The sequence below is a fragment of the Thunnus maccoyii genome, chromosome 15, assembly GCF_910596095.1.
Source record: "Thunnus maccoyii chromosome 15, fThuMac1.1, whole genome shotgun sequence".
Taxonomy (NCBI): domain Eukaryota; kingdom Metazoa; phylum Chordata; class Actinopteri; order Scombriformes; family Scombridae; genus Thunnus; species Thunnus maccoyii.
Genome location: NC_056547.1, coordinates 24,343,917 through 24,416,005, shown reverse-complemented (window position 1 = coordinate 24,416,005; position 72,089 = coordinate 24,343,917). Strand labels below are relative to the sequence as shown.

General features: G+C 39.5%; 1 long non-coding RNA gene across 1 annotated transcript; it reads right to left on the bottom strand.

The window, feature by feature from the left end:
- Nucleotides 1–28,652: 28,652 nt before the first annotated feature.
- On the bottom strand, nucleotides 28,653–63,132 carry LOC121913697. The gene is made up of 3 exons (XR_006100349.1): nucleotides 63,051–63,132; nucleotides 47,913–48,001; nucleotides 28,653–29,153 (listed from the first exon to the last, which is right to left on the bottom strand). It is a non-coding gene; the product is annotated as an uncharacterized LOC121913697 (long non-coding RNA).
- Nucleotides 63,133–72,089: the final 8,957 nt, after the last annotated feature.

Below are 72,089 nucleotides of genomic sequence, written 5' to 3'. Positions count from 1 at the left end.
GTGGATGATATCATGCTGCTGGTCATACAATCTGAACAGGGTTTTGACTGAAATGATCGAACTCGGGGTGAAGTTTTTATTTTTAATTCACAGCTCTCTTTTGTTTCTTCCTCACATTGTCTCACTTTTACTCCCTATGCTACATAATATAAACCCACACGTACTATACGTTCCCTACTTTTTGTCACTTTCACTGACACCCAAAAAAAAACAACAAAAAAAAAACCTGTGTGTTAACATATGGAGATTTCCAGTTTTGTCAGCGTCAAGTATCTTAGAAAAAACTGTGTGATGTTCAGCTGATGAAACAGATGGTTCATTAGAAAGTCACAAGTATCCCGCTAAGTCTTCCACTCACTTCAGGAACAGACCTCAGAGGCTGAGACTTAGAGTTTGGTGGTAAGTGTGCGTGCCGCTGCCATAACAGCAGCTTGATGTGAGATGTGAGTAGGAGATTACAGTGGGCAGACGTCAGATGTTTAAGTAAAGGTCAGTCTTCTGGTGTTAGTTGCAAAGTCATGGGCCTTTATGGAAAGTTTATTGTCTGATAATATTTGAATCAGATTCTTTGTTTGGCCATATGTTTGCTCCATTCTCCTTCTCCATTCTCCCTCTTCTTTCTCTTGTTTTATTTCTGTGACTTTATCCGCATATTATATTTTTTTTCCTTCCATCTGGACAACTATTAAGTTTTAGTTTCCATGGCAACATATTTTCTCTTCAGCTACTGCACAGAGCATTTCATGTGATTATAGCGCATATTCTTGTCTTTTTTTCCCACCTTTGATTGAATAATTTCTTAGTTATCAGACAGTGATGTTACTGGAGAACACAGATGCTGGAGATACATATGCATAATGTAAAGATTATTAGGAGGGTCATGTTGTTTGGAAAACCCACTAATTTTTGTTTATTTGTTTTAGTAATACCTCACATGTCATTATTACTATATCAATTATACTTTTATTTATATTTATCTGGTAATTTCTCTTGTTTTTATGTCTTTGTAAATTTTTATTATATTTATATTTTTTATCATAATTACTCTGTACTCTAGAGGCACATTTGTGATTTGGGGCTATAAATAAAATTGAATCAAATTAATGTGACACATTTCCAAGTATTGTTAGTAGTTTCTGCCAAAGTAGTTTACATCAGAAGAACTTTTATGTCACAAATGTGATAAAGGGCATAGCCACAGGAACACGTTTTGAGCAGTGAATGCTGTGCTCTCTAACGACAACCCGCCCCACCCTCTTCACCCTTGAACAATACACAATGCCATAATATGAATAAACCTATGACAAAATATAGAGTAAAGGGATGTCGCTATATCCACCAACATGGCAGTATCAAAATGACATAGAACTTTAATATAATCAGGGATGAACACACATCACGCCTCACTACAGTTGGTTGAAAACTGCATTTCAACTTCACACAATTCAAAATACCATGAGACACTATACAAAGTGTTAAAGGGAGACATTAAGAAAGCTGTGACACTCGGGGTTTTGTTTCTTAAAGGAGTTTTTGACCACTAGTGGGGCTATGCAGCAATGTTTTTACAAGTGGGTCTGGTTTTGTATATATTGTGCACAAGGACATACATGCACAATACACATTCCTACAGGTTCACACTTTTCTACAGTGGTGCTAGTGGTGCTAACATGCAAAAAAGCATAGCGATGCACCTGTTTAGGCAGTGAAAAAGAAGACTGCTGGCAAATAAATGTGGATGAAAACAATGCACAATATAAAATATTCAAAATAATCGCCTCTGCAAATGTTTTATGAGGAAGGAATTGCATTCAACATGTTTGTTACAATGTATTTTGGTGAGAAACAGTGAATGTAAACACAACTTCTGTTTGTTTACAGAAAGATCACTGAAGAAAACTCCACATGGCACCTTTAATGCAGAAACTGAGACAGAAATGTTGAGGAGTCAAGACATGCCTGTACAGGTGATCACATAGAAACCAGTTTAATGTTGTTAAGTCAGTCACATTCAACCACCTGTCAGGAATAACCTACCGGTTAGGGTCAGGGTTAGGGTTATGGTGCTGGTACCTGAGCCTTCTCATACCTTTATTCCAGTGGGCTGCGGTGTGTTTACCTCCAAGTAACATTCTGTTAACTGGTTCATTCATGGCAACAGCGACACTCAATCACATGTTATCAAAGGCTCATGTAAACAGATTAACCTCACCAGCGTGGGCCAACAGCCAGGTATTTCTGTAATGTCAAACGCTGCCAATGAATACATCATGTCATGTCAAACAGCCAATGAGGGAATGAAAAGGTTGTGTGTGTGTGTGTGTGTGTGTGTGTGTGTGTGTGTGTGTGTGTGATTGTTTGGTGAAAAGCCGCCTTTTCATACTCACTGTGCCCTTCACACCAAACTCTGATGGAGGCAATGTGGGTGATCGTTTAAACATGACAGTTCAGGCCAAGCCATTCATCAAGGATTAATGGTAAAATATTAATAGCTGAGTCTCCAAAAATAAAGATATGGCTCTGGACCATTTCCTCTTTTTGAATAGCATCTCAAACATGTGCCTTCCCAAAATGAAATAATGTGTTTCTCTATGCCAAATATTAGTAAATCAAAGAAGCTATTGCTTTAGTCAATATTCATACTGCTTTTAAAAGCCATGATACTAATTTCCATTTTAAGGAAATAAGCTTCAGTCCATTAATATGATAATATCAGCCACCCTACTGCTGTTACAATGATTCTCATGCATGAAAAGTAATTGTCCATTTATACAGAATCCTCTCCCTAAGTAATATATTCAAATTGATTGAATTCTGCTGTAGGCAGAATGAAAACTAATATGTTGACGCTCTTTGGGCTTTTGGGGCATTCACTGTCAATTATTTAATAAAGAAAACTACTCAAACGGTGTCACAAAATGTAGCCATTTACCAAAACAATAGAGATATTTCATGTCGAGCTGAAAAACTGTGAATATTCCCACAAGTCGTTACTAAATATCATAATTCAATCAAGCAGCCAGTTATTTCAGTTGCAGGAGGTTGAAAGATGAAAATAATCCTGGAGGATAAGTCTGTGGTTTGGATATGAGAAAAAAGAAATTCAACAAAATGAGTGTGAAAAAAAACAATCTCTCTTGTCAGTTTTAAAATTTACATGAGTCCTTAAAGCGCTCGGTATAAAAGAAACTACAGTTGTCTACATTTTCATGACAACTGAGCCAGCCCCATCTGCTGATACAATCAAAAGCTCTGGAGGAATCGAGTAAGTGGCCCTTGAATTGCTGAATTTTATCAGCATATTGTTGTTGAGTCAAAACTTTGTTGAAGAATATCTAAACCGGTTGTTCCCAGCTACATGGGGTCGTAAGATAAATCTGAGGGGTCACGAGATGTTTAACATGACAGGAACCAGTAAAAAAAACATTTATTCTTCAAAAAAATTATATTTTTTCAGATTTTTCTCTAGCATAATTTCTGATGAATGAAAGGATGAAGAAAATTTAAAAATCATTCTTTGATTGAACTGGTCACAACCAAGCAGCAACTACTACGGCTTGAGGCTGAAGCCAATGTGGAAGTACCTTAAAATGTAACACTACTGATGGCTGCTAGATCCAAGAAATGTGTCAACTTCTCCCTAGAAAGTCCATAATTGTCATTGTATAAGACTCAATATGGTCTCAATTGCTAAATCAGAGGGCCTGTAAAAAGTGTCTGGAAGGTCATTATGGAAATTATCGCTCTGTTAATAAGATTTGAAGACTTATAGAAGCTTTGATGTCTGCTGTGTGGGCGTTGATTGACAGCAGTGACTGACAGCTCCAGGACTCGCACTGAGTTGGGCTATTGTTGCAATATTTCAGTTGAAGTTTAATGTTACTTGATTGCTGGATTTACTAATGTTACTTGATTATGATACCTGTCCTGTTAGCACAATTTAGCTAAGTAGCTAACGCTCAAAGTAGCACAAAGTAGCTAATGTTAGCCCAAGTATGCACCATTCAGTGTTTCACAGCTAGTGTTTGCTTTGGTTCGTGGTAGCGGGGTGCATTTCCAGAGTGGAAAAGGCAACACCCTGCACTCCTTAGTTGGACAGTTCTGGCTCCAAACAGAAAAAAGTGGTGCCAAAAATAAGCTGCTGTACCTCACTACATCCATCTTTATATACAGTCTATGGTCACAATATGCAACCAATAACAAGGCAAGTAGTAGTTTTTTAAGCGGTCACAAACAAAAAAAGTTTGGAAAACACTGATCTAAACCACTTTCTTCGCAAGTGAGCGTATCTGAAATGTTCATAATCTCTCATTGGACAGGAAAACTGTGTATACAACTACATAGGTAAAAGTTGAACCAGTCAGTCTGTAAACTGAAATGGACAACAGACAGTCTGGGTAATAATCGCACTTTCCGCACTCCAAATAAGTTTGGCTAACTTGGGCTTTGCCCTCTGTGGTGGTCAGACTGCTGAGAACAGTGTTATTTTTCCCAACTGGAATGATGGCCAAAACTATAAAAATAAGACCAAAGTGCCCTCAAATCAAAAGTTCAGTTTAGATGTCATTTCCACTCCAAATTGTGACATCCACTATTAAAACCTGACTTGTATAAAAGGAATCATTATCATCATGAGTCACCTTTCCTTTAAAAGTACTCATATTGAAGACTCACTTTGAAAGACTGACAAAGAAACAGTTTGAAGATAAAACACCTCTTTCTTCTAAGAGACTGACAGATATAGTATTTTTTTTCATATGTCGCCTGTTAGAGCGAAACCCTCTCAAATGTCGCATTACATCCGGCCTTTTTCTACATCTGCCCCCTAGTGTGAAGTGACTCACAGGCTTCAGGCGTTGGTGAGGGAAATGAGGAGGGTGGGAATGAACTGTAGCATCAGTGCATCATCTGTATTGTATGAATAAGGGGCGGTGAGACTTGACCTCAGACACTGTGGATCTTGGCGGTTCGCTGCCCATGAGGCCGTAGAGGCCGGCTGCCATGGTGACCTCCTGAACCCTGGATGTCAGTGCTAGCAGCAGATTAGCCTTCAGACTGCAGTGAGAGAGAATCTAGAGATTTCAGATTTCTGCTTCTGCACGAGTGGAGGGAGGGGAGAGAAGTGAGAGCAAAGGGGAAAAGCGGAGTGAAGAGGAGAGAGTGATAGATGGCGTACTGTGATGTCTCTTGAGGGTGGAGAGAAAGTGAGAAAAAGAGGGCACGAGAGAGAGAGAGACAGAGAGAGCAGGAGAAGAAGAGTGCTTCAATGTCAGCAGCAGGATCAAAGGAGAGAAAGGGGAGGCAGAATTTGGCAATGAAAGCACCTGAAATCCATTCAAATTAAAACACACGCTGACACAAAAGTCGTCGCATGAATACAAAGAGCGACTTAGCTGTGTTTGTTTGTTGAGCCTGGAGAGAGAGGAAGAAAAAGAAAATCCATTTGTAGGGCGCGTTGTATACATATGAGTGTTTGTCTGGCTGTTTGCCTGCCTGCCTGTGTGGAAGTCCCACCGCTCGACTGTGTATGTGTGTGAGAGCATGTGTGTGGACATTTACTCGGACGTGTGTGTGTGTGTGTGTGTGTGTGTGTGTGTGTGTGTGTGTGTATGGTTGGAGGTAGGCAAGCGTCGGGGAGCAGGGAGCTGGGGAGTTTTAGGAAAGGTCGTGGAGCACAGTGGCTTGGCATGGTGGCATATTTCATTTATAAACTCACTGGGGCATGGCTGTGCTGCAGGGAAGATTAAGCTGTAACTCTTCAGATTGGACTGAAAATGCACGGCATGTTCCATTAGCGAGGAAAAATAAACCCTCTTTAGACCTCCAAGTAAATTAGTGATGTCGCTGTGGTTGATTTCGCCAGCACAATGCATTTTATAGAGAAATTTTATTTATTTATTTCATGTCGTAGTGTATTGGCTAAAACTGAAAGCGAGGCAAAAAGATATGAGAATGGATAAGATATGGCATGAGGGCAATTATGAAGTGTTTAAATCTGCATTGCTGATATTAACGGTGCTTAAAATTAATCTAACTAATAGGAATTAGTCACTGGAAGTGCAGAGAGCTCTGAAAAATAACAACCAACTCTGCAGTTCTATGTAGTTTTTAGTTGTTTTTAGCTGCATAGGCTCCCATCTAATGGCTCTTACAGCTTCCCATTATAAAACCCCAGGGAGATATTTTCTTCACAGGAGCTCAGACAATCTAAGTGTTCGCTACCTTCCCACCTTCCCATTACCTAACAGCAGCGAGCCTAAGTAAACCATGAGATGCCGAAGATCTAGCAAGCTAAAGAACTGTATATTTTGCTGAAGTGTTGGTACTTCTACTACCACATTTGTGTAGCTTGTCTCACATACATACTCACACTTTCTCCTCTTTCTCCACCAATTTCAACTGACGGGCCCCCAACTGACATGCCAGAATTGAATAATTCACCCACTTTTTTGAAATATATATATTGTGGTGAGCTATGATTACTTAATTCAAAGATGAGCCTCATATTGTACTTTTAAGTTGTCATCACTAACCATAACCCGAAATACACATCATAATGTTGAGATCTGTGATTTTTTTTCACAGGTTTCCACTCGGTTTCCATTTGTAAATCTATACAATGGTTCCGCCAACTAAGCGTCCCCGTCTTAATGTTACAAATGCCATAAGATTGTGTTGTGAGAGAGACCCTGACCCAAGATGCATCGTGGAAAGCGACAAAGACATTGTGAGTTCAAGTTTTTTGCTCAAAATCACATCATCACCGGCAGTAAACAGCGGGACCTACTCGGCTCTCGCTGCTGCAGACAGAAGCTGTTTTGAGGGGGGCAGTGTGCCAAAGAGTCAGTAGGGAGGAATGAACAGGTTGCAGCAACTTTTTCAAATATAAATTTGAGGATTTTTTTCTCATATAGGTTGCCAAAAGACACTACCTACCACATTACTTTGTTTGTTCTTATACCATTGCTGTGTGGGTTGAAGTGTGGGACATTTCTCTTTTATTATCCGGTGAAGGATCTGTTTTGTTGTTTGCTTTGTTTTGTTGTCAGACTCTCAATGTTGACTCAGGAAGCACACAGAGAGAAATGTTGTGGATCATATGTTTGTTAAAGAAATTGACCTGAAGTTACTTTCTCTTCTTTTAGGTAGACTGAGATGCATTTCTCATTGAGTGTTTTGATTGTTTGGAATAATTACATATTACTTTTGTGTGATTATGGGCTGATGATGATTTATTGACACTAGGAGGAAGATGGAGAAAAATGTAGTGGATCACATTCTTGTTGTAAAATTGATTTGGAGTTACTTTATCTTCTTGCATGCATCAATTGCATCTCTCATTGAACATTTTAATTGTTTGGCATCATTACAGTTATTTCTTTCATATTGTTTACACCTACCTTAGGTAAAAATCAATAGGATGTTATTATAGGCTATCATTGGCTCATTTTGAGATTTTACTCTTTGTACTTGCCTGTATAGTTTGCAGTGACTTTTGCAGTTTTGATATTAAAGTTTCTTCCAAAGAAAAAAGTGTTTTGTGTGTGTGAAGAAGACAAAAGTTATATTGACTAGAAGTAGTTCAGACAATTTTCATTCCCAAGAAAATAATGCATTGATTTTGTTTTTAATTTAATTGAGGGAATTGTTTGAGCTGTTTTTAGCTCAGCTGATACATAACACATAATGCTCTTCAATGCAGACTAGTAGAAGGGCGAGACATCTTATCCCGAAGCAAAAATGTCATTGAGGACGTTTACATGCACAAAATATTCCAGTTTTTGCACTTATTCTGAAAAAGACAATATTCCTACTAAGCTGCTTACATGGCTAGTGAAAATGAACATTCCCGTTTACATGTAGAGGGTTTTCCGGGTTTCCCTCTGCTCCAGTGGGAACCAGAATCTCAAGATCTCTGCAGGCAGTGAAGTAAACCAGCAAGGTGAAAAACATAAGTGAGTATGACTCATATAAATTTATAGTTACAGGCACATCCAGTCTCTAGGTTGTCCCATGATGTTTACTACACTGCTGAGTGTTTTTGGTGTATCACACTGAGCCGTCACTGTCAGTCCATGGCTGCATATCAAGATAATAACCAATCCCCTCCGTCCCTGTTGAGGAGAAGGCGCGCTCTGTTTTTCCAGCCCTCCCTGAACAGCTCTCCACTCTCCTCTCATTCCTCTCCTCTATCTGCCTTCCTGCTCCAGCATATGTCATTTTGCCTGCGCAGGGGTGCGTTACACAGCCTCTATCCCAGCCTTGCAAACTGTTGGCTAGTTGGTTTGTTTACAATGCAAAGTGCTGACCTTATACAAGCAAGAGGCCATGTGTGGTTAAAAACCTCAATTGAGACGCATATTCCGAATCCGCTGTATACATGTTCAAAGAATGCTCCTAAGACCTGAATAATATCAGCATATCCCACATGTCTTAATCGGAAAATGCTACATTCATAATAAAGCCTACAGATGAGGCCGAAATTGACAGGAGTATATAGTAGCCATCATTCTTTATTTCATGTCAAATATAACTGAAACTTTGCTTTTGATTTACGATTTAATATAACATTTAATACAATAAAACAAATGAAAATGGCATGGCCAAAAATATTGGTACCCTTAACTTAATATTTTGTAGCACAGCCTTTGGAGGCAGTAACTGCAGTCAAGCGCTTTCTGTAACTCTCAATACGGTTTCTACACTTCTCCACTGGTAGTTGGGCCCACTCTTCTTGAGCAAACTGCTCCAGTTCTCTCAGGTCTGATGGGTGCCGTCTCCCAACTTTCAGCAAGTTTCAGCTTTTTCCACAGATGTTCAACGGGATTCAGATCAGGACTTATAGCAGGCCACTTCAGAACTTTTGGGTGCTTTTTGATGTATGTTTGGGGTCATTAACCTGCTGGAAGACCCATGACCTGCAACTAAGACACATCTTTCTGACACTGGGCTGTATGCTTTTGATTTCACTGTGCCCTGCACAGATTCTGTGCCCTGCCTGAGGCAGCAAAGCAACCCCAAAACATCACCGAGCCTCCTCCAAAAAGCTCTAATTTTGTTTCATCTGTCCAAAGCACATTCTCCAAGAAGGACTGTGGCTTGTCAACATGCATTTTAGCAAAGTCCAGTCTTGCTTTTTTGTGTCTCCTGCTTAGAAGTGGAGTCTTCCTGGGTCTTCTACCATGAAGCCCATTTTCATTCAGACAGCAACGGATGGTGCAACTTGAAACTATTGTACCTTGAACTTGAAGATCAGTTTGGATCTGTATTGAGGTTTTCCTTGGTTCTCTCTTCCATGCTTGGCTTATCTTTTTTGTCTTCAGACCACTCTCTAGGTTTCCTTCTGTTTTCCATGTTCAATGTGATGCACACAGTGACACAAAACAGCAGAGTGAGTAATTTTCTCCTTTTAAACTGCCTGCATGAGTGATTATAAGATTGAAAACATCTGTGATACTAATGAAAACACAATAGTCTGCTTAAAGTATCACTTCAAATCAATTATTTCTTACAACTTCTGAAGGGTACCAATAATTTTATCCAAGCTATTTTAGAATGTCTTTGTAGAATCAGCATGAATTCAGTTATTGTCACAACCTTTTTTGTTTTGTTCCACTGCAAACCAAACATAAGACATGCATGGATAATAATATATCTTAAAATATCTTTTAATTTCAACACTGTTCAGGGCAAATGGTGCATTATTTTAATAAAATGCAAGGGTACCAATAATTTCTGCCATGTCTGTAATTCAGAATATCCAAACAGAATATGGTGTTTACATGACCTGTATCTAATTCAGAATATTGTCATATTCAGAATAATAGTGGAATATTAGTGTACATGTAAACGTAGTCATTGTTTCAGTTTTTAATTAAGGGAATTGTTTGGATGATTGTTATGTTGAGCTGTCCATGATGCTGAATGTGCACATAATGCATGTGGGGGGGGGGCACATTAGCTCTTGAAACAGGCCCCCTTGAGGCTGCCATTGGGCAGAAAAACACGTTACATGAGCCCTCAGAAACTCCCTGCAGATTAAATTGACCTAACTAAACACTTTGAAGGCTAACTAACTCTCAAATACACACTATAAATTATCTTTAAGACACTCGCTAGCCTAAGGCTACAAACAACCCACAATGCAACACTCTCTATAGGAGCCGGTGTTACACAGCTGCTCTCCGTTCAAAAAGAATATAGATCTTGTGAGCATGTAATTGTCTAGTCTTTGAATTCAAGGCAATCCCACTTTTTCAAATGGAATTTCCAGAATAAAATACCATCTTATATTCAGGCAAATAGGGTAGTTAAATTAGAAACACAAATCCAATGTGATGCTCATGTTTCTCTGTGTCTGCTGGACGTGATTAAAAAGCCAAGAGTGTGTGCCTTTATAGTTCATTTTCCAGTCTTCCTGAACCCTAATGGTGAAAAATCCCCTAAAGGAGCTTTAAAAATCAAGAATTATAATAAGATTAAGAGCATTTACTGAAAGTTTGCTTGTATGTGAACCAGTCTCATCAGTTACTTGGCTGAGTTTTATATTATTATATTATATTATTATAACCGATGGAACTAATGGCCATAACTAAGTTGTAATAAACTGGTTTTCATTTAAAGTGACAGGTCTATGACGCAGTCTCAATAAAAATTGAACATTATACTTCATAAGGTACCATTTATTGCAGGGTTCATGGCTGTTGAATTGGACCACATTAGATTGTGCATGAACTTATAATCAACTGTGAATTATAACATAGTGTGAATTCTGCAGAAATACATCACATTATATCAGATATCTCATTTTGAAACGATGAAGTGTTTTCATCTGAGGACACACATGAGAATATGAACACGCTGGCTTGCGTGTTAACCAGCAACGAGATGCATTCATTTCTCAACAATAATTCACAAGAGTGTATGCATTTGGTGCACGTACATCACCAGAAAGATCTCTTCCCGCTCAAACTCAGCTGGGTGTCAGGAGAAGGCAAACGTGCTGCTCCATAGTTTATCATTTAACATATTTCACTTTTCTTTCACCTTTAGCGCTGCTCAATACCGTCTGACAGCTGACCTTTAGTGGGAGAATGAGAAAGGCCTGTAACTGTAAGCACCCACTCACACACAGCGAGGAGAAATAGGCAAGTGCACACACTCTGCTAAGGTCATAGCCCAAGGCAGTCAATAAGAGTGGTGAGCTTTTGTGTTTGCCAATACTGGCCAGCAAACATTTTGACACGGCTATATGCTAGAGATTCACATGAGGAGGAGCTTCTCGGATGCTCAGATGGAAATACATACACGTAATACACACACATTAAGATAGGTTTGCTTTGTTTTGATGTTAAAATAAAATAAAAATATGACACTTCTTAACCTCACAGTAACCAATACTCTATAAGTTGATGCAAACCGGATTTAATGGGGCCTTTGACACTCAGCCATTGTTGCAACGGTTAAGCATCCAGACATGCAGGCAGGCAGGTTAACAAAGGGAGTAACATTCACATCAGCTGCACCGTCGCGCACTCTCGTGTATAAAAAAAACACACTCAGAGCTGTGTGCACGCTGCTCCAAAATCCTACAGAGAGGAACATTAAGTCATACAAACACCTTGAGTGTCAGCCTTGGCTGTGAAAGGGGGGAAGATGGATGGTCTTTAGCCTCGGCTGCTCAGGCAGTGATGAATGACCAGATAATTTTCAGGCCACACACACAAACAAGCACATGAGCGCACACACCGACGCACACACACACACACACACATCTGAATGAACACGCTTGCAAAAACATACCTATAAAAAGCACATAAATTTGAACAAAGTACAGTATGTGTACTCACGCACAAGCGCACAAAAAATACACATCCACACAAGGACACACATGTATTCTTGCACAACACATACACACATGTGTACTGCATGCAGACGCCGCCTCTGTCTCTTTTAGTCCACGTGGGCCCGGCTGTGATGTATCTGTGTATCCATCTCACACTCTGACAGTACAGACAGGTCTTCTCTCTGGCTGTAGCGTGCGTGTGATACTCAACCTCTGTCCTCCCTGCTATATGTTTCCATACTCTGCCCGCTGATGACTGACTGACTGCTCTCTGGAAACAGATCCCACAAGAATCCATCGCTGTTCCTCTCAAAATAGACAGATGGAGGCAGAGGATATTGGTTCGATATAAAAAAAAAAAAAAAGATGGACAATTACACAGAGCTGTTTTATGGTGTCCCTGGAGACGTTGGGATGAGGACGGATGGAGAAAAAGTTGAAGGGAGCACAGAGAAATTCACATGCAAGGTAGAAACAACAGAAAAGGATAGAACAATAATCCCAGTCAGCATGTTTTTTTTCTTTTGTTCTTTTTAGAGGTACTGCATGTGGCATTTTAACATCAATAAGTCATTACCATGTCTGAGAAAATTAATGTGAACCAACAAGACCATCATTAACAAGACTGGCAACCTCATTGTATTTCAGATTATGTCCCGCTGTGTTGGATTAAACAAGAACACAAAAGAGGAAGGCTTTTTTGTTTTTCCATTAGCACAAATACAGCTAAAGCTTTATATTTTTGCATAACCAAGAATTCTAAGGAATTACATTAATGTCGGATGAATCTGCAGCACGCAATTTGCATCCAGTGCCAACATTCAGTGCCAAAGCAGGAGGTAGCATGCCCTATACTGTATGTAGCGGAGTGGAATGTAAGGGTGTGGAGTTCAGGGTGGTGAATGACTGTCATGAAAGAGACTGGAGTCAACAGTTAATACTGGCTTTTTAAAACCATTACCACAAATGATCACTAAATTTAAGCAAGTCGGTTATTGTTTATTTGCCATAACCACAACCTTTCCCTAACCTCACTCACCATGTAGCGTTCTACGTAGAAAGAAATAATTTTTATTCATCATTTTTTGGCATTGGATGTAATCATCCGATATCATTTGCTTTTTTTTTTTTTCCAGCAATAGGGTTGTCTTGCGATGCCAGATGGTGAACAAATTGAGTGAGTATTCTCCTTGTGAGATTTCTGGCACTCATCGATTTTTTTTGTTTCTAACAGACCTGCTGTCTGGTCTGCCATCAGGTCTGGGTTACCACTTATATTTGTGGTCACCCATTCATGGACATTTATTTACTACCCCGATGGTCAGTCACTCACAAAAGCTCATTCACCCTTTACTGTTGATAAAACATATGCTTGGGATGTCCACGCTGAAATATTTGATTGTAAGTTTACAATAAATCATTACAGTAGTGAAGTGACTCTAGCTGCATACATTGAATTACTGTGATACAGCTGTGCTGCTGTAAAACTGCAGCAGTCCACTGCTTGAAAAATACATCAATCCCCTGTATTTCCTTATGTTAACTTAATGCAACTCAGTATTAATAAGTAAATACTGCAAATTCTGCTTTTAAACATTTAGCACCAGGAAACACTTTCTCATTCAATGGAATAGGAAGGTGTTAAAACTTAATTACATAAATACATATTAAAATATTTACATAGTGTTTTTCATGATTAATGCATGCATGAATGTATGGGTATCATAAATGCATATATTGTGCAGAAATACATAAAGTGGTTTACCTGAAGAATTTGTCATATTATTTAACACCTGTCACTGGTATAAGCTCTGTTCTCTAAGAAAAATGTGCATAGAAACTTTTCCTGGCGATGGAGGGTGAGTACTTGACACATAAAAATTCAATTTAGCGGTGAAGGACTCCTTATAACCAACCCCGTGGCTCAGAACTGATAATCCAGCAGATTCAACTTGAGGACAGTGTGAAAGATCCTTTGAAGATACATCACGGGTACGCTGTGGGGCTGAAGGTTTTAGTTCTACATTCATTCTGACTGTAGGCTGAGAAAGGTCTGGGTGCCTTGTGACACACCTAAAGAAGACGTATTGATCATAGGTGTTACTGCAACACCTTTATTAAAATAGTTATTAATGTTTTAACTGTCTATTTCTGATTGATCATAACACAGAACTTCATGAAAACTTTTTCTTTTGCTGTTCTTAACTCAGCCCGTGTCTTTCCTGGGAGAGACCCCATATATATTTTCTTGTTTCGGGTTTGTTCAGAATAAATAGACACAACACTAAGTAGTTTACATGAGCAATAACATCCACCGTGACTGGAGAGACAAAGAAAAGAGCAGCGCATACACAAACTCACACTTCATCAACAGAAACGGAGAGCACACAGTATGATTGACAGGTGATCTCTGCAAAGTGCAGTGCAGAAACACCCCAGTAATGAGCACTCAGTACCTCCGATGGAGCCCAAACAAAACAAAACGTAAAAAAATATTCCATGGATTACCATTTAAAGAGAGTCAAAAAATGTAAAGGAGATGGAGTCGGTAAAGTGAGAGGAGTGCTAAGAAAGCCGAGTGTGGATAAGAGTATTCACATGGTTGGGCTTGTCACTTCTCCGTCTGGCCTCCCAGCCTCTCTGACCCTCCCCCCCCCGTGTTTCCTCCTCTTCCTGGGATGATGGAGATGGGGAACTGAAAGGGTGATCACCCACTGTGTGTGTGTGTGTGTGTGTGTGGGTGTGTGTTTGATGATGTGTCTACATGTGTTTGTGAATATATACGCTTGTGTCTATGTGCACATTTTTGTCACTTTGTGTGGCTGTGTGCCACAATGTATGTGTAGTTGGTTGTCACAGTGTACTGTATGTGCATTTGTTGCATCTGTGTGTGCATACCTGTACATTTGTATGTACACTCTCCTTCAGTGTGTGTGTGTGTGTGTGTGGTTGTTTATCATCGGCCTGTCACCAGTCTCAGGGTGCTGGAGACACCCGATCTGTAACAGGTGGATACACTCCAGCACACACACACACACTCTGCAGAATGTAAAACAGCTCGGCTTGCAGCCATCAGTCTAAATCGCTTTTCTGACGATATTATCTGTGTATGTGTGTTTGTGCGTGTGCATGATTGCATGTGCATTTTGTGAACTTAATGAGTAACGTATATATTTGTCTGTCATTGCATATGCAATGCATGTGAAATGTTGATTTAGCATGCAAATATATCATAACAGTGCTGTTTTTGAATTTGGCAAAGGTTTTGTCTCTGTATCAAGGTGCAAAGATTTGCACACATACAGATGCTCTCTCTCACTCTCTCTCTCTATCTATCTCTCTCTCTCTCTCACACACACACACACACACACACACACAGAGGCAGCCAGGCTATGCCTAGTTAGCGTAATGACACATTGGAGGGCCATCAACTGTCCAGGAAGATAAACAGTAGTGACTGGAGGGCCCATTACTCCCAGTCATGCCTGAAGGAACACATTTTAGATGCTCTATCATTACCGACCATATTAGCTACAGTAAAAACCAAGAACAGTGAAGCAATAGGCTGATTCTGTCTCTGAGGAATACTGTAATGTTTTGCAGGATAAACTGTTTAATTTGTTCATATTTTGGTTACTTTCTCCAGTTTCTGTGAAGTGTTTGGCTCACAGTTGATGATGGTGAATGTCAAACAAGATTTCAGATGCGTTAACTATTCCACTTTCTGAGGTAAACACCGTCCAGCAATAAAAATAGTAGCACAAACACCACCAGTATTTTTAAGATTAAAGTTATAGTCCGACATTAACGGAATACTTGTTTGCTTTCTTGCCTAGAGTTAGGTGAGAAGATTGATACCACTCTACACACAAATAGTGGTATCAATCTTCTCATCTAAATCTCAGCAAGAAAGTGATTAAGTCAGGGCTGTAGTGGAAGGTAAATAGCCTACACCATTTACTCGCCTCTTAAATTATAAAAGCATTAGCGCAGTACCCCAAGTGTTTAGGCATACTTCACACTGCTCATACGCTAAAACCGGGCTCCCTCTGTTATAGTTTTGGATGTAATTTCTCGGATCACTTGTTTTAGAACACTGTATCCTCATGTCAGCAGCACTGTATCCTGTTAACACAGAGCGACCAGCCACCCACCACTTATTCATGGTCCGATTTAAAACAAACGAACCCTTACGCTGAAGCTAGCAGGCAGAAAAACTGTCTGGAGCCACTTTCGCTGAGCAGACGAATGAATCAGAGTTTTAAAGGAAGGACATTTGTCATCTGAAAAGTGCTGCATCAAAGAATAATCTGTTATATAAAAGACCAATGACTAATGAGCACACAAGTAAGGCTAAAGTTGTTTTACATTAGTCTTTACCCATTAAGTTCATCTAGCTGCTGCTTTAATGTATCTTCATAGTTCAAGGTAGCTGCCTGGCTCACAACCTATAATACCACGACATTATATTATGTTGTTAATTGCTGTAATTAACACCAGGCGAGTTAAAGTGGTGCTTCATGCAATGTCAGATTTTTAAAACAGTGTTTTTTATATTTCCAGAGAGTGAACAAGGGGATGAGGAGAGAGAGGAAACAGAAGGGAGAGAGAAACACAAGATGTAGGAGTGGAGACAGAGAAACATGGAGTGCAATGGATTAAAGATTTAAAGACAGAGAGAGAAAGGTGGAAAAGAGAAAGAAACTGGTTCAGAAGCAGCCTTGATGATAGAGAGACATGTAGGTTACAAATTCTGAGAAGGCAGAAAACTATTTTTTTTTAAGGTATAATCTAAATCCAACTGAACCTATGGCCCTCACTGACACGACAGAATAACTGAAGGCATGTAGGTCTTACCTGCTTTTTTTTACCACCACAGCCTTGGATTAAGTGTATTTTCCAAAAGGTTGAACTATTCCTTTAATGTTTTCCTCTTACATCTTGTGTGTCACTGGATGTCCTTTAGCCTGTGTATCTGTATTGTCCTATTCTTGAGATGTAGTCCGATTAGTCCTGCCTCCAGAGCAGCTCTGTCTTGAAGAACCCTCAGTCTAAATGGCTTTTCACTGATTTTGTGATTTTCATGTCTTAAAAACACCACTGTCAAATTATTATTATTATTATTTTTATCAAAACAAGAATGTAAAACCATTTATGTGTGTGTCACATCCAGAAACTGCTACTGCCTCTTCTACTTCAGATTTGTCTCAGAAATCTCAGGCTACAACAATTTATTAAAAACAACCTTTGCAGATATACAGTCGCCTTGACTCAAGTCATACATCATGTTGAATAGCACGAGTAAACATATTGGAGATATGAGAGTTTTCACCTAAAATGCATCATTTTATCATATAATTAATGTCTGATCCTTTTTAGGCACATCCTAGTCTTGTCCGGTGTGTGTGTGTGTGTATACAGGTGTTTTTGATGGTGTTGTCAGTAATGTGTAGAAGGATTGGCTTTATTGATGGAACAGCAGCTGCAGGCTCAGCACTTCCACCGGCTCTAAAACCTGGCAGGACAACTCTTCTCCGGGCCGGACACTGGTGTTGCTCAGCTACTGTGTCTGCACAGATTCGTGTCCTGATAGCTCAAATGTTTTTTCAGAAGGAGCCGGCGTTTGGGGAATTTATTGGAAAATTAAGTAAGGGTGGTGTGTTGTTTGAGGTTTTTTTGGCGAGAAGAGAAGACTACCAGCATGTCGCAGATCATACTGTGCAAGAGTGTCTGAAGCCGGGATGTGTGTGAGAGTTTTGAACGCTGTTTACGGCTGTCGTTTAGTAGAAGGTATCTAGGAACGTCTTTTGAACGTACCTCTGCTATCAGAAGCTGCTGCCACCTGCTTAAACAAACAGATTGAGGCTCAACTTTGTAAGAGTATTTGAGGAAGAGACACAGAGTGAATTGTCACTAAACTTTTCTGCTTTGTTGGGGTAAACCTCTCCGCTATCTGATGGCCTGTGATTAATTATCTTCCTGAGAAAACTGGGCAGAAAACATGAAACAGAAACTGTGTCTTTCATAGCGGCTTCAGTTCAAAATGAGTCTAATCAACATGTGAGTCTAATATAGATTGTAATTACAGATATCTCTCAGCATGGAAGTTAAGGGTTTACCAATTAATGGTTCAAAACTATAATTACCGCTCTCGTGGAAATTAATTGTGGGGTTTGGCAGTCAAAGAAGGTAATTGGGAATGAGAGTTTAAATTTGTTTTAATGCTGTTTTAAAAGACAGGTGGATTTTTTGTAGTGTGGAGTGTTTTAATGATGACGTGTATAGGTGGAATACTATAAAAGAAGAGGCAATAGAAAGCATACTGCAGGATTATTACTTTAAAACAGCATTAACTGAATGTTTGACAAACCCAGGCTCATCATTTGTTATTTATTCACCTGATTCCTTCTCTGTCTGGTCTTGTTTGCTTTTCTATACGTGTTTGGATATTTAGATCACATCTGTGCTGTCTGGAGCACTAAGTGATGGTCAAGCTGTGAAAATAAAGAGAGAAAGAAAGAAAGAAAGAAACAAAGAAAGAAAGAGATAAAGGCACATTGGACAGTTTAATTATATCAACTTAATTATAAGGAATTTTCAGAGTATAATTACTGTGAAATATTATGTTAGCCCTCTCCTCCAGACCTTTATCATCTTGAATCTCAGGATATTAATGCGTACCTCTGTGAAAACTGGGTCAGTTTGGCTATATTTCCAAGGTAACAGAGGTCATAGATACTTCATCAATATCAATTTTGGCATGAATCCCAGAATATATCAGCTTGTGTGTGTCATGTTTTATGGACCAAAATGGTTTTGTCTTTTTCACCAAAGACATCATTCTAGCCATCACATCAAGTGTATGAGGCACAGAGGAACAATTAGAAGCTGGACATTTTAATTAAAATCTGCTAAGCATGCATTTTTTTTCATCCATTAAAATCTACTTCCTGTACAAATAGTCTGATAGATTATAATACGAGGTAGATTTCTGTCATTAGGTATTTAAGCTGCATAGCTGTAGATAAGAATAGATGGATTTTGTTTACCGTGTTCTACACAATTTATAGCTGCTCGGCATCGGCAGAGTGGATGTTGAACAATCAGGATCTGTCTCAGCTCTGACTGCTCTTTATCGCTTTGCAAAGAGGCTGTAATAAACTTTAAACCACATAAACAGTCAACTCAAGTTATGTTAATTTACTTACAGAGCACATTTGAAAACAACAAAGTGCTTTTACAAAGAAACACTTTTGCAGAGAATTTTAAAAAATCGTAAATACAAAAAAATACTAAATAAATAGGCGAGGAGAACCATTTATTAATAAGAACAGTATATGACCAATCATGTAGTCATAACATTATTCAAAAAGTTAAAGAAAAAAGAAGGAGGCCGACATGATTTTCTTCTTATAATTAACAAATCTCACAACAAATCTCTAAACTGTTATTGGCACCTGATACAGAACAATTTGTTCCTAATGAAGATGTAAATCTGTAATAACTGGACACGGTTTCAAGTACATGGTTTCATTTCTTAAGTAGACTGATTAATTTCCTCAAACAGCTGGGCACTGTAGCTGTCAGTAAATGTTACTCAAACAGGAGAAAATAGTGCATTTGTTGGGGACTATTTTCAACCGTGGATCAATATGCGCTGGTGAGTAGAGCAGCAGGACAGTGTATGAGGGACTGATTCAAAATAAACTACAGTGCCCACATTCATCCTAGTGAAGAAACATGTGAACCAGAGCAACAGTGTGAGTTACTGATGTGTTTGGAAAAAAATGGAGCTCTATGGCACAGAGGAATAAGCTACATCTGACTAGGGCTACATAGACGATAGTTGTATTTGATCAATTTATTGTTGATTTTGGATTTTTATTAGGATTTGTTGCCAGATCTGGAAAATGCAGAAATACTTGTAGCAGTAAATATATGCATTTTTTAATTTACAGGTATGGGTAAAAATGAAGTACATACTGGGAGGCCACAAGTGAAATTGGGGAAAACAAAACAAAAAACAAAAACAGTAAAAAGACATTGAATAATATTCAGTGTTGTAGAGTTTTTGCGAGGTACTGTTATAGTGAGGAATGCAATGTGACATATGTGATCATATGTTCACGATTCACTGAAAACATGAGTTAAATGAGTAAAAGTGCACCCATGCTAGAGAGGAGTTTGAAAAATATCAGTAAATAGGGGAAGTTTTAGCACACAGCCAAGGGGCAACAGCTGAAAATGTGTGATCACATTTGGATTTTAATTTGGTGCTTGGAATAATGATCAATGATTAGTCAGTTGATCTGGAGGTGGAGGACGGGCTCAGGAGATGTGAACTAGTGCTGGTCCATGTAGTGCTTAAAAAACAAATACCCTATTGTTACTGTTAAAATGAAATATGCTGATTATGAATGCTCATGCACTGCATTACTAAAGCTGATTACCACAACCTCATTTATTTCAGCTGCACCTGGATTGCTTCTCCTCCAATATCCTTATGATATTAAGTTGATTACATCATTTCATCATGTAGAAGTTGGAATGTGAATTTGTTTTACCATGCACAGATAGTGTAAACCAGCTGCATGCAGCCATTCAGAATGTTTAAATTGACTTTTAGGATATAATATATTCTAAATGCCCTTTCCTTTTTTAAGCAGAGTTATCACTGATTATACAAGCAAACACAGGAGCTCTACTTTGGATCACATATGCACAATGAAACAGCTTGATGAATCGATGAATTTGCATCAGCTCCAAATAACATTAACCTTATTTCACCTGAGAAACTCCAATCTCACCTCTGTCTGACCTGTAATTTAACAAGTCCTTCTGCGGCTACTTTCTCACTCTCCCTTCCCTTCTCAGTCTTTGACTCAAACAAAGACACCACCATGCACACCACCCTCTTTCTTCCTCTTTCTCTCTCCCTTGTGTTGGCGATTTTAGACTCTTTTTAGGGGTGCTCAAGCACATCTTAATTTCATGTCAGCACCCAACGATATAATAATGATAATTATCATTATTATTGTTGTTATAGTTATTATTATTATAATAACAAAGTCGACTTAGACTTAGAAAGTCTGGTTATAGTTCCATGGTGTGAGTAGTGTCAAAGAACATTAGCTGACACAGTTTGCTAGCTAGCAAACTCGCTCAGCTAATATTAGCCCTCTGAGCTAGTCTGCTCGCACACTTACCAGCTAACGAGCTAACTGATGCACTTTATTATTTTAGTTAAAGCAGCCACAGTGTTTCTTATTCTGATAGATTTGGGTTCAGAGACTGAAACAATGTTTTGTACATTTCTTGTCATATTTGCCTTGCTATAACTCGATTCTTTACTTATTTTGGAAAGTTCTTGTCATTATGATTAAGTATTTGCCTCAGGTTTCATTAACTGACTGCTGATCCTCTCTCAAACAGATGTATTGTCTTGAAATCTGTGATTGTTCATTCTGAACCATTATTATTATTATTACACACTACAATAGACCACCCAACTAATTGGGTTCTAGCTCCTACAGGTAACATTGTGCACCTAATTAAATTGAGGTGAAAGGGGTTGAATAGTTTTACCAACAGCATATTGCATTTTTCATTTTCTTAAAAAATATTTTTGGTGTAAAACCAAATCTCTTTATCATATATAGAAAAATATTAATGTATTAATTGTTATCCAGTTAAATGAGTGATTTAGCAGGTGGGCTGAACATTTTTGTAATCACTGTATGCATGTCACATTCTCATTAGGGGCTGAGCCCCCCCAAAAGGTCTGATCCTAGAATCGCCCCTGCTCCCTCGTCTAAATGGCTGTCATGAGTCATGCGGCACATTTAAATGTTAAATACTAAGGTGGAGGTCATGAGCCATTTCCCACCACATTACCGGCTAATAGTTCATAGCTTAAAAACATTACCAGTCTGGTCATATTCTCTTGGGTGGATATTAAGACCACAGAGCTTGAATGGAAGGCAGGAGCTGTATGACTCAGGCTTTCACGGTGGAGATTGATCGTCAAAGTGCAAGTTGTTTGTTGGGGGAGACAGATTAGCTCTGCTGAGATGAGGAAAAGCTTTTCTTTGGAAGGAAAGAAAATATTCTGACACTGTATAATAGAAGGAACAACAATCAGTGAGAAGTTTTACTTGGTTGTGTGGTGGTACACACAAACACACACACCACTTACTGTATGGGAGATGATCTGTGTCCCTGCAAGAATTGTCTTTATACAGCCTAGTTGTAAAATGCACATGTAAAATGTGCATTTTTTACTTTAGTGTAGTGTGTGCATGTGTGTATGCTTGTGTGTGTGGGTATATTCGTATAAATCAGTGTATGCATGTACAGACGGGTGACAAATTAAAGGAAAAACCAACATAAAGTGTCTTAGTAAGGTGTTGGCCGCCAGAACAGCTTCAATACACCTTGACATTGATTCTACAAGTCTCTGAACTCTACTGGAGAGATGAACACCATTCTTCCAAAAGATATTCCCTCATTTGGTGTTGTGATGATGGTGGTGAAGAGCGCTGTCGGTCCAAAATCTCCCATAGGTGTTTAACTGGATTGAGATCTGGTGACTGTGAAGGCCATAGCTTATGATTCACATCATTTTCATGCTCATTAAACCATACAGTGACCCCTTGTGCCCTGTGGATTGGGGCATTGTCATCCTGGAAGAGACCACTTCCATCAGGATAGAAATGTTTCATCATAGGATAAAGGTGATGACTCAGAACAACTTTGTACTGATTTGCAGTGACCCTTCCCTCTAAGGGGACAAGTGGACCCAAACCATGCCAGCAAAATGCCCCCCAAAGCATAACAGAGCCACCGGATCCCTTCATTGTAGGGGTCAAGCATTGAGACCTGTACCAGTTTTTCCTTTTGTCCCCCGTCTGTATAATGTGTGTGTGATTCACATTTTTCAACAATTTCAACGTTGTCTCGATATAAATAAATATTCTATCAGGCTGACCTGTTGACTTGCCAAGCACAGCTGTAGCTAATGACTTTAACAATGGATACATTCCACTTAGGTGCTCCAGCGCTGAGGCATTGTTGTACTGTTCATGCTGAGTCACTGGCATGGCTTCCTGGCACACCTAAATTAAATGAATCCACCGTTAATGTTTTCAGTTACACCTGTGCTGTTGCTGCAATGGCAAGTCAGAATAAGAATCAGAATCCGTTAATTAGCCAAGTATGCTAACTAAGATTTAATTATCATGTACAGTATGTGTTTATTAAAGGGAGATTAGCTCTCTGAGCAGAATTCTTGTTGTTGCTCAGATTCTTTGAGAGCTCCCTGAAAGAGCAGAGCCTTATCCACCGAATCTAACTGTATAATCATTTCCTATAAATAGTCAGTCCCTTGACGTAGATGTCTCTGACTAAACTCCCAGTTAATGATGCAGTATTCTAAAATCTTCTAATAGATTTATGGCCAGAAGATAAAATAAAACAATGTGTCTTTAAACAAATATTTCAAGGGACAGGCTAACTAAGTAACTCACTGTGATTGGTTTGAGACTAGTTACCTTTGCTATATTATAGAATAGACAATATCAATGTATACAGTGTATAGAAAGGTGCTTTTTAATGTTGTTTACAAAGCTCCAAAAGCTTTCTTTGAACTAGTTTTAAGCCGCTGTCAGGAGGCAGCCAAATGATGCTCATACTGTAGAACTCAAAGCCAGCTGCCAGACGGCTTTTCATCTGTGTGAACAAGGCTTGTGTTCGCGTGTATCAATGTGTGTGGGTGTGTAAGTCTATAAGATCACTTTGTGTGTGTGTGTGTGTCTGTGTGTGTGTGTGTGTGTGTGTGTGTGAGTTTCCCAGCATGCAAGCTTGACAGCCCAGCTCTAATGGATGGTGTCCTCAGATTTAAAAAGGTGAACACAAGTCCGACCGGAGTTTCACTCTGCAGTTTGTCACTACAAATTGGTGTGTCTGTGTGTCCTTGTGTGTATGAATAAAGGTGTGCGTGTCTGTATTTAATAAAGAACAGCTTTGCTCAGCTTTATGGGCTGCTGTGTACGTATATGTGCATAATGTTAACTGTCTGTGTTTTCTGTATCTGTGCTGAAAACAGAAGCTTGATTTCCGCCTCCAGTTGGCCTTTTGAAGAAATGAAGTGTCTACTTGCTTCTGTTCATGCTGCGCTTTTAGTTTGTTTTAATCTCTAAAAATACACACTCGCTAACAGAAACATAAAAGCCGTACAGTTCCTATCTGTTCAAAATAACCAAATGTCCAGATATTGTTGTGTCCTTATCAAATCATATTTTCAGCGAATTAACTTCTTAATTTAGCAACTTGCTGTAATTCTGAAATGTGTCAGTGCTGAATGCCTCAACTTCATAGAGGAAAACTCTTTATTTAACTCCCTTAGGGTGTTCTTGAGAAATATCAAAGAGATGAATCTTCTTCTTCACTGTAGGCAACAGGCAAATGTCATTGTAATACAGATACTGTAAAAAAGACTTTGAACGAAACAAAAAAAACTTAGGTTCTATATATTTCTATAAAGGAATGTGGGGTTTTTTTTTCAGATCTTCACCCAATATTATTCTGATTTCTTTTTAAAGAAGTAGATTGTTTTAAAGTTATTTCCACCTGGTTTGTATGTCCCCATGCATCCAAAAGTTGTATTTCCCAATGCAGTAAGAGAATGTTCATCATAGCACGGCACAGACAAGTTTCTGGAAGTAAAGAGTGAATTGGGGAGAAAATGAAACGGAGTCCAACAAAGTAATAAAAAACATCAATAAACACTTCTAAATTCAATTTATTTTCTGCTGGAATTTTGCATGATTTCATTTTAATTAAGATTTTGTGTTGAGTTTTTCATTGTAAATAAACATTTTACATTTCCAATTTTAATGAATGATATCTACTGTAATAATAAATGTTTAATGATGTCAATGTCCTGTACTAAATCCTGCTAAGTTAAAATCACACCCTTGTTGTAAACATGTTCAACCCAAAACACAGCAGAAAATGCCTGAATAATGAATTCAGTGTCATTAGTGTGTAGATAATTTATGAATATTTTTGTGGATGACAAAAAGTAACATTAAAGGTGAAATGCTGAAATCACATTCCTCATTCAAAATTATTGTATAATGTGCAAAACAAAACATGATTGTTTTTATAATGAGTGTGGATTAATGTTGAGAAGAATTGGTTGGGTTACGACGTTTCCTGTTGTAAATATGTTAGTTCAGCTCCAATGAATTAGATTATATTTATGTTAATAGGTCAACCATGAGAAGACAGCTTATGCAAATGTTGTTTATATTTTCTGTTTAAAATGCAATGAACTTCGAACACATTGAATAACTTGCGTCAGTGGTTAGCACTATTTCTTCACTGTGGAAGCTCTAAATCGCCCAGAGGCTATATGAAATAATATGGTTTATTTAAAAAAGAGAACCGACAGCCACCCACTTTGCAGAGGCTTCTCGTGGCCATCACACGTACTCCTACAGTAATCAGTGAGACTTACATTAATGCAGTCCTCCATTTCCTTTTCCTCAACCCACCTACCTTCTGTCATCTGTATCAAAATGATGATTATCAAGTAGGTAAGACTGGGATAAGTGATTCAAGTTCTCTAACAAAAGTGAGCCAACTGCATTCTAAAATGAATGGCGTGCAATCAATATTAATGAGAGGGGTCGCTTGTAGTGACAAATCTGCGGGGATTTGATTTTATGGCCCACAACATTATTGTTTTGATTCAATATCATCAACACCAGTTCCAGCCACAGATATTTTCAGCAAAAAAACTCTGATAAACCCACTTTACACGACCTGTCCAGCACCGAATACACAGCGAATAGACAAAGTTAGCCAGTAGCTAGTGAACATAGTAGAGCATTTAGCAGCTAAAAATTCAATTACAATTTTTCTGGAATTTGTGAAGACCAAAACAGAGCTAAAAGGAGAGTGAGTGCTGGACTTATATGCATCAGTTGGTCAGAAACACAACTCCAAATCAGTGCAAATGTTGCTCTGTGTCAGCTGGATATATAAATAGGAAACTGTCTGCTGCGGTTAAAAAAAACTGTTATTTAGCATTTTAGCATTTCTTTAAATTTAGCATTTGCAGTGTCAGTTTTATCTCTGAAAATGGTTCAGGAAATACACATTTCAGTTTCATCTGGTTATTAATCTATTTTTCCAGCTACCATTACATGTAATTAACAGGAACTATCATTTAATCCACTTAAAGGACTAGTGTGTAGGATTTAGTGGCATCTAGCAGTGATGTTGCAGATTGCAACCAACTGATAACCCCTCCCCTCACGTGTAGGAGAACCTACGGTGGCCGCGAAACTTGTGAAAAAACATGAAAAGCCCTCTCTAGAGCCAGTGTTTGGTTTGTCCCTTCTGGGCTACTGTAGAAACATGATGTACAACATTGCAGGCTCTGTGGACCCACTCCCTATGTAAATATAAAGGGCTCATTCTAAGGTAATGAAAACACAATGATTCTTTATTTTCAGGTGATTATACACTCATTAAAACATACTTATGAATATTACATTCCATTTCTGTATTATTAATAATATGTAATATTTCTGCCAATGGATCCCGCTAAATCTTACATACTTGTCCTTTAACAAAACTGGAGTCACTAGTGGTAGTCACGTCCTTGCTCAGGCTGTATGATGAATAGATTTGATCTTTCTCACTGGTGGTGGTGTCATATGTACGTCTGGCCTGCATTCCGCTGCATTCAAAAGAAACCTGCTGTGCTGCAAAGCAGATGGATGGACTCCGCACACAGTCGAGGCTTCAGGTATGAGCTGCCAGCAAACCAGCAGTATTTGACCCATTTAGTATCAGCGGCGCCAATGCTTTTTCTCAGCTCTCTTTTTCTCTCCATCTTCCAACGGGGCTCAACTTTTTCTACAGGTTGTGCTTACTTTGGGGGTATTTTTGTATAAGTCAGGGATGCCAATTTAAACAGGTAACAATATGCAGGTAACTTTTAATCTGATTTAAATCATGCTGACCGTGTCATTTCTCTGATTTTTTTCACAGATTAGCATTTATGGGAGTAAATCAACTGAGACAGCAGAGATGTTTTGTATTTTTTCATTTTCTTTTGTATTTAAGGGGGAAAAGTCAATATAATAATTATTTAACAGCATAAGTGCATCAAATGCCCATAATACACTTAATTACTAACCATATACAACAAAGAGTTGCATGACAATTTTAATCTTGATATGAAAATTACACAACGTATTTTTCTAAGAAAATAGGGGAGCAAAAGGAATAAGAAGAGTATGAGCCTTCTAAATCTACATCTACTGTTGCTAGACAAGCAACAGTAGTAATAAGAGTCGCATAAACTGGAATATTTTCAAATGAATGCTGACCATGAAGAACTCAAATAAATGTGTTTGTCCAAAATGCATTTATTAAAACAAAGCCATAGAGCTAACACTAGGCCTTTGGAATCAAGGCACGGGATGCAGCCACTACAGGTGAAATGTCATCACATTTTGCAGGACCAGAGATGATATGTGCATAGGTCATTAAAATTCGGTTGTAATTCTATGTGCTCACACAGTCAAATAAGCCATTCCCTGAGGCTACTGACTTTAAAGTACATTTTGTTTTCAGTTCAGGGTTATATTTGCAATTATTTATCAGATGTAACTAACTTTGTTCACTTTAACTTTAAGAGTGCTTTGGTAGGCATAAGTAAAATTTGGACCATTTCTTTGAGGAACTGTGATGATGAAGGTCTCTTAAAGACCCCTAGCGGACAATTTGTCCCTTTTAATCATAATGAAATTTCACATAATTAAACAAGACTTAGTGTCTGCAACCATGTACTGTACTTAAACATGGCAGCGCTTTAAGCTAAATGCTAGTGTCAGTATGCTAACATCCAAAGGACATTGTTAATCATTTTAGTTTGGCATGTTAGCATGCTAACATTTTTTAATTAAACACAAAGTACAATTGACAGATCCCAGTGCACCTAATAGGTCAACTGAATAATTATTATATTTCAAGAACAATCTAACAAAATATTGCATTATCAACAATGTTGGTTTAAAGTACAATCTTGTAATAATGTTAGGAAACCACATTGACACAACAGCATTCTCTTTTGGCATCTTTACTGTTATCTACAGTAACACAGAGTGTGCAGAGACAGGTTTCTCTCTCTCTCTCTGGGGATTTATGAAATAACATAAAATACAATAAGAGTAAATAAATCCAGTCCCTCCCACCACCGTTACCCTGCAGGGTATGTTACCAACACAAATACAGTATGTAGGTTAACATTATAAATAGACACTGTGTGAATTCTAGAACAAAAACTACATTTCCCATGATGCCAATGAGCATATGTGTTCACTGCACACCATCCATGGTGCACACAGTGTGGCTCACTAAAATACAATACCAACTAAATTCTACAGAAATAATATTGCAATATATTACATGTTACAATACTCTCCATTTCCTGTATTCACACATTAACTTTATAGTGCACTTTGAGCATGAAAACTAAATAATGTAATTGGGCACCACATCTGCATACCTCAGTTGTATTTCCAACTGAGGGAAATGCAGATTGCTCCTGTAAACAAGTGTGAGCTGAGCTAGTTCCAACATTTATGAAAATAAAATAACATGAGTCAGGAAACAACAGATTTTCATGATAAATTGCAAACAAAGATTTAACTCAAGTCAATTTTATTTGTACAGCCCGATATCACAAATCACAAATTTGCCTCAGGGGGCTTTACAGTCTGTACAGCGATACAACATCCTCTGTCCTTAGACCCTCAATTTGATAACATTAAGACAACATAAATGTGTATAATACTGTGAAATGTAATGTTACATTAATACCAACTAAAAGAGAAGTGACACAGTATATCATTCACTAAAATTTGCTGGAATAATAAAACAACTATATTACAGCCTAATGGGGGATTCAACAAGAATCTGAGTTTTATTGTAGTGTAACCACACAGAGATTCAGGACACATCAACGTCAGTAAGTACAGTTTCACCTGTACTACTGGAGCTAGTGGGGGTTAATTGTCTTTTCAAGGGCACACAGCAGTAGTAGCACTTCCAGCAGTGATGTCTACAGCTAGATCACAATCTGAATTTCTTGTGGCCTGGAAATCTCCACAGAGTGCAGTGTGAAGCAGGCTGTAGGTCCACTTCATGGACTTCACATTCTTTTCAATTTGTTGGTTTGTTAGCCATCCATATGCCAGAGCATACCGCATCTCCACTCCCTGCTGTACATCTGAGGAATTAAACATGTGACCTGCCTGTAAGTTTGAGGATGTGTTTGTCAGTTCGTCATTCACTTAAACTTAGCACACAGCTTAACATCAGCATGTCACAGAAGGAAACATTTGGAGCGTGAATGTCTAAGAACAGGCATATCCTGGAAAGATCTTCTGTCTGGTATTTGGGATTCAGTGTGCGCACTTTAATATCCCCATGTCATTCAGGTTTAGCTATATCTGCTATTTGAGGATTAACACCTCCTGACAACGGCAAACATTGTGTTTCCTCATCTTTAGCAGATCACACAGGGAATACCAATAAGCTTTGTTGCAGTATCTAGAGAGTTGTGAGGTCCCACTGGCACGGGCCCGAGGCCACGAGGGGAGCCGAGCCCCCTCAGTTGAACTTTCTGCACCCTCTGTTTAAGCTTTATGTATCTATAGAAAAATAGACAATACAATTTTAGTCTATTTGCATAGGTTTAGATAGACAGACAGAATACAGAATACTTAGCCTGCTTGCTTTTTGTGGTTGTTAATAGAAATTTCGACCCTAATTCAATTTCCCCCCCATTGTTGCAATCCACAGACAGGAGGGAAATGACAGGGAAGTGAGAGAGAGAGCTGCAAGCCGCAAACAGCTTTTTCTATGTGCTTCCCCTTTGATTTTGTAACAGTACCCTTATGTTGTTGTTATTTAGCCTTTCTGAGGCTATTGCATGGTTAAATCAATTTTATTTTATGGAAAAAATTGCCCCCTCACAATTTTTAACAGCCTCCTCAGTCACTGGCGCTGGGTTTGTACTGGCATTCCCACAAAACCAATGATATACCATGGCTGTGATCTTTGAACGTAATATTAAAGATAATGTTGTGCTCTTTCTTGTACAGCGTGTGATTTACACATAAAAAATCACTATTATTGTATTTGAATACAATTCACATTACTGCAATGCGTCCACATTCATTTCAATGGATCTTTGATTGCATTTTAGATTGTATAAACTCAAACATTTTCACTAAAACAAAATGCATATTGTTCATCATGTCTTGTAGTAAAGTAAAACATAATGCATGATACAGTTTCATTTTCAAATTACTTTTTTTTTGTGGAAAAACACAATGTCCGTGGATGCAGCTCTCATCCTCCACATTTTTCACATTCCTGTAGGGACTACAGTATTTTTAAATAAACGTTTTATTCTCCCAAGATGCATCACAAAGAAGAGATGCTACAAGATGAATACCAAGTAATCTAAGTCTCTTCAATTTTTCACACTTTAAAATGAAAACTTCCTTCTCCAACCCCTGTACATGACAAAATTGATTCTCATTACTGCAACATGAAATATTACTTCTTTGAAATAAGATTTATCAATATATGATCAATATAAAGGTAAATAGGTTCCTAACATGAACTATGACAAATCTTTTGCTGAGTTGTAATGGCTTCTCCATTGTTAGTGAAATGAGCTAGCACCTCTCATCCTCTGCAACACACATCTCATGTATCGCTACACTGTGATGCGTGTTGCGGAAGTGATAATTTGCCCTTTTTTAAGTGAGTTATTGTTTTATATTTTATTTTATCTGGGTATTGTAGTGCCAGTAGAGCTACCTACAGGTCTGCTATTTAATTGATTAACATATTAACTTGATGTTTTGCTGATTAGTATTACAGGGTTAAAGCTAGCGCAAAAAAGAAAGGTACAGCAAGTGCTAGGTAGAAAAAGCATAGAGAGAGGATTTATGGCAACCCAAAACTCCTGAGGTACAGCCGGAAGGAAAGAGAAAAGTCAGGAATCAGAGAAGTCATTGAAAGGGTGTTAAGCAGGTCTTATCATGTGTAGCTGTTATTACATAACATCTCACATCTCATGTTATTACATACATCTAACATGTTATTACATGTTAGCTTCATTGGATTGAGTCCCATCGGTTGTTATACATTGATCTCTCACTCACTGTGCATTTTTTTGGGTTTTATATTAATCAATCAGTAAAACAATAGATTGTAGCTATTGGAGGAAAACTACATTCTGATAACATGTATTGCACTTTCAAGTATCAGAGAGGAAAACAAAATTTAAAAAAAACAGAGGATCTTACCATGAAATAACATGAAAAGGAAAAAAAACAGTGGAGGTACAGCAAGGTATTATGCTAAAAAGAAAACCTTAAATGCAATCTTGAATTTGACCCTTCTCTCCATCAACGAGCCAGATGCTGCACAGGTACAAGTACAAGATGTGCAGGTACCACTAAGCTCCCCACAACTGCCATTCAACTGCCCCCCTCCTGTACAGACCTCCACCCCCAAAAAGTGAGAAAAAGGAAGGCGACGGTAATCTCACTGAGATGTCTTTTTTCTTTTTCTGTTTTCCTTTTTTTGAGGGTGGGTTTGAATAAGCTGTTGTATGTGATGATGGGCACACCTCAAACACAGCTGTGGACTATCATGCAATTATTGGCTGTATTTAAGCACTGTGCCACTTTGTGATTGATGTGTCTTGAGATTTGTTAGATACTCAGAATAAAATCATGATTTCTCTCTGTCTGTCTCTCCAGCGCTTAATATTGGTATTTGTCAGGGAATATTAGACCGGCTGAACACACACAGGGTCATAGCTGACAGAGACGGTGCCCCTGTCTTCTTGTCTCTGTTCTGGTTGCCAGAATAGGTTTTGGACAATGTGTCTGTACAAACTGTCTGCTCTGTTCTGTTCCCAGGCAAGAGTTCAGCTTAAATGAATGTAAGGGCTCAGAGAAAATTACCTTATGTAAAGTACTCTTTGATTGTGCATGGCCTTCTTCTTCCATCATTAGAAAGGAAATTATTTTGTCTAACTGATCAAAACCCTCATTTAACCCTCATTTAAGTGCCCAGTTCACAATTAGTACTTGTTTTAGGGCTAAACAAAAAGAACGTGTCACTCCTCTCAATATATACGTTGCCAGAGGCTTGTTGACATAGTGACTATTTGCAGGGTTAGTTGGAGAACTGGTGTAGCTGGCAAGCTAATGGCTAACATGCTAGCGAGCTGGAACCATGCTGGTGCTGGTCATTGTAACTCTCTGAGCTTCTTTCTATTTTCTCTGTACTCAGCCCTTGCTTTTTTTTTCTCAACACTGGAGTCATGCAATAAAGAAATACTGGAGGGAAAAAAGCTCTTTAAGCTAGCGAGCTTAAGCAAGCTCAGTCCAAACTATGACTTCACACAGACGTTGCAAAATTGACTCTTGTCTCATAACTGTCTTTGACCCTTTCCTCTTTTGTGGAGCAGTTTATACTGCAACACAGCTAATAAGCTACAATAACTTTCTACATTTTAGACTCTCTGACTAACCCTAACCCTCCATTGAAATGAATGGATTATGCTGCAAAACTTTCCTGTTTTAAATGCTGTGTCCCAAATCATTCATTAGCAGAAATTAGTGTACATGCCATGGACACAACTTTTTTTTTATTTTGTGGAATTTTTGAGAGCACAATATAGAGCAGTATTTTAGACTTAGAATTTGCACGCTCAAATAAAATGACTGACAGTAAATAGTGCACTATATAGTAAATAGGTAGTGATTTTAGACACAACTTTGGTGTAACCCAGCCTTTAGATATAAACTTAGGTGAGAATTAAAGGCCCTGTAGACACCCACAGGTGTTTTTATTGCTGATTAGAGCTCAGGTAAAAGAGAATGGTAAATTGTTCAACCTTAACAGCTGAAAGAAAACTAAGAGGAAAATGAGGGAGATTGTAGGGGTGAACCAAAGGGTGTGCAGGGGCTGTAAAACTAAGTCATCCATGGAAACTGTTTGGAAAAGGGCAGGCACTTTCAAAAAATACTTTGCAGGTGATGAACCATCTGTCTATCACTTGTGATGCTGATTGGTCTGAACAACCAGTGGTTTGGACAAAAGCACATAACTTGAAGCCTGACAAGATGGATTTTCGCGTGATCTTGTGATGTTATGATCTCGCGAATCCAGCTGCCTTGTTACACGATTATAAACTTTACTCTAACCTGTACCTGTACATTTTAATTTGAACGCAGCAGACTTTTTGACTTGTCATAGCAGAAGCATAGGTGTTACTGAAGTGTCCCAGTAAGTCATGACAGTGTGACAGTGTGACAGTGTGAAAGCATGGACCCTTAAACTGAAGCAGCTAAATGGAATTCGGCTATTATGACTCCAGTCAGGGAAATCTGGCTCCCCTGGACTTGAATGCCCAATTATATTATATTACTGAGACTCTCTTATAGCTGTTGGTATGGTTGTATTTTTCTTGTTTGCTGTGTTTTGTCCTTGGTTTATAGTATATTCTATTTTGGTTAAGTAAAATTTACCCATTAAGTTACAACGAATGTGCAATCTCCCTGCTTCGTCTAACCCAACCCAACCCGAACTGAGTTGTGACCGTGCCAGTGCTCAAATGCATTTGAATTATTACCAGGCAACTTAGCAGTACCTAAAATAAAATAAAAAACTAAACTTTCTGTCCATGAACTATGCAATGATGCATTTTTAAAATTAAGTTTTGGCAATTTCACACACACACACACACACACTGAACCCTCTTGTAAAGCTCTTGGTTAGAGCAGTGAGCAATTAGTGGATTGAAGGAAAAATGGCTGACATGTTTTTTGATAGCTGATTAATTGTTTAAAATGATTTAAAGTTTTAAATCCAAATGCCTAACATTTGCTTTTTTCAGATTCTCAAACATTAACATTTGGAACGTATCTCAGTTTTATATCAATTAAGACAGATACACTGAAATGATAATTGTCAGTAGAAGTGTGAAGGCAAAACTGGAAGATTATAACCAAGGTGGTGTGTTCTTAACAGACTGAAAGTCCAAAGCAATATATAAAAATAAAAAGAAAATAATCTGAAATGAAATTTAAAAAAATAATATTAATAGCAATATTAAGTACTTACAAAAAAACACCCATAAATGACACTTTGCAGACAGGTATTTTTCCAGTCTCATTCAGAACAAAGTACTTGACTATCAGATCCCTTGTTCTGTGTTTTGCTGGATTATCCACTTTAGGTCTTCTCTGTTTAACTGGTATGATATCCATGTAAGACAACATACTGGCATCCTGTTTTACTATATCTGTTGTGCACTCAGTTTATCTTGGTTTACTCCTCAGTAGGCAGTGCAGACGCCTGACAAACTTTTTCTCAATTGTGTTTTAAAGCAATTGAGAGAACTAGTCTAGATTAGTTAGATTGAGGGTGCTATGAAAACCAAGAATACATCAAGAACAGTATATAAAGGGGTCAATCAGGACAGGAAATGGTTATTAGAAGAAGGGCTGTTTATATTTGAAATGTTTTTCATCCCATCCAACCCTGCTCTACCTGAGAAACAGCCTTAGTTAACCTGGTGTGCTGAGCTCAGAGTTGCACTGATTTGAGCCAGTTGTGGTGAAGCAAGGTCTCTTATTTGGTGTGAGATTTGAGAGATTGATTTGAGAGCAATTGGAGCGTGTTGGCAACCCTGTATAATGTTAACCAAAAATGTAAAATGATGTTCTATTACTAAATTTCAGCACTGAGGTACTTACATTCATGGTTTTGTATAGGCATATTAACCTAAAAACCTATTACTGGGAATCTTGAGAAAGTTTCAAAGTAACTATGGTTACTATGTCCCCGTAGTACACCCGAATGTGCAAATATGGAGTTGAAGGTAGCCAGAAGGAAACAGAACTTGAAGCTGGACATAAGGTTGACATATCCATCTGTACAGCAAACACTGTCCACATCAGAGTCCTCGTGATCTACACTGTGCTCAAACACTTCTCGTAGCTCTTCTCTCCTCTTGTACACTGTGTTGACCAAGCAAAATGAATATGTCCACCGTGTTAGGGCAACTCTGGGTAGTCTGTGCTGGCATGTCATCCTATAATTTTGTGTGTTTAGGTGAGAAAAACGCTGCCAGGCCACTGAAAAAAGATTTTTTTTCCCCAGATTCAATGTGTGCCTGTGCAATTGCTTCCTTTACCCTGACCTCCATGTAGACCAGAGGCCATCACCGCAGCTCCATCATAACACTGAGCAATTACCTTTGAAGTGCATCCTACCTTGTTAAGAAAGGCAATAATGTGAGCTGCAACAGCCTCCACCTGCTTGTGCACAGTGACATCCTGCAATCTGAAAAATCTCTCCTTCACTCCACTGTCAGTCACGTAGCGTAACACAAGTGACATCTGTGCTGAGTTACTCGCATCAGTTGTCGCACCAACATGACCACTACAAATGGTGTGTTCCTCACCTCTTCTTTCATTGAATCCCTTAACACATCTGCAGTGGCACTGATCAGGTCATTCTGATTTATTCTGGATTTTGTTTGACGTACCAGTAAATACCTCAGATGTTGCCAGGTGGCATCTCAGCTCACTATCGTATTAAGCTAAGTAGTCCAACACCTCCAAATAATTCCCCTTGATCGCCAATTCTCTGCTCTCGTCATGTCCTTTAAATAGTTCTTGCTTCCCCAAAAACACCACAGTGTGGATGAGCAGTTTCAAACTCTCCCTGTTCTGTCTCACCTTCTCATTGTGTGCAATGGTCACTCTCCACTGTTACTCAACTGCAGATCAATATGTGCGTCTCCTAACATTTTCAGAGAAACAGTGGCACACAGGTGTCCGAGGGTAGACTGATGTTTCACAGCTGCTTTAGTTAAGCAACTCAAATTATTAAATCCTGTACTGGACCAGGGCCCCTTGTTGGGACTGAAAAGCAAGCAATCCCAGCAGTACAGCCTGTTGGTGCGCGGACTGCCCGTTAGCCATGGATAGCGACTGTAGCTGCTAGCTTGAAAATGCCTCTGGTAGCTTTTGCTAACTTGCACCAATCCGGCGGGTGATGGTCGACTTTTCTAGATAACTTCTAGTTTTTCTTTAGGTAATCTTTAAAACCCACTGTTTGTCAAGGCATATTAGTCCAAGTTTATAACAATGATCTAGAAAATTATTATTTCAGTGAATAAAAATAATTAAAAAAATATTTATTAGGCATACAAAAATTCTTCCAGTAGTCTTTCTTAGACCTTCACTGAATACCTTGAAGGCCCTGAGAGTTTCCCTCTGATACGTTCATATATGACATACATCTGCACAAATAACTTATCTCATATTGAATGCGGAGTAAATTTCATCTAATATTTTCATGGCACACGATATGACAGTCTAATGTTTGCATGACTGGATAGCACAATTTAAAAGTAGTAATCTATATTATTTGCTACGTCGTGCAAAACCACACCCTTCCGCATGAAATACCAAGTTTTTAGGGAGTCCCTGTGACTCAAAGGCTGCATTCAAAAGCATCCAAATGTTGAACGCTGGTACTTGAATCCAAAAGTTGAAACACTTGACATCTATTCGCTATCTGCTTGAATAGAGGAGTTCATCAAAAGGCATAAACAAGATTGTGAAAAGTTTTTTTATGTTCTCTGTGTGGGTGAGAGATAGAAAATTCTCTGTGTGAGAAGGCGTTGGGGATTTGTTTAGTGAAACAGAGGCAGAAAAAAACTCACCATGTTGGTCAGTTCATCTGCATTGTGGGCTGCGATAGCGAGGAAAGCTCTCCAACTTAACCATAGGTCTTCCTAATGCTGTGAAATTACCCCATATTATCCCCTCTTGCAGGAAAAAAACGCTACTACATCATCGAGTAGACCACATAATCAAAATGCAGACACACACGCATTCCCACACACACAAGACTGCAATTGCTTGAGCCATATTTCTGTGTACGGGAGACAATAATAAAACATGGCTTTGTAGGAAGGCATCAAAGAAGATGATCACTGATGCACACCAATGTGATGTGACATGCATTTTGATCAAATACACGTTCTGCATGTGCGTACAGCAGGAATGCTCACGATGCTCCCACACACGCATTGGGCGTGCACGCACACACACACACAAGCCGTCCACAGCTGCTAATGAGGAGCCAAAGGGGGCTCCCGCTCAGCAGCCAATTATCCTGTCCCTTCGGAGGAAAAGTCTACGCATGTGTGTGTGCGTGAGTGTGTGTGTGTGCAGATGTTTCGAGCCACTCTGGTTTTCTCTATGCCAATACGACAACAGTCTTATTTACATAATCTTTCAGCGCTAATTATGTCTATTCCGCTTATGAAATGTTTCCTGGTCTTATTTGAAAAACACGGAATGTTGAACCTCACTTACCAGAATGTATCAGCTCAGTGTTATGAGCAAAGTAAAAAAAAAAAAAAGAAGAGCCTGTTAGCCATGACGATGGCTCTTTATTTCAGGCCTCACCCCTTATTTTGCGTCAGCGCTGTCATTGTTATGTTTAGATCTGTCTATTTGATGACCACAACTGGGTTGATCATAAATTATGAATAGAGTTTGGGGCATAAATACACAAAATAATTAAAAAGGCGGCCTGTCAATGCCACAAAAGGCAGAGTATTTCAGTCATGAATGTGCGTTTTGCATCAGCGGTTTGTCACTGTTGTATCAAGCCTTGACATGATACAGTAGCAGCTGTTGACGTACTGTATCTGCAATGTCCTATTCAGACAGGTGTGTATTATATGAGCTTGTGTGTGTGTGTGTTTGTGTGTGTTTTTGTGTGCTGTTTCCCACCAATTCTCCAAACCTCTTATAGGATAATCACACTACAAAAGGATCATTCTTTCTTCCCCTCTGTTGCATTTCTCATCCACTTAAGCTCATTTAGCCAAAGTGTTCCATGGTGAGAACCGTCAATTTGACAGGTCTGAATGGGAATCTATGTGAATGCGACTGTCAGTGTGTGTGTGTGTGTGTGTGTGTGTGTGTGAGAGAGAGAGAGAGTTGTGGTGTAAAGGCTGTGTGTTAAGTGTAATTGTGTCATTGTGAGCATGGCTGCCTGGTTAGAGGATGAGGTACTTCACATTAATGCTCCCCTCCTATCTAAATTGCTTCCAGCTGAATTATTAGCATATTCAAAGGCCAATTTAGGCCTGACATAGAGACTCCACTTCAACAATGTGACAGTACAGTAACACGACCATCCTGGTAATGTTGCCATCGCATGTGTGAATTTAAATATGTGTATGCGATGTAAATGTATGGATGTATGCACTGTGTGTGTCTATGTGTGTTTGTTGGTGCATTTGTTTGGATTTGCAGGCTGGGCATCGTGAGCTTGTCAATAAGAGTTAAAGGACTCCAGAAGAACAGATGATTCTCCAGGCTCTACACTGACCCTTTGAACTGAAATGCAAAACGTGGCAGAGAGCCTTCACAAGCTATCCGTCAACATGTGTGTATCTCTGTTCGTGCGTGCATTAAAAATATGCACTTTGGCCAAAAATGGTAACTTTGTTTGCCCTGATGCCTGCCTGCGGTTGTGTCATTTTAAATGTGAGAGGCCCCGGGTGCATGCATGTGTGTAAAAGTGTGTGTTAAGCCATTTGTATTTCATTGCCCTGAGCAATCTGTGGCCAAACAGATCCCATCATGTTTGTGTTAGGAGACCAGATAGGCTTCATTCCCTCCAGGTTCGCTGCATGCTGATGCTCCTTTTAGCCAGCTTGGACGGATTATAGCATCCACTCATTCCAAGGTCTGGACCAACGCTGACATTCCCGGCTAGCGGAGGTTAGTTTGGATGCTGCACTCCAGACTTGCTTCAGTGTCAAAATGTATGTGCTTCAGCAGTTCAGGGTCAACTGGCTATTAGTCTGAGAGAAGGATTGATATATGTTAACCAGGACTGAAATTGTCTGATTATTCAGGTGAGATACAACAACTTTTAAAGTCAGGTGCTAAGTGTAGTATTTTACTATCAATAAATGATTAGTAAAAAAGGGAATAACATCAAAATTGAAGATCATAAACAGAAAAAAGCATAGTGCTGGGAGGAACAAAGTATCTTTGAGAGTCAAGTTCTTAGAATCACTTCAAAGAATGTTTGCAAGTACAGTAAGAGTAAAAGTGAATACTTTTTACTGTTATCTCTCAGTTAAACATTGTGTTTTGCTGACATTGGCTTTAGTTCTTCATTATCTGGGGTGTAAAAATAATAATAATTTCATAATCTTTTTTTCCCCTAAATTTTTTTTGTCTTTCTTCTTGACCATTAAGCATTGTCATTGCAGAAAATGAGTAAATATTTCATCTTTTATATGTTACATGTGTTATGCATGAATACATAAACATCACTTTTGTGTGACAAAAATGTCATTCACAACAAGGAAATGTGCAGTATGATATCTTATTCATGTTTGGGGTCAATTAGTAATGCATCATTTTCTGTAGCGGACTTCTGAAACTTGTCATCCGTTGAAAATCCATGCCATGCCAACGAGATGCCATTAGTCATCTCAAACATAGTCTTGTTTGGTCACAATTAAGTGGGTAAAAATAAATAGGAAATGTAGCATAGAGGAACAGTTGAGTTGAACTACACTGACTTTTTAAAATGATTAAAATATATTTTGTTTTTCTCAGGTTGATCAGATTCATACTACATTTAAAATAGAATACAATATGATTCAGTGTGGGCGCCAGCAACTGAAAAGTGCTTTTAATCCTTTACAGAAATGCAGAAGCCATGTGCTCAATCAGTTTCACAACTATTTAATTCAGGGAACCTAAAGGTGCTCTTGTTGATGAAAACTGATACCAAAAAGTACAATTTTTGGGTAGAATAAGGGGAAATGTATGTATTTAGTCTGGCAGATTAAGAGTTAAAGCTTTTTGCCTTAGAACTCTGCACTGAACAGAGGGGGTCAGTACATGTTTGCATATAGAGTATAAATCAAAATGTGTTTATCATATGTATGCTTTTATTACATGGTCGCTCAGTTTAGAACAGCTTATAAGACCTCCGGGGCTCGCTTTATGGTCAGGTTTTATAATAGACTTTTCATAATGACTACATGTAATTTCCAACACATATAATGTCCATAGCATGATATTAAGTAATGCATGGAGGGAAAAGTTTTCTATATACGTTCCCTTGACAACAGAGTACATTGCCCCTCTTTTGTAGGCTACACACCATCACAATCAAGTTCAGCTGCAATACTTCCCTAGATGTTCTCTTTATATTTGTTGTCTTTATGCTCTTTGCAGTGTTTATCTAAGAGGGCACTATGCTGTGAGATCAAATGGATCAAGCAATCAATATCCATTTCTATTGTTCTGTGACAGCATGGGACAGTATGGGAATTATGACGTTGGCTGCTATGACAGCGTTTGAGAAAATCTATTGATCAGGTGAGCAAAAGTCATTATTTTATTGGTTGGCTTGTTTTTATCAGCATCTAAAATCTGCAGAAATCAAACCAGCGGTGGTAAATAAAAAAAAAAAAAAGAAATCTGCACTGCGAAACACAAATGTTTCAGATTCAGTGTGGATAGGCTCATGGTGATAGATGGGTTTGAAATTTTTAATTGACATGCAATTTATTCTCAAGAGTTATTCGCATTTGGGCTGACGACCTTTAGATGGTAGTTTTTGATAAAAGTTGTAAGGGAAAAACTACATTCACATCCCTGTTATTACTGACATCTGCAAGCCGAATATAGAGACCAATTGCGTGACTCATTAAATGTGTGACTGTGCTTTTCACCTAAATGAGGTTTATTTTATAGTGGTGCTATGAAGTGCTACAGTAGAGTGGTGTCTGCAACAAGCAAATCATATTGCTGGTTAAATATTCAGGCTTTTAGCGGTGGATTCACACTATCTTGTGTCAGTATGGAAAGAAGAAGCTGTCACACTGATCGCCTTAAACAATCTTCCTTTGGCCACTGTCAAGTCTCATTGCATACTGACATGTTGCCGTGTCTGACTGTGTGTTGCTATGTGACAGTGTGTATGTGTGTGTATGTGGTTTGCAGTTTTGCAAAAATAGATGAGAGGTCGAGCATCCCTCAAATGCGTTGTTGACCTTGTTAAGCCTTTTCCTCTGCTCTCTCTCTCTCTGGCTCTGTCTCTGTCCTTTTGTCTCTTTCTGTTCCACCACGCTGATGCAAAGAGGAAAAGACAGTTTCCACTGGGTGTTGTCCTCTAATGGATGTTGTTCTCTGAGTATCCTACCCCCAGAAGGTCTACAGATTCGCACTGGTAATAGCCGTCTGCTCAGCAATCCACGCTCAAGTTTCATTTCTGTATCCAGCTTCTATCTGAGTATCTGCCTCTTTTATCAGACCCTTGACTCCTGCTCAGTAGTTTCTTACAAAGTGCAGCCGTTAGCTCCTTTGTTTGGTTTGCTGTGCACACAGCTAGGGAGGTTGGGATTTCTGTTTAACAAGTGTTTATTTGTGCTCATCGAGGAGTCCAGCTAGGAAAACACAAGGCAGTGCGCGGGCCTCCTGGGAGAAGCTAAGCTTGCCAGATACAAGAATCACAAATCAGTGACGGGGGGGTGTTGGGTGTTGATACCATAGATCTTTTCAGACTGGTGCCCAGGGCAAACAGAGGTGTGAAGTTTGCATTGTCCAACAGGATAAATAATGTGCTTTTAAACTTTGCCTTCGAAAATACAATCATGTATTAACTGCCTACCTAAGAGATGCTGATTGTCTGCAAATGTCACGTAAAGGTACCAAACATCACTTTGAGTGGTAACCAGAGACCCTGCTGTGGTATTCTTGTTATTTATGTGTATCTCAGCCCCGTCAGTCTATACAACATCACACAAGAGAAGCTGCCATTTAAAGGAATAGTTTGAGTAAAATTTGTTACAATTCTCTTTTTGTACAGATTAAACAAACAAGATACAGTGTGTTAATTTGTGAGCTATAGAGCTGCTGATAGCTTTGGACAGCTAGCTGTTTCCAGTCTCTGTATTATGCTAAGCTAAGCTAATTGCCTGCTGGCACTAGCTTTATACTTAACATGCACATATGGGAGTGTTATCAAGCTTCTCATGTAACTCTCAGCAGCAAAGTGAACTGATCTGAATTTACCAACATGTAGAATTATTCCTTTAAAAGGGAATATCTTTGGGGAGGTTTCTCAGTTCATTAAAGCAGTGTTAACACAGAGCCGATGTTGCATGACATCTGCCAATAAACTGCACTGTCCACATGCTGAACACAATGACAGAATATGTCAACTAGTGCAATGGTATGGTGCTCTAAGGGAATAGTTCAACATTTTATACACATTTATATGCATAAAAAGTGGAAGCAGTGGAAAAAAAGCTAGCCTGGCTCACTCCTAAGTAAGAAAAATATCAGCAATGACTTCCTGGAGTCTCTGCTGGTTGTCTGGCAACCTCACAATGATGAAAAGACTCCTGGAAGTCTCTTGCGGTGAAGGAATGGTCCCACACATAATCCCCATAAAAACGAAAATTGGTTTCACACAATTTTTACACTTCCGTTTTCGTACAGATTAAAAAAACAAGATATTACATGAGCTTTAGAGGTGCTGGTGGGCCGATTTTCTAACTTTAGACAGAGCCAGACTAGCTGTTTTCCCCTTGTTCCAATCTTTATGCTAAACTAAGTCAATCATTATGCTAACCATCTGGCTGTAGCGTTATATTTAGGCTACTGTACAGCTGTGAGAGTGGTATCAATCCTCTTATCTAAATCTTGACAAGAAAGCAAATAAATGTATTTTCTAGGATGCTGAGCTATTCCTTTAATGTGTTTTTAATTGTTTGGACATCAAGGGGATCTTTGACCCATGTATATCAGACAATAGTTGTTTTTTTCCGGTTTTAGTCTCATCAGGGAGATTTGTTGAGCGCTGTCACTTGCATTTAGCACATAGGAGCAAGTCAAAAACCTTGGTGTGACTGTGGACCATTACTAAAGAGTGAGAGTCCCATTAGAAATGTGACTCACACTCTTTAAAATGTGACCAAATCCTCTTATCATTTAAGACATATTACCTGAGTCTGATATAGAGAGTATAAAATATGCTTCTATTTCTAGCCTATTTGATTACTGCAGTGCTCTTTAATCTGGTGTATCTGAGCAAGCTATTGATCAGTGACAGCTTTTGTATAATGCAGCATGTGTTCTGACAAAGACCAGACTGAGAGCCTGCATTTTAACATCGTTGCATTGGTTACCTGTCAGAGAGTTTATTTCAAGATTATTTCACTGGTTAAGAGATAAGTGGCTCCTACTCTAGGTCCCTTACATTCTCCAGCTCGAGCCTTTTTCATTGTTCTTGAGGCTGGATCTATAAGACATGGAGAGCTTTTGCTTGTTGTACATTCTGTCTGTGGTTTTACAGGACTCTAAATCGAGTATTTTTTATCCTTTCTTTAATTTAAATGTATCCTATTTTATTGTAGTTATCCTTGCTTTGGTGTAAATTTTATTTTATTGTGAAACATTTTTACGCTTTATTGTAAAACATTATTTGCTTTTATGTAAGGCACCTTGTGTTGCATTTTATGCATGAATTGTGGTATAGAAACAAAGTTTATTACTATTATAAAAAATGATGCAAATCCTTGAAATTCCCTGGATACAAATATACCCCAAACCTTTAACAAGCTTGGCTCCAAGCATGGTCTAATCCAACCATCCCCACTGCAACACTTGTATGTTGCACATTTATGTATGCGGAGCACATCAGAATAGCATAATTCCAAAGGAGATGGATCCATAGACACATGAGGTACCTGGAAATTTAAAATGTAAAAAAAAAATGTGAGAAGTCAAAAAAAAAAAAAAAACTGAAATCTAAGCAGAACATCAAAAATATGTGCACACTCATAGGGATGTTAAGTCTATAACCTCCACACTAACATAGGCAGCTGTAGCAGCTTAGTGTACAGCATCTCCACCATCCACTAACATACTCTGACATTATTGGATGGTGGAGAAACAAGAAGCAGAGTTTGGCTCAGATAAGTTTGACTCTGTCATGGGAAAGCCTTTGGGAGCGTCATTGCAGCTCAGTCAGTTATGAGCACAGTTATGGACAGCCCAAATTAATTCCTTATATACACAGTGGACATTATGGATTGCTTTATATGACATGTTGTCCACCGAGTTCACCGAAGAGGAAAAGCAACAAAGTGAGGCACATTCTCAGGCTATCGCTTCACTTTCAGGAGCAGCACTGCGAGACTGAGCCACTGGGAGCCAACTGATAGTTTCCCAACAGTGCTAACAGAAAGTGATTCACTGTGGTGCAGTGAGTTTCAGCATGGACTGTTTTTGTTGGACTGTGTTACCGATGCCAACACAGGGGGAGTGCAGATGTGTGTGACTATGGGGTTTCAAACTTTCCTTGAAGTAGAAAAGAACAGAAGAGGAAAGAAGGCAGTATTTTTATTTCAGTATGTGACATGATGCCCTAAAAATGAGGTAAATATATCAGTTCAATTCATACTGGCACATGTAAATTCTGTGGGACAGGCTCTATTAGAAGGACACTGATTTTTCTTTTAAAATAAATGGCACCAAGGGTTGTTATAGTTTAATGGGCTACACAGACAGGACATTCAGCCTGTTCATGGTGAATTAGTGGAAAAGGGTTTTTATGAATGTAGCTCCAGAGAGGCCATACACTATAGTTGCTGCCAGGACCGCAGACGTATACATCACCAAAGCTGCTAAATTATTCAATGTAGTAAGCAGGGCTGGAAATTATGATAAGGTCTACCAAACACAGACACACAGCATGAGCAGAGAGAAATGTTGATGTTCTCCGACAGGAACAGACAACCACATTAAACACTACTCATTCTCAACTGCAGCGCCTTAGGTTGACTGCTTTGGGGTGGTGGTGGGGTGGGAGGGGGGCGTTGCTGAGCAAAACACAGCCAGACATTTTTCTGTCTAGGAGCGGCTGTGTTTTTTAAGGTCAGTCCACCTTAAGTGAGCCTGGTCAGATTAGGCTAACCTGTTGTTGCTAATTTTGGGGCTAACCCCCTTCACTTTTCAAGCAGTTGAGGAAACTGACGAGACTTTTCTTGTTCTTCAGAAGCTGCAGCATTTATTAAATGATACACTGGAGTCTGTACTGTACATTTACTGCCAGACTGACAGCTTAATGCTAACCTTTTCCTCTGCTCCGCTCGCATTCACCATCACTTTTCTGCGGCTCGCTCAACCACACACTTGCTACCTACACACATTATGCCCTATTCCTTAAAGTAGCTATGCTACTCTTATAACAGTAACTTTCACGTAGATGTCCTTTGAAGAAAGAGGAGAGGGAGGATGACTCAAAACAATTCCATGGTAACGTAGGTTGTTATTGTGTTTGCACAGTGTGCGAGTGAAAATCATTAGTAGCCCATTGATATTAATTATCATGTGAAATTTTAGCAGCGGCGCTCATAATTCTGCCGCTGCAGAATGAATATAAGGGAAACACTGAACTGTCATGAGCTTCACAATGCTGGCCTCAAAAGGTATTTAAGGCCTGGTCACTAAGTTGTATTTGAGAGGATAAAGAGCATAAATCCTGAACATGTGAGCAATAGAAAAACCATAGTAAAAATTATTTTACAGTGCCCTATAGAAGTTTTAGAGGTCTAAAGTAACTCAGAACATTGTCTGTTTTTATCTATAAATAGTACCAAATTATGTGGGACTTCTTGAGGAATTAGAAAATGATGGGACCTGTGAAATCAATGGGCACCAAAAACTGCATAATTTATTCTTTACATACCCAGAAAACCAAAGGACACCTATAACTCATGCTATCAGTTGAGAACTACCTAATATGGGGGTGGTGGTAGATTGGTATGCCATTGGTAATGGCATCCACTGGAAGTCATTAGGTCTGATAATTGCACTACACAGTCATATAATAAACTGCACCATGAGGCCATTGTATACTAAAATATACTAATATACTATTCCCTCATATATTACCCCATATCACGAGATGATAATGGCTTCGTATCTATTGTGAAACAAATTCAACAGCAGTTTCATGAACAGCGGGGGGAAGTCAGACACCTTTCTATATAGCCTCAATTACCTCAACACATTACTATCAACACAGCCTCCAACGGACAAGTGAAGACGTTCCGTTTTCTCATATTAGAAGTCCAATATTTAAAAGTACATGCAATTCATGCTCTGATGACAGCAGTACAAGAAAATTATGAAAGGAGCACTAATGGGGCACCATCACTTTAATAGACTAGTGATGGATCACAGAACTCTTGGTTCAGTGTACATTGGGACAATAAGATGTTACATCAGATAACACGTATTTGTTATGAATAGGGGTATACGTGTATTTGTCCCCAACAGTTCAGTGCAGGACATTCAGTTTGGTGGAATAAACACCTTAGCAACATAAAGGCTAAGAGTGACAGATAGTCGGGTTAGCTTGTCATGTCTTGTATCGTGTGGGAGAGTAATGGTTTACCAGAGAGTTAAAGCAACACCAGACAAAGTGAAATGGACAAAAACTACATGTCGACCTGTTGAAGTGAAGTTGTGGGACGTTATATCTTCAGAAACATCTTTGTGATCGTTCTGATCATATTTATTTATTTTTCTTCATTTATTTATTCTTTTTTTTCCCCTTTCTGCTTTTTTGGAAACCACACTTTTTACAACGTGGCTTGTAAATAGTCACTCATCTTACAGGCAGGAGCCCTGCTAATGCTCCTTCACGTATGCATCAGTCAGTCTGTCGTGGCTTGTCTGTAAACAAGCAGAGGCTGCAGTCTTCAATGAATTATTGTTATATAATTATTAAATAATTAGCAGTCAGTCTCACTACTGATGGATGGACCTCAAGGGCTGCAGAGAGCTACATAACTGTGTAAAACCTGGAAATTTTGTAGAGTGAGTTTTGACCAGGTTCTTGAAAAATGCAAGTAATTACATATCTAACATTACTAATGTCATTACAATTACCACAGTACTGTAACACAGAGTGCATTACTGCACAACACTGGTCTTGATTGATTTAAACTGTACAACTCGCTATGTGGTATTGTTATTATGCTATTATTTATTTATTTATTTATTTATTTTAATGAAGGGATGCACCCAAACCATGGATTATATATACAGATACACCCCTGTATCTATACCCTGTGGTGTTATCCTACAATCATCAGAGAGAGTGACAACTACAACAGTAAGTGTCATGTTTTTTTGTCAGAATGTTGAAAACAGGCATCGCTTCCTTACTGCGCCGTTCTGTTGTACAAGTGACATCTCACTTTCTTACTTGATCTCTCTTTTGTTTGGTGTTGCTTCCATGACAAAACCCCACCCACACACTCCCACACACTTCGATCTTTCAAACTTTATGGATAGATGAACACTTTTCTTATTTAAGACTTCGGGTGTGTTGGCCTGTTCTTTGTTCCCCCACACTCATTGTCACATACGTATGAGAGACGTGGATCTGGCTTTCTGGTCTTTCATGGCAACAGTTTCTTACTCCTTCTTTCTTTATTCCCTTCTAACTCACCAATGAACACAGAAACGGCCACATGGCTGTATTTATACACCTTGTGTTGTGTGCGCACACGCATGCATGGCTCTTTTCCTTGCACTCAGTTGACGCAAGGTGTAAAACATAGGATAATGGCAGCATTTCATAAATAATGCAAAAGAAGAGTCGGGTGCCTCTGTGTGTGTGTGCAGTTTGTGTCGGTCGTGCGTGTGTGTCCATATCATGCAAGAGAAAGACTGCCCTGTCAGCACCAACACTCCTCCCCCAAGCGCCTCCCTGACACCGAAAAGAGACCCCAAGATAGAGGTTTAATCCCCTCTCTCCCTCCTTCCTTCTTTCTTTCCTCCACACAAACATATATACAACACACACTCACCTATACACACATGCATTGCTCAGACACCCTCCATCAGGTTTTAATCTCAGCAGCAGTGCTCTTGCAGCGTGCTCCTCCTTCCCCACCGGCTGAGAGAGAGAAAAAATATAGAGGAGACAAATGACTCATTTTATGGTGCAGGAAAATTACCGCCTAAGAGATATTACAAGGTGTATGTACACATTTATTGTAGGAGGAGATGAGATTTAGTGCGCATTTGTGTGAGAGAATAACAAATAATAGGAGAGGGAGAGAAAGTGTGCATATGTGGCTGTTTTGCAAATGAGGGAGTCTTGGCTGGATCAGAGTTGTTCCATGTCCTGTTCAGATGGCTCGACATACAGTGTGTAGTGTACTGTATATGGTTGCACATGCCTTCAGGACATGTTGCTGCTCTAATCGATAGAGAACAGAGGAGGAGGATGAAGAGGAGATAGTGAAAATCTATTGCAGTGTACAGGGTATCTGCTCCCTCTATGAGAAAAATGCGCTTTAGCAGCTTCTTGGTTCATTGGTTTGGCCCAGGAGGGAAGACATTACGGGTGTGATGCAGGACCTCTTTTCGATCAAGTCTGTTCTCATCGCGCTCGCTTGGTCCAACCCAGAAGGTTGCACAGATGCTTTGCACAAGCAAAAAAGAAATGAAGAATGAAGCAATTGGATTTTTCTTCTTGTGTTTTTTAGTCCTCCCAAAATCCCAAACATACTCAGTGTTGAAACTGCTACCATTGTACAAATCATTTGACTGATTTAATTACAAAATAAAAAACCATAGCACCACATCCTGGTAAAACATCTTTTCAGTAGGTGATACCATAATACTCACACATCGTACTGGCCAGAGACGTTTGAGACATTTTACAACAATGTGTTTCTCATGTGTTTGTCTCGCCTTCCAACACGACTCATATGCAGAAACTGATTTGCCACCTCTATGGTTAAGGTTTGGTTAAGTTTAGGCAACTGGTTAAAGGGAAACTTCGGTATTTTTCAACCTGGACCATATTTTCCCATCTTTTTGTGTCTGAGTGACTAATGGGAACAACAATTTTTGAAATTGGTCCAGTAGTGAGCAAGAGTGCTGCAGCCAGCAGCGGTGAAACAGACTGCAATGTAATCTGACGGGGTAATAGTGCACCATCAATGAACGTCCACTAAAAGTACTTGTTACTGACAGGCTCAGATTATTATTATAAGTGTCTGATAACATTATGGAAAGGACCATACAGAGAAATAAATCTTTTTTCTTTACTTTTCGCTTGATCCGGTCTGTTTGTTATTGAGTCCAACCAAGTCTCACTCACCAAGTCTCATTCTGAAATTTTGAGAGTTGTTCGAAGAGTTGAGTTGTTCGAAATCAGTTAAATATTCAACCATGACAGAATTGGAGAGAGGAGGGCCTGGAGGAGTTTGTTGTGTTGGAGTACAGAAAGTGCAGCTTAGTGTTATCTAAAAAAATTTCAAAGTCATGGCTGAATATTTAGCTGATTGCGATGCTTAGAATTCACTGCTACCGCTTCCACCTATGACCTGTCACGGCATGCAAGCCTCTCCAATATTTCCATCCGCTCCCCAGACACCCTCATATTTAATCTCACACAAAGCAAGACTGACTCGCTCGGCCTCTCTCACCCCATTTTTCTCTTCCCATCGCTGAGTCCTTTGGAACCCATCCAGAGCACCTAGACACCCTAACCTTGGGGGCTAACCCTGAATCTCGCTCCCTGAGTTCCTCGACATTCCAGACGCATCAGGACCCCCGTTCATACCCTTGCATTCAGTCCCCTTCATTCCTCCCTCTGACACTCAACCATCCCACCATACATGACCCTCATCCAACCATCAAACCAAATAAACTATTTTGTGTATACAAATGGCGTGGTTAGTGAATCTATTTTTTAGTTGGCAAACTCTAACCACAACCTAACCATATTTTATTTGCTATAACTACTATCTTTCCCCAACCATAATCATACCAAAGTTACCATGTGCAGATATTGTAGAAAGCAAGAGTTTTAAAAACTTTGTCATTAAAAACATAGTCCTGGTTTTGCAGAATCCTCCAATATTGATGTTCTTCTCTGGTGATAGTGTTGTGATGCCAACCATGTTCTCCAGTCCATCCACACCAAACTCCTCGCTGTATGGTTTTGCACACTATAACCATGTCCTGCTCCTTTTGATTTTGCTTCTGGTAAGATGACTGTTATTATTAGTACAACTGAGAGTTTGCTCGTCAAGAGAATGTAAACCTTTGTCATTTTTAAGCATTTAAACACTGGTCTCAGCAAATATTCATTCCATCTGGTTTTCAAGCCCTCTACAACAGACTTCCAGGTCAAAGTTCACCTCAGAGTTGACCTTTGACCTGCAAATGTGTGCAAATATTACACTACTTGAATACCAACTGCATAATCACTTTTGTAGAATGTATGTGAACAGTCTGCTTAATGTTTATTTATTACCTCCATTACACCATTATCATTCTTTTTTGGTGCAGAGCGTGGAGCAATTAAGTGTCTGTGTCTTTAATCTGCTGGCAAACTGACATTCTTTCTCATGTTAACCAATCATATGAAAGCATTTTGAAGACAATTTAACAGACGACCTGCTCAGACTCGTGTCATGTTGGTTTTACACAGAGTAGTGGTATTTTAACTCCTGCATTTTTTGACATAAAAATATTACTGAAAAATTATTATTGGCAGATATTTGTGTCTATTTGTGTGTTTACCAATCTTTTTCAGTTTCCAAAACATTCCAAAACACACAGTTGATCATATTGATAATGAATGTTACTGGAGCAGTGTTGGCTATTACTGGGTATCATGTTTTTACCTCAATATTTGGATGTAGTACTCCATAATGCACAGCAGTTCCTGTTGTGTGAGCATAAAAATTCCATATTTTGCCCTGCGGTTTTTCTGATGATTAATTTGACTCAGAAACCACACTATCCTGCCTCAGCAGAAACAGAAAGGAGCTCAAATGAACAGGTCCTGACCCCCTAATCTTCCATTCGTGGAAAAAGAATGCAGTACAAGGTTCCTTTTGAATTCATTTATCTCCATGACTCTTTCTGAATTTTCTTTTGCAGAGCTAAATGGAAAAAAAAAAGTATGTGAAGAAATACACCATATCTCCAAGCAAAGTTTATTTTTAATGTGAAGCAGGAAAGTCGGTGGTGGTTTCATGTTTGTCTGTTCTTAGCTTTTCAGCAGACATACTGGACTGTGCCTGTACAAACAACAGTTTGGTTTGAACTGCACGCTAGATGGATGTCATGGTCTGTACATCTGAATGACAGGAAGGCTGCTTATCATGTTCCTCATCGTCGGGCTACTGACATCTGTCACCTTCGGTCTTTCTCCTTCCCTCTGCCCGCCTCTCCCTCTTCCTGCCTCCCTAACACACACCTATACGCACTTGCACACATACACACACTGCTCTGCTAGCGCCGAGTCCCCACTTCCAAAGCATCTCTGCCACTTATCTCTCTCATCACTCAAACTGTTCGCAGTAGCACTCCTCCTTCCTCTGCGGCGCGGGGGGAATGAAAAGAACGAGACGGGCGAATAGGGAAAGGGAAAGGGAAAGGGACGATTCATTTATTCGGGAGGGCTCATATGTTCTGAAAGGTGCTGCTTTGGCAGCAAAAACTTTCCTCTGACACGTGTCCAATTGATACTTTGAAATGGCTGCCCACTCAGCAGAAGTGATGGGACAATTCCCCTCGTCTGCAGATTGGGAGATGAGAACGTTTGAAATGTTCGCTGCCAGCTGAAAACTCAGAATATCACCTGCAGCGGTTGTCTGGGTTGTTTTATCGATTTTCGTCCACTTCCCACTCATCATCATCAATGTCGCCAACGCTGTCAACCCCATCGCTGTCATCATCGCCATTATTTACATAAGTGCCACTCATCGTTATCGTCATTATCTTCTTCATCATCTTCATCAGTACCTGCAGCAGTTTAATGTATAAGTACTGTAATTACTGTGATTGCCTGAAATTGTGAATGTATGTTTCAATCCAGAGCTGTGCTAAAGCCCCATGCAAATTTAGCCATGACAGTCCTGATGATTGACAAGCGTGTGCACAAGTGCAATGTAGGGATAACATTTGAATACAGGGCACAAGGGCTTGCTGAACGGATTGATGAATATGAAAATGATGTGAATCATATGGTATGTGTTATGGAATTTTCCATCTTTAGGGGTTACAAATTGGGTCACATTGGGTCAAGTCTGGGCCTTGAGGTCACACTGTAATTCTTAAGCAGGAAGGCGACATATTCTCCTCTCCTTGAGATTCCAGCTATTTGTGATGTTTTGGGGAAAGCAGAAACTTCTCTGATAGAGGGTAAATCAGCATCGCCATGGTCACCGAGGTCGGAGGAGGCTTTCCTAGACAACACAGATAGGTGGATGCGTAGATTCTATTGACACAGTCAGACATTCAAACCAAAACAGCTGAAGTTCCATGCAACGTGACATAAACTGACATGGGTAAAATGCAGTTCCTTGTTTAGAAACTAGTGAACCAATTAGACTTATTTTTCATATTGTAGGCGGATAAAGAACAGGACTCAGACCTTCAGAGGACAGAATGGAAAGAGACAGCATCCGAGTTGCAGATGACTTCGAGGTTCGCTATTTTAGCTCTCCTTGGCCAAGTACTTCAATAAACAATTTCAGCTTTAAGACATCAAAGGCTCATGTGCGCTTTTCTCCACTGAGGTGCTGACCATTGCTCAAAATATCCACAACAGTATGACCTTCACAGTCACCAGATCTCAACTCAGTTGAACACCTATGGGAGATTTTGGACCAACACGTTCTTCACCACCATCATCATTTGCGGTTGCCCAACACCTTATTTGCCACTTTGGGTCCTATTTTTCTGAAACTGGGGGGAAAACTATGGGTGTGGGTGTTGCCAACAAACTTTTGCAATTTCAATGACAACCCATGCTAAACCAGGCGCAATGTAGAAGAGAGGCTGAATACATTATTAGTAGGAGGAATACAGAATCAGCAGGTGGAGTATCCGGATGAGCCTCAGTAATGTCCCATCACATGAGCGAACATGCTTTAAAAGTAGCTGACAGATGAAATCAACTGGGAGGACAGAGACAGAGCTCTCTGAGACAGACAACAAAAGTTCACTTCCAAATACACAAATATCAGTATACATCATCTTTAATACGCTGTCAGTGTTAGATATCCTCTCCTGAGCTGAATTCATGTTTCAGAAATGTCTCACTGAAATTCCTGTCCATGCAGAAAGCTTAACGACGAACAATGAAACAACTACAGTAACTACTGAAATGTATTTCCATCATTACTATTTGCCTTATTTTGCTATTATTAAACTGATTAGAGAAGATGTGTTAAGTTAATTATATGGACATACTTTAATAAGGATAAACCCACTACATCAGAATGAAGCTACTATTGCAAGTATTTTGTATCTTGCTTCAATAATCCTCCTGACATGACATGAAAAATATGTTTTACCTCCAGAAAACACAGATTTTGGATTTTTTTTAATTGCTCCAAATGATTTTTAATTTTTTAATTAATTTATCACTCATACATATCTGCTCTGGTTCCATGTCAAGTTACATGGCACAACTTGACAAATGGCATTATACACCCCAAAACAACACTATAAACCTCTTAAGCAATATCATGCACGTCTTAAGTGAACCACACCGTCCCAGCTCATCACTTGCTGCTATTAAATAAATGGTGACCCCGGCTCTATCGGCTGGAATATTGTACCTCTAACAAACAAGATGAATTGTCTGTGTGATCCAGCTTGGATGAAACCTTCTTTTCAATGCATATAGTGACCACATATTCTAATTAATGCAAATAGTTTTCATTAGTTAACTTTTCCTCATGTTCTCAGTTCAGGACTCATGCCCAACCAGTCAGGCTCTTGTGAACTGACATTTTCAACAGGATAACCTTAACCCAGGAAGAACTTATGTAATTACAAAGAACATTTTTAAATGAGTATAATTTGATAGATTTTTTCATATGAGCTTAATTATGCATAACTAAGGTTACAGACTAAAAAATAATTTTGGAAACAAGTTGAGTTAAGAAAATTACAGTCATTAATACAAAAACAAAAAAAAAAACAGGATTTGGAGGCTCTGTGTGCTGCACCGTTCAGCCACAGCTCTGGTTGGTCGAGCAACTTGAAGCACAACATCAGCACAGTGGCAGTCCGCCATCGTCTGTGACAGTGAGTTTGCAACTCAGTAAGCGTTGAATAAAAACAATAAGAACATCATAGGGGGGGTTTTCTAAGCCATGATCAACCACGTGTAAAATACTGTGCTGCAATACGCTCAACTCCTCTTTAGATAAAATGGAGTCACACTTTCATGCACCAGGCTGCAGCCTCGCTTTTCACAGGACAGGGAAATGTGCTGACTTTCATTTATTCACACACACACACACACACACACACACACACACACTTCCACAAAGAAACAAACACAGTGAACTCAATAAGAAGATTACGATGGCTCATTTTCTGTCTCAACTCAAGGGGAAGATTACTAGATTCCCATAGCAAATTAGCTCAAATGAATGGTTCATTATCAGTGTGAAACATGGTGGCAGTGGGATGTGATCATTATGGCCGCTCTTGGTTGGCTTGATTAATCATGTAATCACTGAGACGAGCTCAGATTGCACCACATACCACAGTGGCGTGGAGCACAATCTGTGATGTGAATGTGATTTTCACTAACCTGCTTCCAGCCAGGAGATACATTCTTAATGATTTGTTTGTTTCTTACTGTAAATAGCAAAAAAAAAAAACCAAACAAACAAACTCCAAAACAAACTGGGTTGCTTTAGCATAAAAGAAAAAGAAAAAGAAAAAAAAACCTGCAGATATATTTTTCCATCCCTGCATGGCTGTCAATTGTCTTCTTCCGCTTCTCCCTGTCTCCCTTTCTTTCTGTCTCATGTCTCCCAGGTGTTTATTTACAACACAAAGACAGTGCTTTAATGATGCCGCAGGGTTGTCAATATAATCAGAGAGCGATCCTCTTCATCTGCACATGCTGTCAGAAAACAAAGGCCTACAAGTTACAGTTACAGCACCAACTGGCACCCACGCCCAAGCTCTCTTTCCACCGCGTTACCGGGGACAAAGATATGAACAAAAGCTCTGTCAAGACGGTCTGACATTGTCTTCGGATGGATCCCTCTGTGTGTAGTGTGTTTACATCTGCTAACAGCCTTCTCTTCTCGAAAAAGCCTCTCCGCAGCGGCCTAATGATCGCGGCTGATGACAGATTTGGGTGCATTGTGGGAAACAGCTCGGAAAGATCAGCCGACTTTGGAGTAAAAATAGATACTCTATCCTTGATGCTATTTTTGGGATTTTTTTTTTTTGTTGTGAATAATTAAAGATTTGAGTTTGACTGTGTGCATGCATGTGTGTATCTGTGTGTGTGTGTGTGTGTAATTACTGGCATTTACGTAGTGGAGCGTCTCATTACAGTGAAGAGGCTTGCAGAGAGGACAAGGTCAAGGCTTAATTTATCATCGTTTGCTACTCAGGGCGCAGTGTGTTAGCAGGCGCTGTAGCGGAAGTGTAGACACACAGAATATGAAAGTCTCTCTGCCTCCTACGCGAGGTAAAAACAAGACAGGAGCTGCTTCATTTCACACTCCGTCATGAGAGACTAACAGGTACTTCGAGATTTATTTATTCACTTTGAATTAAAAGCAAGTTTGCAGGTAATCGGGTTTGAGGAATAATCAAAAATGACACGTCTTGAACAAATGCGCATGAGATCAGCCGTCATCTCGTCATCGACAGGCCAAAACCCAGCTTTCTGAAAGTTTTCTCCCCTCCAGTGCCCACATCTTCATTAATGACCAGATGCCTGCTGATGAATCCAGCAGTGCTCTTCTGGGCAAGCCTCCAACACGTTCAGACCTCAGCGCTCCTCCTGAGAGTCACGCCGTTTCTATCAAATCCGAACCTGCAAGTTAAGACGAAAATGTGACAGTACGCGATAATTGGAACTAATTGGATGACATTATACATTCAGATTTGCTGTTTACTCGCCACGTCTCGACACATCAACAACTTGTCATCTGGGCACTGTCTGATATCTGTGCAAATGAGCTCATTTCGTCTGCGTGTCAGCCACGAAAGTGACAAAACGGAAGAGGGGTAGTCAAACTGAAAAACGTTTCAGTTTCGCAACTGTTCAAGAAAGTTCCCTAATTAGACCTATCTAGGTGGTTAATAAATCAAAAGTGAGCAAAAGCAAGAGGCCCTTATGTTGGAATGCTCAGATCTCCTATGAATAAATGATGAAATATGAGACAGACAGAGCAATTATTAGCTTTCTTAAACATCGTTTACACACCAAACAGGCTCTACATAATGCATGGGGCTGTTTTTAATGGCGCAGATCAAAGGAAATCACAGCCCCAGTGGTGCCACTATTAAACTGACTGCAATTAAATAAATCATAAACAAAGAACAGTCATGTAACAGTCCAGGGGTCCTCGGAGTGTGTCCCCAATAAAAGACACAAAGAGTCGGTGATAATAAGTGCGTGGCACGTCCCGCTGGACGGCGAATTGAGAGTTGTAAATATTATGAAAAGTCATTTGTAATAAGGAATATCATTAGATGGATCAATCACGTCTGCATTAATATGCTTATTGCATCTGGACATTATCTGGGTCTCAAGACAGGCCCGAATTCAATCTCAGCCCGGCATCCATTTTGTGTCAGTCAATCAAACAAGTAAATTGCTTGTATGGCAATCAGCTCACTCGCCCGCCGCTGAGCGCTGACAGTGCTGTGATTACTCTCTCTGCTCATTCATTTCTAATGCCTCGCCGTTTTACTGTCACCGCTCTAACACCAATCACACGAGATGCCAAAAAGATCAAGTGCGTGCGAGCGCCATGCGCGCGCGCGTCGGCTCGTGATGAATCCGAGCTCGCGGCTTTCTAAATTCAACACCTTTGACCTGTCATTCCGCAACAGAGGTGATGCTGATAACGAAACCAAACACCATCACTAAGCTGTCTTTTTCTGAATGTGTGTGTGTGTGTGTGTGTGTGTGTGTGTGTTTGAGATGACAGTTGAGGGATTTAGGGAACGGTGGGTGAGAGAAAGGAGCAGAGTTGCGCGCTCGCAGCTGTGCATGTGTGTGTCGGCACACGTGTGTGTTGGGCTTCCGATATCAGGACAAGGATTGAGAGTTGATAGGGCTCGAGATTACAACAGAGCTTTCAATTTTCTATTTTCTAAAAGCGCCCTTCTCCCCCCCCCTCCTCAGACACACACCCCCAGCCCTCCACCACCACCACCACCACCACCACCACACAGCCCTGATTATTTTCCACTCAAACAACATGAGCCCAGACTGAAACACATACAGTAGCAGACAGGTCACACCCATAGCCTCGACAGCTGAGACAAAACATCTCAGCTACACCGGCAAGACGTCCTGGAATAGCATGATTCCTCCTTTCTGATTCAAAGGTTGGCTTATTGTTTTATTTTTTTGACATGATTCAAAAAAAGGGGAAAAAAAACAATGTGCATGATGAGCCCCTTCAACATTCTGCCTCTAAACATCATTATATTTTACAGCAGACTGTGACAAACACTGCGTGACTGTGACAAACAAATCATGCTGGGCTTCAGGGAAAAACATGTAGAACAAATGTGGAAACTCAAACGCATGGTGGACTGACAGAGACAACAGCACTGGAAATACAGTATGACCACATGCAGAACCATAGCCTATTACTTATATATAGTATTGATACCTGAAGCTGGGAGTAAACGCTGTGATGGATATACTGTACGCATGTTCTGTATTGACCATGTAAGGGAATTCTATACTGTATGAATGTGCTGACCATGTAAAGGACTCTTTCTGTAGTCTCACCCCTGTATGACCCTCTCAGAATGTGTGCTTCTTGTTGTGAACATAAGAAATATAAGGAAGGGGTACGTTTAGTGAGATCAGTGAAACCCTAAAACTGTATCTATAGGATACATACATAATACCTACATGCATCCTGGCTACTTGAGGGTCACAGAAAATAGAGCGTTCAACACATTACATAAAGTAAAATTTCTCTTAGAAGAGATAATTTGCATCCAAAAGCAACAAAACTTGCATTACATTCATTATACAGACGCTTCTGACTTAGATTCAATTCTACGATGGTCCTGAAAGCTCAACACACTGCATGTTAAACCTGCTGTGTGGACCTTTTACATATAAATGAACGTCCCTTACATTCAAGCCCTTGCCAAACCAGTTCACACAATGCTGATTAAGCCTATCACCGCCAGATAAATCTCTCTGTATTTCACAGTATACAGAGTTTTTAATCTGGTTTCAGGTTTGAGATTCCCGCATGGCCAGATGAATGCATACTGTGCATGACTGTGCGCAGTAGAGACTTCCGCCATCCGAGCTGGCTGACTTCCAATTAGCTCTCTGCTAACTTGAAGGGGGATAAAATAATTTAATCATGCGGCTCCTCTAGACCAAATGTTATAAGACCAAATGCATCAAATTTTTGCAGGGGTTGTGTGACGCTCAAAACAATTTATCCACCGTTTTACAGCCGTAACAGTAGCGACGGAGCAGGCTATGACAGAGCCTATGACGTAAGCACATGTCCACAATGTTTTTGTAATTACTCTCACCGCGGGAAGGGGAAGAAAAAGGTCCTGCACTCGAACTTTAAGAAAACACACATGCAAAAAGACAAAACACAAGCAAGTGAAAAAAACCATCTTCAACCAGTGTGAAGACACATGTGCAGCATTTAAAAAAGAATTCTGCAAAGTGAAACGCTGAATACAGAAATGTGTTGCAAAAACAGAAAACACAACCAAATACAGAAACGCGCCACAAATACAGAATAGTTACAACCTGTATTTGCAGCACGTTTCTGTCTTTTGATGTGTTTTCTGTCCCTGATAGATTAACTCAAAGGCTCCATGATAAAACTGAAACACACACTATCTTGAAGGTAGTGGGAAACAAGAATTATGTTAAAGCTGCACTTCTAAATGTTCTATGTTAACAATGGATTAAATGATGATGTTTAATGCAAAAGGTGTTGCTTGTAGTGATGAACTCAAATTATCACCTAGTTTGTTTTAGTGTCTTTTAGCTCGTTGTCTTGGTTTTACAGCCTGTAACTTTACTGTTTTGATTTGAAAAAGCTCTGATAAACCCACTGTATGCTACCTGCTCAGCACCAAACAGCAAACAGACCGAGTTAGCAACTAGCTGGTGAACACAGTGGAGCGTTTAGCAGCAAAAGAAACAAATATTTTTCTGAAGTGTTGATGGAGTGAAGCCAAGAGCTACTGGACAGAAAGATGATCCATAAAGTTGCTCCGTGTCTGCTGGATGTGTAAATAGGCAACTGTTTGCTAACAAAATTGCTATATTGCAGTTACCCTGAACTTTTAACCCTTGTGCTGTAGTGGTGGAGACTGACATGATGTTCTCACTTTGGAGGATTTTCATCATCTTTCTATCCTTTTGAGGACACTGGAAAGCTAATAAAAAAAAGAAGACGTACACACACACACTCACACACACACTATAGCTTGCAGCTCTCAAAGAGCAATCAGGGGTGATACATTGGCAAATGTCAAACAAGGATTAATGGATTAATAACATTGTTAAGTATCCTCCTAGTACTGTCTCTGTCAAAGTTTCCTATTTTTCCCAACCCTCCCTCTGTCCTCTCTCTTCTTCACTGCACTAATAGGGAGTGTGAGGGGAGCTGGGGACGTTAAGAACCAATCTCACAGACAAAAAACTCTTGGCAGAATTTAATCTCTCCGTCCTCTTTCTGTCTCTATCTGACAGCAGCGCTCTCCAGCTTTTCACTGTGTGTGTGTGTGTGTGTGTGTGTGTGTGTGTTCTGCAGCCTGGGTTATTGGGGCTTCCATTAAACCACACTCAGTGTAATCAGCAGAGAATTATGTGCGCCAGGGGCAAAAATACTCTGTAAGCCTTTTCTACGTCTGTATAAGTATATTAATGTGTGTGTGTGTGTGTGTGTGTGTGTGTGTGTGCTCGTACGTTACGTCGCCTTCCCATGCATGCAGGTTTACACAGATTTATTGGTCTATGTGGTTGTGTTTAAAGGTGAAAAAAACAAACATTTTCCCCAAGAATTCTTCTTTTTTTACACCGAGCGGACCAAGCGCGGAGGCCTCTCTCGAACTATCGTTGCCCTGGCCAATTAAAAAATCCGAGGGCTAATAGGGCTGCTGCAGCTTGTCAAATGATTATCCAGAAAGTGCCTCCCTGAAACACTTCCGAGGAAATTCATGGGTGGCAATTCAGCCAGAGCCAAAGTGGCAGTTGCTTGTTAAAGTCTCTCCAGCATCCGATATTTTTTTTCTTGCTTTTCTTTTTATAATGCACTTCTTCACTTTCACATTTTTATAGACATTCCCCACACCCCGAGATGCCGTTTTACTCACTTACAGCCAAGAAGTTTTATCAACTCAGGAAAAAAAAAAAAAAAAAAAAAAGCTCTGAGAAGACCTTTCCCAACCTCACGTCTTGCCTTAAATCAGCTGTAATATTGCTGACGGGACATTCTGTGAATGAATATGAGTGAGTTATTCCTCCCCTGAATTCTATTATCAGCTCCCCACTGAGAAAGGTCAGCTTTAATTTCCACAGGGAGTGATAATTACATGGGATTTCAGCTTCTCCCGTGGCTTCCTCACCACAAACAATCGCTTCTACAGAGGTTAGCTTCACTATATGCTTTTGACTTCACACTAATCCTCTCAGTTTTCAAGAGTTATGAGTCAGTTTCTGCCTCTCGCTCAGTAGCTGCATTCACTGTTGCCCTGTTTTGATTTTAACCATTACCATGTCCTCACTGTAGCACCATAACTTAAAGAGAGAACCCAGATGACAATGATGATTGGTACTCTGACTGCATGATGATTGCCAGATGATTACAAATATGTTATTTGCATTCAGGAGCTCGCTGCTCAACGGAAAGACAGCTCCACACCTCAATCACTGGAGCCGTATGCCCATAATAAATACACGACAGGCCGTAAAGACAGAAAACTGAAGTCAGTCATGTCTTCTGCATACCAAACATGTTGAGCAGATAGAGAACTGTGAGGGAATGATACACTGTAGTTTTGGGAGCTCGTGCTGGTGTATAACTCAACTCTCTCCGCTCACCCACAGGGAAATTAACTGTGGCGAAGCAGCATTACATGAATTACCAGGGTAATCCTGTACTGACACTGCCCTAATCTGCACAGGGATATACGGGATCAAATCGCAGCCCGCATATTTCACTGTGTATATAACAATACTGGCAGGTGGTTCAAGGAAATAGCAAAACAATACACCCCGGTGTGACAGGGAGGTGAAGGAGTCACAGTTTGGTGATAAAATGCATAGAGATAGATACACAGATAGATAGATAGCTCTGTGATGCTGGCAGGACTGTAGTCAAAACTACTCCAGTCGAGTCAGAGGCAGATTCAAATCTGGCTCCAAGCTGTAAGATCAAGTCCAAATGGGGTCCAGTCCGAGTCCAAACCAAGTAAAAACACAAAACAATGCTACAGTCATGTCCACAGACTCACATTCTACACTTGATTAATTAAATTTAAATAGAAAAAACAGATTTAGTGTTTTCCCACCAGAATATGGTCTAAATGCAGTTCAAAGGACTTCATCACACTGCCTGCAAGTTGTGGCTTTCTACTTACACCACCATGTTGGAAGAAAAAAATTTCCAGAAAGTATAATTCATCAGTTCAATGAATAAATACATGTGGGAAAAAATACAAGAGAAATGTTTTTGGTGGCTGCAGTCACAAATTTACACTGGGGGAATTTAGACCTCAGTATTTCCAAAACCATGGCAACAGCCTCGTGTGTATCTATCCTCAGATGATTTTATACAAATTTAAATACATGTGCATAATCTGATTTAAAAAAAGCAATCCAGATACATTTGTAGCAATATGATACTGTGCAATTTAAAACTGTTTCAATGCAATTTAAAATTGTAATATTGATTAAGCACACCAATAACTAAAAAAAAAGAAACATCAATATTCACATAATTTTCGTTTCAAAGTACTAGATTAGATATTGTATACACTAGAAGATCTGCTGCCACATCAATAACAGGAAACACTGGCAGTGATACACTGGATAAATTTTATTTTTCACTAAAATTTTCATCTTTTACCTTGGTTCACAGGTCAGTGTCATCCATATGCCCATAATCTAAATTTGAGGCCTTGTTCTCATAAATAAGCAGTTTGTGGATTCAGCTGTTACCTTCAACCCATTGGTTTATTTTCTGATCCTGTTGCGTGTTGTGATGACTGTAAATGCAGTGCACTTTAGGCAGTGTTGGTTAGACACAGCAGAATCCAACACTTTTTTTTACAGTGTGGAACGCTAGCAGGGGAGAGGCGGGTTGCACATACACACACACAAGAGGCACAGCAGCACAGAGAGAGAGAAAAATCAACTAGACTTGATCAAAACCAGTGACTTAATAGGTGAGACCAAGACTGATACCAAAACAAGTCCAACTCAAAACACTATTGAGTCCTAGAGAGGTTAAAAAAAACATCTCAAGACCTAGACGAGACTCAAGTATCACAGCCCTGGTTGCTGGTTTGGAAGCAGCCTCACCATCAGTTATGTGTAGGTAGAGGTGTGATCAGCAGTACATTGCGAGATGAGGTGATCAAACATAACCATTACTTTGGGCCTACAACACAGATAGATGTGTTAATGATCGGCCGATCCCTGCTCCCTTGGCGCCGAGTCAATAACAAAACACACGTCTTTCGGAATGAGGCGTGATTGACGTCCAATATCGTGCTAATAACAATGCTGGCCTGCAGCGGTGGCGGCAAAAAGAGCAAACAACATTGAAAGGACTCAAACAAATGCAAGAGTTTTGTCTACGCCCGCCTACTGCAAAGCAAAGGATCTTCAGAGTATGTATCCATTTTGAAGTAAAGACGCTGATAGAATGGAATTGAGTAGAGAGACATGTGGGGAGATTATCTCATCTTACCAATGTAGGACTGATGCTGATTCAGACCCAGACATGGTGAGGGGAGGATTACTGCAGGCTTTTAGAATATCTCTTGAGAAAGCTCTTCAAAGAAGGTATTATACAAAACATCCAGCAATATCTAAGTGCTCTTTGTTAAAGTCTTACCAGTGCCCTCCTCTTTGTAGCACTTTGTGTCTCACCTCTCTGTCTCTCTCTCTCTCTCTCTGTCTGTCTCTGTCTGTTCACTGGGGAGGCGATGGACAAGGATTTGTGAAGGACATTTGCTAATTAGCATTCTCAAACACAAAAGCAAAGCAGAGGTGAGGAAGCCAAAGAGCTTGAGTGAAACAGGTGCCGAGCGGTGCGGAGGGGCGCTGGCGAGGCCTTATCGCTTGCACAGATGTGTTTGTCTCCTCCATGGCTGCGTGGTTAATGATGAATGATTTCCTCTCTGTCTAAATGCTTGTTGTCACATCGCTGTCAATGAGGCCGCGGGTTACAGTCTTGTAGGAGTAATGGGGTTGGCATGGCTCCAGCCACACGGCAAATCGCTGAGAGCCGCCAAGAGATAGGATAGCCGTGGAGATGAAGACCGGCTTAAAATGACATTCCCAAAGATGTCAACAACAACTGTCCTCCCTCCTTCCTGCACTTTTTAATTAGTGGTGTACAAATTGCAAGTGATTTGCTCAACTTGAGCAGCTCCTTTTAATAACTCCAAGGAGATAATAATCTACCTTAACAGTGCAGTGTGTAGAGTTTAGTGGCATCTAGCAGAACAGACTTGGCAGAAATGGAATATAATATTCATAAATATGTTTTAATTAGTGTATAAAACCTTACCGTAGAATTAGCCCTTTATATCTACATAGGGAGCAGGTCCTCCTCCATGGATGTTGTACCACCATGTTTCTACAGTGGCCTGGAATGGACAAACCAGACACTGGCTCTAGAGAGGGACTTTCATGTTTTACACGTGTTTCGTGGTCACTGGTCCTTTAAAGAAAATTGCTCTTTTTCCACTGAGAGCCGTAAGCCCTTGCTGCTATATGCAAGATCATCTTTTATTAATACATATATAGAGATGATATTTATATGGTTAGTAACAGTGCTGCAGCATTTAGTCAAGTACTGTACTGAAATACGATTTTGACGTACATATACTATACTTAGTATTAACTTCAGTATAAAATATGATGGATAGTTACAGCGTAAACTGTCCAATAGTGTAAAGTAGTTAAAATTAGCTCCACCTTGACCAGCTACAACATTAAAAGCCCTGAAAACATATTTTCTTCTTACTCTGAGCATTTAGGTCCAACATGAACACAACATTTTCTGCCAAACTTTGAACAGTTTTGGTTATTAAACATGAGAAATTTCTGTTCTTTTCTCACTGGTTTGACCTGGGCGAGACTTGGGAAAAGTTGATGTCACTTCCATGCACCAATCAGAATTTAGAAGCACTTAACATGACAGTTATGGAGTTGTTTTCTTATGTTGGCAGGCCACAGTTTATCAAATCTGATCAAACCACACCCACACAGTGCTCATGCATCTGATGAGTTTTTGAGTGTTAAACTCTTAATAAATTATAAATGATGTTTTCTTGGAAAATTTAACTTTGATTGTTGCTTATTTTGTCATTAATTATCATTATCATTATTCAATGTTAGAGAAATACTTTAGATGTAAAACAAAGTTTTCTGGGGATTTAAAATGCTTCTTACACATTTATACAGTATTATACAGTATATATCTAACAGAGGTAATTCTGCTGCATAATGAATACATCACTTTTGATACTTTAGTAGTATTTTGCTTGTAATACTCCTGTACTGTTACTTAAGTTATGTACTCCTAATGGCATATTTTTTAAATTGTTATATTATTCATTTTAATTAAATATAGAATCTGAATATTTCTTCCATCACTGATTACCTAGCATAATACATATAAGAAGAATCTTTTATTTTCTACTTTTCTGTTCAATTCCATTTATCTTTGCTATTTCTCATTGTTATTTTGTTGCTGCATCAACCCAATTTCCACAACTACTTAGGCCACATTATTAATATGTAGAGGTGGACCACTCTGCATATATAAAGGTTGAACAAATAAATGAAATGTGTATGTGCAATTGCTTTGGACATGTATAAATTCCACTGTATTGCCTAAAATGTGATCATAGCATGATGAAAGTAACAATGTGAAATGTGAATGTAACAACTACAAAGGATCAGACTAGCGAGAGAAGGAAGAAGAATAAAGCTAAAAATATGCCAGACAAGCTTTGTTCAGCCACTTAGGTGCCACGGCAAAAATCCAAGGAATCATTGCACTTTCAATATTGCATGGAAATGGTTGTGTTTGAATGTGTTTTATGTTTTTTTCCCCCCTCTTCTTCTTATTCTCCTTTCTTAATGACATATTGGCTCTGTGTTGCTCTCTAAAATAAGTCATTTTGGCCGGAACTCTCCAATAAAACATTCTAATTAAATAAAGATTTATATTTCATCATGCCAAAAACAGCTAGAAGTGGATATGAACATGCAATATTGCAGGTAAACACAAGGCAGTAGCTTCCATTCAGGACACAGAGGTCATGTCCTTTGTAATATTTCTGGGAATTTAAGGGGTCAAAAGGAGTTTTAGCTCAGCTATTATACACATATTACACATTATCAGGTTATTTAGGGCTGATTCAGTTCTCAATTAGTCTAAATATGTTTTTAAAAACATAGCTTTTAAGCAACTTCATTCGGCAAATTTAAGCAAAAATGTCAAATTTTCTGATTTAAATAATATTTTGTAGGTTCCAAACTTTTTTATACAGTTGTACGTACATGAGCTGTCATAGTGCATTTCTATGTCATGTCTACATTATTAAAATGTGCACAGCACGAATGCAAAGTCTCATTTTAATTAACAATCTTGCAAGAACTGACTCTGAGAGCAGGATCTGAGTTTACGTCTCAAATACTGAATTGTAACAAGCTCATGATTGGCTGGTGTGACTGTCTGCAGTCACCCTCAAGTCCAATTTTGCACAATATCCAGACAACTTTCAATTTCTGAATAATGCCCTTGAATAAGACCTGCTCTGAGATAATGAATAATACACAGCAGAGAAGATAGAAATAAATTGAGAATGCTCACTCTAGCCTCTATCTGTCTCCATGCAATAACAGTAACTGGCACAGTATACACTTCAACATGAAAGGTAAACAAAACATTAATTTGAGAGGTTATATTTCAATGTCATTCACCATGATATCCCAGGTTGAACATTATTATGAAAAATAATAATGAAAAAAGGGGTTGGAGTGTCATTGAAAAGTAATAAGGCTGCATTTAAAACACACACACACACACACAATTCCAATGATCCTCTAAGGAAATATAACCATCTCCCTCTCCACTTGAAAAAAAAAAGCAGCAAATGAGTGAGTTTCAGCATTCTGGATGGAAGTCACCTTGAGCTGTGTGTATGTGTGTGTGTATGTGTGTGTGTGTGGGTACTTGAGACAAATAGGATCAGGTGGGACCCTGAATTGGGCCCTGTTGAACACCTTTTTGTCGAAGAAAAAAAATATTAAAATGCCTCCCCACAAGGTCTCTGCGTCTTTAACAAGGACCATAAAAAATAACAAGCCATCTTAACCTTGGGGCTAACCCAGGAAGCGACTATTCAGAGTACACTGAGCTGATCAAGGTGATCTTTTATTTCTCCAGCCCCCCTTCTTCCCACTCCTCACTCCTCTTATTGCTGGAAAATGTTTTTTACTATTAACAAAGAAACTGGTTCTTTTAAAGGAGAAAAAGGGTCAGCTATTCTCTCTGGGTGTCACTATGTCAGCTATGAATATGAATCGACAGTTTTGTTTGGTCTCGATGTTGGTTTCGATGGTGATGGACGGCAGCAGGAATGCAAGAATGTTACAATTAGCGTGCTACATGCAAAGCTTAGCGCTGACCCTGTGTCTGGTGCCTGTAGCGCTGTCATTAAGCCCAGCAGCTTGTGCTGCGTTGTTCTCTATCTTTTTTTTTTTTTTTTTTTCTCCTATCCTCTGGCTCACATCTCTTTTTTTCCTCTCCTGGCCATGTCTCTGTGTCCTTGTTTTCATTCTTCACAAGCTAATGATCAGTATCCTAGGGAACACACGCGAATCTGTCCATCACAGTGCGCATTTTGTGCCTCCTCAACCCAACCCTCTGCTCTGGCATCCTTTCAAGACAAATGATGAGCGGCGTAAACAGAAATATATAGTTCAATTTCCTTGATTCTCTCAGAAATCTACATTTAACATCTGCACTTGATACGGAATATTTTATCACTCAGATTGGATTAATTATTAATAACAAAGAATTGATTATGGCGTCTGGCTCCCTGGAGATAATCTCAGAGCTGATGTGATTAGAAATAAAAGCGGTTCCTGGGAGCTGACAAATTGACAGATCGACAGCGAGCAATAAAATTAAGTTTTAAATGAAAGGAGTGAATAAATCTAGCCGGGCACCTTCAGATCTTTTTAAAAAAACTTCAAAACAAAAGGCGGGTGAGTGCATTCATACACATACTTGTTCTGTAAATCAGTATTCTGAGCAGATTCTTAATAATTGATGTTTGTCAAGGCGAGTGCACAGCTATATCCCCTCCAGCCCCCAAGACAAGCATGGAGCACAAAAAAACCCCAAATGAAAGCCAAAGCCCTCCATCTCCAAGACACCCTGCAAACACATGCATAGTCATTCAGCAGAGCACACACACACACACACACACACATCTGCTCTCCTACACACATACAGTAGATGCTGAAACATGTATGAAACACACACGCAACAACAAACATCCACACGCAACCATATAAACAAACAGACATGATGCTGCAACGTCTGCTAGTCTCTCAAGCAGGCTTTTACAGGTAATGTAGTTGTGCGCACACTCACAAGCGCATACACATACACACCTATATGCACACTAATAAATGAGCATCAATACTGTACCTGTTTTCTCTCTGTCTCCCTCTTACACACACACACACCGCCAAACACACCACCGTCTGGATGTAAGATCAACATGTCCATTATTCTATGAGTCACACTGGTATATTTATCGTGGAGCTTGGATTCTGTTATTTGCATTTCAGCTTGTTGGACTTCTGATGTACAATAACACAAACTTGAGAAGATGACTGCACAGGTCAAACCCTCCGAAGCTCTCTTATTGAATATGTTTCAAGGATTTCTTGGATTTTAAGTAGGTGTCAAACTGTTTTTAAATCAGATCCAACAAAAATAATCCTTCTAAAATCTTAAGAAGGGAGCACAGTGTCTTCTAATGCGGAATAAGGAGGAGATTATGTAAAGGAGGCTTGAACACAAACAGGTAATACTTGTTAGACAGTGACCTACAATGTCTATGTCATGTTCCGGCTCTGTTGTGGTTACCAGGGAAAATCTGTTGTCATTGAACAAACTGCTGAGATCCTTCAGCTCTGCAAACCCCTAATCTCAACTCAACCTGAGTCGACTCGGCTGCCAGTGTTACCCAGCACCCACATATTTACTGCCGCCAACACTTCTTATTTCTGCTACTGTTATTATACAAACATATAAGAAACAAACTATACAATATATATATGTACATGATTTTTATTTATTCAATGCAAAAGTAATACACAGCGAGTCAACGCTGTTATCACAGTAAGTAAAAGTAAAATGCTTACTAAGTTCTTAGTTTTATGTAGCTTTCATCTTCATATTTTGGGAGAATCATTAAATATTGATTCCTTTACTTCCACTCAATATTCACACATCCTGTAAGTGTGTCCTGCCTTCTTGTGGCCTGAAAGGTGTGCAAGGCCTAACAATAGAAAATACTAATACCTATCCTAATACCGAAAAACTAAAAAGTTCAATGTATTTATAGGTCCAACATGGTGCATACCAAGGTAACATAACAGTCTAAGTTCCTAGCACTAGTCTTTACATACATTATGTATAGCTAAATTAAAAGATACAGACCAAGCAGTGACTACCACGGCTTGAGGCTGAAGCTAATGCAGAGGTACCTTAAAGTGCCACTGATGGTCGATGGATGCTGGTTCCAATTGACTCTGATTCAAAAAGCATTAATTTCTCTCTATAAATACACAGTCAATCACTTTTTTCAACAAGTCATTAAGGAAATTATGGGTGAAATGAAAATGGAAATTATTGCTCCATTAACAAGATTTGAAAACTTATAGTAGCTTTGATGTCTGCTGTGTGGATGTCTGCTGTGTAGATTGATAGCTGTGATTATTTAAAGGCTATAACATAGAAATAACTTTAACTTACACCCTCACAATTCTATACCATGAATGTCAAAACATTAAATTATAATTGCACCTCATTAATAACATAAACCGAGACAGAGCCTTTAAAGAAAGTTACCTTTGAGAAGATTACCGGGTACTTTACACTTTGCAGCCTTTCTTCTTAGCTAGAGTATTTTTTCTAGAGTTCTCAACTCTCAGGGAAACCACGGCTTATGTTTGGCTGTCTGAATATGATCTTTTATATCAGCGTTTCCACCGTACACAACTAAAAATGAACTGTGCAGAATGCAGCATTTTCGTTGCCGGGTACTTTATGAAGGAAGCAGTAAGCCTCCTGGAGCTCTTTAGAAAAGACAGACTCTCTTCATCATGACAGCTAAGCGTTAGCTTACTGATTCTGTCTGAAAGAACCACAAACGTCATAAGCTAGCAACAGCCATTGATTGATTGACATGCATACAGACAAAAATTTATACAGACAAATATTTTGTTTATGGTTTTATGTGGGGTTAGGTAATAAAGAGTGGGACAGAACATGATAAACTTCTATGTAAGCGCTGAAAACAAGTGTAATGTTACATAATACTTTTTATATTGTTATTTTAATTGTGATGAAAACCGGGACAATTTGGCAGTGAATGTTGAAAACTTTTGGGACATAGGATATTTGTCAGGACTCAGGACACCCTGACAAACCGGGATGTCTGGTCACTGTATGATTATGATACCTGCCCTGTTAGCACAATTTAGCTAAAGCAGCTACCATGAGCCCAAGCGTGCAGCATTCGGTGTTCCCAGTAAGCTAACGTTAGCTTTGGTCCAAGGTAGCAGGCTTGTTTCCAGAGCATGAAAGGCAACACCCCACACAAAAGAACTTGCTACCTCCATCTTGATATACATTCTATGATACGGACCCAAAATAATTGAGTAGTACAGCCACAAAGTGTCTGTTTCCATGTCAATTATAAATGAGCTTCAAACATGTATTCAGTATTCTTTTAAAACATTAAAAAATGGAGACAAAACAAAAATGCATCCATGGTAAAAGTGAGGTGTTAATAGTTGTGGATATGTAACAACATTCACTCTGATCTGTGATGGAGGACCATAATGTTCATGTACTTTGGGTGCATAATCTGCATGTCGGTGTTCATAACATTCGTGTTAATAGACTACATCTATCTTTCCTTCTGTTCCCAAAATACTCATTTGCATTATGGGCTCATCGGTAATTTAAATTTGCATTTGCACATAACAGAGGCTCACTGAGAGCCTTTTTCAGACAGACATGATATGGAGGAACAGAAGGAAGACCTAGACAGAGACAGAAATAGAGATGCACTTGAGCACTAGAAATGATAAGGCAGCCATTTTGGAGCGAATCCAAAGCTCTCAGCTTCCTCTTTCATTTGCAGATAAAAATCTCAAAAGGCATCTGTCTCCCTTTTTTTTTTGTACTGGCAATAAAAAATATAATATAATCTCCCCTGTTGAAAATCAGTCTAACTGGACACCGTCTATCACATCTATGGCTGCCATAATGTCAAACAAATGTTGCAGGAGGGTGTTAACGCTTGCATGAGAGGGTGCCGGGGAGGTTTTCAAACTGCTCTGAGTCATCTCCTCCAAGGCTTTCTATTGTGCGAGAGCAAGAAGTGGGTTATGGTTGCGGATTTAGCATCTCTCATTTTCCTGAGTAAAGAAGCCATTCATTTTTCTCGGCCAAAATCTTCCCCTCAATGGTGAGGGATAAGCTGCTGGTGAAGACTAGTAATAAGCTTTTCACACCACAATGTTAGTAGGGCTGAGACTGGGGTGGGGGGTTGCTGTTTGCCTCCGCCTCTAACACGCGCCAAAGATATATGCATTCATTTGCTGCACACAGAGGGTGCTGAATGAATGATCTCCCGGTAATAAACATGCATGCGCTTTGCAATTTTAGCCTTGATCAAGGGCATCAGGAGCTCTAGTGAATAGAGGGATATCTTATTTAAAAGTGGATGTGATTTAGGCTGAATGACGTGAGCAGATTCCTTCCCCCTTCCCCCCCCTCTGCCTCTTAATCTTTCATTTCCAGGCTTCCCGGTTACTTCTCTCATCACCTGAATCCATTCCTGCTTGTGTAATCGTATCTCTTCTACCTCTATCCGGTTGTCATTACTTAGGTCTGCTGCTTCCCATCCCTCCCCGCCCGCCGAACCCCCTCAACCCTCATTTGCCTCCTCCGGCACCCCCTGATGCCTGTCTCCACTTTCCCTGAGATTACATTGCAAAATGTAACTGAAAAACCTGCAATCTTCTTCTCCCCATCCTATCATCTCCTCCTCTCCTTAAATTTTTCTTATACCTCAATCAAATATTCCTCGGCCTACCCTTCTCCAACCACCCCTCACAAACAACTCTCCTCTTCCAATCTCTCCCTTGAATTGCTGATACAGTCCTCCCCCTCCCCTCCTTCGCATTTTGCGCGCACACAAAAAACTGCTATCCTCTTTGCCATCCCGGTGCACCATAATGAAATTTCTCCTCCAGTGTTGTTCCCTCTTGACTTCCCCCTGTTGCCAACAACCTCCTTCCCTGTTCCCTTCATTTTTCCATTAAGTCACTCTCAACATGCCTCCGAATCTGCTCCACGGACGTCTCCATCAGGAACCCTCCGCAGATCCCACCTTTGCTGTCTCCTTTCATCTCCCCTCTACACTTTCGTCTCCTCCTCTCCAGTTGTCATCCCCCT